The sequence below is a fragment of the Lytechinus pictus genome, chromosome 10 (assembly GCF_037042905.1).
Source record: "Lytechinus pictus isolate F3 Inbred chromosome 10, Lp3.0, whole genome shotgun sequence".
NCBI classification, from domain to species: Eukaryota; Metazoa; Echinodermata; class Echinoidea; order Temnopleuroida; family Toxopneustidae; genus Lytechinus; species Lytechinus pictus.
Window position 1 is genome coordinate 17,548,737 of NC_087254.1, and position 72,089 is coordinate 17,620,825.

Consider the following 72,089-nt stretch of genomic DNA (forward strand, 5'->3'; position numbering starts at 1 on the left):
GCAAGAAATTTATCCACATTGTGCTGCACTCAACCCAGGTGAGGTGAATGGGTACCCAGCAGGATTAATTCCTTGAATGCACCAAGCGCCTTTAGCAGCTGGAGCTACAGCCGGGGTAATATATAGTGCGCCATTTAATAGGAAACTAGATAATTGGCGCCTCATAAATGCTATATATTAATTCAATGTATACTTGTAATAAAGTCAACTGTTGACTGAAGTTTTATGTCAATAATTTGCTGGTACAGGGATGTGAAATAAATGGAGGTAATTTTATCCCAAATGAAAATCAACTTAGTAGATGTATCATATGTCAGTCAGTTGTATATACAGTGCGTCCCAAAAAAAAGGAAACCCGGATTCCCATGTCTTTTTTTCTTCAAAGGCAAATAAATTATGATATTTCATATACATAATCATATAAATCAATGATTCCTCTTTATTTTGATACCTAACATGAGACGAACACTTCAGCAAGATGAGTTTGAAATTTGAATGTCAAAACCAGATGAGTTTGAAATTTGAATGTCAAAACCAGGATGCGCAGAAAAATTGGACAAGATTGGTTCGAGATGCTTATTCGACGATTGGCTCATTAGCTTTATTTTGTATTCTTTGTTAAGATTCTCTCACCGATCCCTAAAATGAGAGTGGATTCAGATTCACATGTGAGTTTCTGCGCAAATCGTTTCTGATATGCCTCAATATCTATTGTTTGTCATCTGCCATGTGTGAACGATTTGCTTAGCTGTTGGTTTCAAATTTGATACGAGATTCCGCTCTTGCCAAGAGTATCAAATTTATAGTAAAAAACATATTTGATAATTGTGAAATCTATCTCTGAAAACAGGTTTCCTTTTTTTGTGGGATGCACTGTAGTGTAGGGGGTAGTTTGAAAGGTGGTGGCTGTGCCTCATTTTAAGGTAGACATTATACTGGGTGTCTCATAAAAAAGCTGAATAGTGGAAAATGCCGATGGGTCAAACCATGGTAAAACAAATTGGTCTCATTGTCGTGTAGCCCGTTTGCCATTTTGTCTGATTTCCAGTAAGGCTATACCAATGTCTAATATCCACTTGATTTAAATCAACTAGATGTAACACCACTTTGTCTATATGGTTACATGAATCGTTTATTGAAAAAAAAAAGTTTTTATTTGACAATTTAGTAAAAAAAAACAAATATAAATGGATGAAGTGAAAATTAGAGCAAGCATAGTGCAGAATAAATTCCAACTAGACTGTCTTTGTAACTTCTGAAGATTTCCATGGCGAAGAAGAATTCCAACTAGACTGTCTTTATCACTTTGGAAGATTTCCATGGCAAGGAAGAATCGTGGAGTAGGCTTCACGGTACACCATGTATCTTTATGGTGAGATAAGTGCAAATAAGTGGTGTTACACCTAGTGGATATAAGAGTAAATTGGTATCGCTGGATACCTGGTGTACCCCCGGGGGACTGGTCAAATATATTGCTGTACACATGCTTGACCAAAAAAATAACATGTTTAAAGGGGATTTTTTTCAGTTTTGGATGTGGGCGCGGGTGCACTCGTTAAGGGTATCAAAGACACAGATTTTCAAAAAAGGGGTGGTTTTCAAAGACCAGGGTCAAACGTATTTAGGGTATGTTTTTTCCAAAACTTTTTTTTAAAGACTAGCCAAATGTGTTTAGCGTATGTTTTTCCCCTCAAGCTCTTACCCGAGGGCTTTTTCCTCCTCGTTTCTGTGTTTGGGTGCTTTCCGATTGTTGGATTTTAACCCTATACTGGTTGGCATGCAATACCCATGAATATAGTTTTGTCTATAACTTATTGTTAGCAAGTAGACAAAACTTGTTTAGGGGTCATATTCTGGCGACAACTTGTTTAGGGGCCAAAATGTGTAAAAGAAACCCGCGAATAAACTTGTTTAGGGGGTTATTTTGCCCACAGAGAAAAACTCATTTAGGGGGTGTTTGGAAATAATTTGTTCACGCATGTGTTCATCAATACATTTGACTGGCCCCCCCCCCCCCCCCCGGGGGGTGTACCGTGAAACCCGTCTTTCTCTTTTGTTTGTCTCTCTCTCTCTCTCACACACACATACCCTGTCATCCTGTCCTTTAAATTCTCTCTTCCTTCAATTTTAATTCTGTACCACTTACTTCTCTGTTAACTCTTGATGTCAACAGCATTTAAAGTGTATCATGAGAGATTGTTAAGTGAGATTGATTGTTCAAAACAAATATACTGGTATTGGAATAATTGAAGGTACATATAATATAGTATAACAAATATACTGGTATTGGAAATGAAATAATTGAAAGTACATAATATAATAATATAGTAGGTAACTTGATCTCCATCCAATAAATGACTAGTGCATGATATGGAGCTCATATATTATTTGGACCATCAGGTGATTGGTACAACCACTTGCAGTGTGTTTATCTAAATTGACCCAAGGGTTATCTATACTGACCCAATGTTTTCTATCAAATGGAGAATCAACAGATATTTTATTTTGATTGGGCACCTGTCTGATCAAAATCATTTTAATTTAAAATTGCAAAATTTATCCTGTAAAACACTTTCATTTCACATTCTCCCACATAATAACTGTTTTAGGGCATACAAATGAATGTGGAGCATTGTGGCCCAGTGGATGAGTCTTCGGACTTTGAAACAGAGGGTCATGGGTTCGAATCCCAGCCAGGAATGGCGTAATTTCCTCCGACAAGAAATTTATCCACATTGTGCCGCACTCAATCCAGGTGAGGTAAATGGGTACCTGGCAGGAATTTATTCCTTGAAATGCCACCGCACTGTAAAAGGCTGTGGGGGCTAAAGCCCGGGTAATAACATCTAATGAAGCGCATAGGGACGCATTTGGGAGTGATATGCGCTATATAAGCATGTTAGTATTATCATTATTATGTAATCAAGTAATGGATTAGAATAGTGATAGCCACATTTTGCAGGATTTATCAAAACTAATGGCAGGTTTTACATAGAGGTGATGTGGCTCAGTGGATGAGTACCTGCACTTTGAACCACAAAGTCCAGGGTTCGAACCCCTCCATGGCACTCGCGTCCCTTCCATCAGCAAGGCGTTTATCTACATTTGCCACTCGATCACCCAGATGTAGTAAATGGGTACCTGGTAGTAAGGAATTCCTTGAATGCTCATGCACCTAATTGTATTATGTGGTACACTGAAATATCCCCAAAAAATACATATTTGTGATATGAAATTTTTTCCACATTTATTTATTGGTACTGGTCTCTTGAAGCGCATGACAATATGACGATCATCAAATTTTTCCACTTGAGTGAGCAACAGGTTTACAAAGTCCATGAAAAACGATTCCCACAAAATTAACGGTTACTAGTTTATGAACAAAAGTATTCATTTAAAGAGCGTGTGGACTTTAGCCAAGAATGATTTGAAGATATATTTTCCCTTTCATACATGTACTTGTTTCCCTAGCCAAAACACTCGCTTGAAAGCCACAGCCCCCCCCCCCCCCCCCCCATTCCCACACACCAAGACCATGGACCCTTTGTGCCTAGACTATCATGATGACATCTGCTTTGCATGAAGCAGTGATTCACATGAATAAAGCTTGATTTTTCTTCTTGTTAACCCTTGCAATGCCAGGGCAGAAAGTGTAGTAACAAGTATGAACTGAAGTATGAAATATAAACCCCCTTTTAATGACAAAACTTACATTAAGAAAACAATAGAGAAGTCTGAAATGAATTTTTGTTACATTGTATTGTTTCATTTAGTGTCATCAGACCGAGCAAGCACATAAGTTATGTTTACCTAGGCTTTAAAATTTATTTGGATAAAAATCAAGTGTGCTTAGTTTCTATATACCCACATTAAGCCCCCAAAAGAGAGAAATGCTCAGTATAGTCACTTTGTTATTGCGCTTTTACCCTTGACACATGAAAATCATTATTGCTCAAACCATTCTGTGACCTTTACAAGAATGGACAGTGTTCACTCGAGCATAAGATTCTGTCAAAAATTGTACTCTCGCCTGATGGATGAGACCAAACCTAAGAATAGATGTGAATAAATTATTTCCATGTTCCATTCTTTTTTTCAATTTTGGAGACTTTGTTAAAGTGTAAGCTTTTTATTGGTATACACTGTATATTTGCATATCATTATTATTTATTTTTAATATGACAAGGATTATTTCGAATAAAAGAAAATAACATATAAATTGCACTCAATTTTATTTCAATGTTAATTTACTATTACCATTCATATACATAAACTCATTGCATGTATAAAAACATTGGCCAATAATAAATAGACATACATATTGCTTTTTGATTGACAAATAAAAAGGAATACTCTGTGGAGATTGAACAGATTATCACATGAATGTTGAATACATATCCAGTACAGTCTCAAGGTGAATGCAATTGAATACTAATTATTTCATTTTTAAAGATAAATGAATGGAGTTGAAGTAAACACTGCTTTCACAAGAAATTCTGTAAAACCAAAGATATTATTGTCGCCATATCATCCTAGATCCACATCTTGTAGTCTTAAACGTACATAAACTGAATTTTTTCAAATTATGAAATCCGTAGCTGAAAAACAATCATGCCGAAGATCTGCAACACAGATAAGCACATGTGGGGCAGTGTATTACCGGTTTAATTGGTTGGAAAAATACCTGACATTTTGGTGAAATGTCATGCATATTTTGCTTATAAGTCAGCAATTACCCAATTTCTTCCAAAATCCTTTTGCTGATTCTCATTACTTGTTAATGGTTGTAAAATACAATAAAGAATTTTGTAATAAGTATAATTTAACATTATTTTCCATTCAGTGTTCCCTATTTAAATAGAAGCAGCACAATATCAATATAACAAACACACTGACATTTACCAGTATTAAAAACAACATACATGGTTCTTTCTTCGTAACTAGCCATTGTTTAACCTTCACATTTCAAAGGAGATAACAAGTTTAAAGTTCACCCCTCAAGAGCGAGATGGCAACGACAGCAGATAAGCAGCCCTAGTTGAAGATTAACAATACAGTATGCACTCCCACACTGATAATTGTGCTGTACACAGAAACAAGTAAACCAAACTCAAATCTAGGGCCTATTGTCTAAATATTTTAACCATTAAAAAAAACACTATAAATTTTGTTAATCAGTTTAGAAAAATTAGGCAATTAACATGAACACAGGAATAAACCTTTGTAAAAATAGGATGAGTTTTGTCAGGCTCTGTTATGTACTACTACGTTTGGGAAGGATTATCATTAACATTATGTTCGTTATTTATTGACTTTTCTTTAACCCTATCTTGACTGGGCTTTTTCAGACCAGGATATACTGGGGGGGGGGGTCAAATTGACCCTTCCCCCTCAGATCTCGGCCGCTGATTGCACGATCTGTAAACTACAAGACTTTATAGTGAAATTTTCAAAAAATTGTTTGTTTTTTATAAATTAATTATGCAAATAAGCGTAAGAAATTGGCCCTAAATTTGGGTTTTTGTGTATGTTTTTGCCTTTGACTCAATTTGTATTGCTAGTAGAATGCTAATTTTTGGTGAGTTTCAATTTTAACATTTTGGACAAATATCTACAAAAAAATTACAAAAATATAATTAATTTCTTATGTATTTTATTGTTTTTAAAATTCTTATGTATTTCTTTTTTGTTTTTTTTACTTTTGTTTTTTATCGTTTTTTCCGATGAAATTTAACATGGACCCTTTTACAATCGTAAATAACATAAAATAAATCCATTTAAACCAACAAAAGTAAAAATAATCATACATTTATGATTTTTTGTTGAAAAACACAATTTGCATTGACTTTGTACACAGAATCACGTTTTTTAGCAATTTTGGGTCTCACATGCACTTGCAAAATGTTGCGTTATTTCATTACCGCATACCCGGGCATCGAAAATTTGGTCTCAAAAGATGCGTAAGACTTAAAGGTAAAAAGTCAGCGAGCGGCGCGGTCAAAAAAAATTTGCGCAAAGGCGTAGTGACGCAATTTGTTGAGGGGGTTAATTTGACCCCCCCAGTTCAATAAGGGTTAATATGATGGTATTCAGTGAAAGAAAGACTTGATTCAACACGGCTATGCCTTGTTGAATAGAGCATCTTTCGTTCACCTTAATGCAAATTCTTGCACCATCGCACTCATGCCTATTCTCTATTTGTATAATATATAATATACATGTACAATAAAGGCTCGACACTGAATGTGAATTTTTTTTTTTTTCAAAACTGAACCTTCAAAGAGTGATTTCAATTGACTGCATAGTTAGGACCACTGATACTCAGTAGGAACTATTTAATAACTCCAGGTAAGAGGATTCTAGATGACCGCTGGTACTCAGTAGGAATTATTCAATGTCTAGATGACCACTAGTACTTGGTATGAATTATTCAATGTCTAGATGACGGCTGGTACTTGGTATGAATTATTCAATGTCTAGATGACCACTGGTACATGGTATGAATTATTCAATGTCTAGATGACCACTGGTACTTGGTATGAATTATTCAATGTCTAGATGACCACTGGTACTTGGTATGAATTATTCAATGTCTAGATGACCACTGGTACTTGGTATGAATTATTCAATGTCTAGATGACCGCTGGTACTCAGTAGGAATTATTCAATGTCTAGATGACTGCCTGTACTAGGTAGAAATTATTCAATGTCTAGATGACCGCTGGTACTCAGTAGGAATTATTCAATGTGTAGATGACTACTGGTACTTGGTAGGAATTATTCAATGTCTAGATGACCGCTGGTACTCAGTAGGAATTATTTAATGTCTAGATGACCGCTGGTACTTGGTAGGAATTATTCAATGTCTAGATGACCGCTGGTGCTCAGTAGGAATTATTCAATGTCTAGATGACCGCTGTTAATCTGTAAGAATTATTCATTGTCTAGATGACCACTGGTACTCTGTAAGAATTATTCATTGTCTAGATGACCGCTGGTACTCTGTAAGAATTATTCAATATCTAGATGACCGCTGGTACTTTGTGGGAATTATTCAATGTCTAGATGACCGCTGGTACTCTGTAAGAATTATTCAATGTCTAGATGACCGCTGGTACTTTGTAGGAATTATTCAATGTCTAGATGACCGCTAGTACTCTATAAGAATAATTCAATGTCTAGATGACCACCACCTGGTACTCAGTAGGAAATATTCAATATCTAGATGACCGCTGGTACTCTGTAAGAATTATTCAATGACTCCAGGTAAGACGTCTCTTCTTCTAAGAATTCTTTGTCCTGTTGAAAATAAAACAAAGGTTTAGAAATGAAAAAAATTACAAGAGTTTATCTGATCTACAAATTTTAAACAAATCCACTAGTAAACTAAAAAATACAAAAATACATTTGTATCATATTCCTATTTCTGATACAGCTATTGAAATGAATAATTCTAAAAACATGATTTCTCAGATTAGTTTTTAATCTTGAATATATTTAAGGGGAAGTCCACCCCAAGATAAACTTGATTTGAATAAAAAGAGAAAAATCAAACAAGGACATCGCTAAAAATCCATCAATTAGTTATTACATTTTAAAGATTGAATTGTGGTCAGTGTGCAAATGAGGAAACTATTTTCTTTTATTTTTTTTACATGAGATGCGAAATTGCTTACTTTTTTCTTCATAAGAATATGAAACAAGGTTGGATTCCTCCCTTAACATGTGGCATTCTCCTTGTTTGAACCTATACTGATTCCCTGAAGTGCTTCCTAGTTGTAAACTCAACAGAACTTGAAGTGTTTATAATTCATAAAATAACAAACTAAATCATGAGTGGGTAATGCCATTGACTCTCTTATTTTCATATCACTTTGTATAATTAAACTATTTTGTGAAAAATAACCAAAGTTAAAAAAAAGACCCTCTTGTTTCACATCCAATTACTATGAAATTATTGGCATTATGCATATTAGATTTTTCTCTATTTAATCAAATCACTTTTTTGTTTAGGTGGACTTGCCCTTTAAGGAAACCAAACAAGATACGATATCAGTTCAAAGTTCCCTACACTATGCATGGTATCTAAAACTAAGTAATATGCATGATATCAGTTATCTTTTTTCAAGTGGGTGCTGTTTACCTTCTCGGCAGCAAGTTTCCAAACGTTAACAGTCCTATCATGTTCTGCCTTGTTAAGAAGACTGTCTGCCATGTTAGAAGGCATTACCTCACTCCCAGGGTAGTGTGAAGACATCATGAAACCAGGACCAGCTGCCGATGACATCATCATAGGGATTGGGTTTGAGAGAGGGACCTGAGAATGCCGGGGTACTGTGTGTTAAAGAAAGCATAAGATCTTATCTTTGGTGGTGATTTGTGTATGGTGGGTGGTATATAATATGGGGATTGTGGTTAAAGGGAAGGTCCGGGATGAAAATGTTTACATCTTAATAGAGTAAAATTTACAGAGCAAAATGCTGAAACTTTCATCAAAATCGGATAAAACAAATAACGAAGTTATTGAATTTTAAAGTTTATCAATATTTTGTGATAACATTTATATGCACATCATGAATATTCATTAAATGGGCTGATGTCACATATTACATGAAATGATGTTTCATTTTTACATTCATGTGTAAATGATGTTTCTTCTTTATGATGAAATAAGTTGTGGCAATAAATAACTAATGCACTTAATCAGCTGTCAATCCAATTGTTTTAATTCTTGGTAGAAAATTTTTGAATAAACCTAATAAAATAAAATACAAAAGAACAAGTGGGGATATAACATCATCAGTCCACCTAATGAATATTCATAAAGACATGCCTAGAACTGTTTCACCAGAATAATTCAAATCTTTAAAATTCAATAACTTCATTATTTGTTTTCCGATTTTGATAAAATTTTCAGCATTTTGCTTTGTGAATTTAATCTATTTGTTGAGATATAAATATCTCCAGCCTAGATCATCCCGTTAATATTTGGTGATGTGTGTATGGTGGGTGGTAGTATGGTGATTGTGGTTAATCTTTGGTGGTGATGTGTGTATGGTGGGTGGTAGTATGGTGATTGTGGTTAATCTTTGGTGGTGTTGTGTGTATGGTGGGTGGTAGTATGGTGATTGTGGTTAATCTTTGGTGGTGATGTGTGTATGGTGGGTGGTAGTACGGTGATTTTGGTTAATCTTTGGTGTGGATGTGTGTATGGTGGGTGGTAGTACGGTGATTGTGGTTAATCTTTGGTGTGGATGTGTGTATGATGGGTGGTAGTATGGTGATTGTGGTTTATCTTTGGTGTTGATGTGTGTATGGTGGGTGGTAGTATGGTGATTGTGGTTTATCTTTGGTGTTGATGTGTGTATGTTGGGTGGTAGTATGGTGATTGTGGTTATTCTTTGGTGGTGATGTGTGTATGGTGGGTGGTAGTATGGTGATTGTGGTTAATCTTTGGTGGTGATGTGTGTATGTTGGGTGGTAGTATGGTGATTGTGGTTAATCTTTGGTGGTGATGTGTGTATGTTGGGTGGTAGTATGGTGATTGTGGTTAATCTTTGGTGGTGATGTGTGTATGGTGGGTGGTAGTACGGTGATTTTGGTTAATCTTTGGTGTGGATGTGTGTATGGTGGGTGGTAGTACGGTGATTTTGGTTAATCTTTGGTGTGGATGTGTGTATGATGGGTGGTAGTATGGTGATTGTGGTTAATCTTTGGTGGTGATGTGTGTATGGTGGGTGGTAGTATGGTGATTGTGGTTAATCTTTGGTGGTGATGTGTGTATGGTGGGTGGTAGTTTGGTGATTGTGGTTAATCTTTGGTGTGGATGTGTGTATGGTGGGTGGTAGTATGGTGATTGCGGTTATTCTTTGGTGGTGATGTGTGTGTGGGGGTGGTAGTATGGTGATTGTGGTTAATCTTTGGTGGTGATGTGTGTATGGTGGGTGGTAGTATGGTGATTGTAGTTAATCTTTGGTGTTGATGTGTGTATGGTGGGTGGTATTATGGTGATTGTGGTTAATCTTTGGTGGTGATGTGTGTATGGTGGGTTGGTAGTATGGTGATTCTGGTTAATCTTTGGTGGTGATGTGTGTATGGTGGGTGGTAGTATGGTGATTGTGGTTAATCTTTGGTGTTGATGTGTGTATGGTGGGTGGTAGTATGGTGATTGTGGTTAATCTTTGGTGTTGATGTGTGTATAGTGGGTGCTAGTATGGTAATTGTGCTTAATCTTTGGTGTTGATGTGTGTATGGTGGGTGGTTGTATGGTGATTGTGGTTAATCTTTGGTGGTGATGTGTGTATGGTGGGTGGTAGTATGGTGATTGTGGTTAATCTTTGGTGGTGATGTGTGTATGGTGGGTGGTAGTATGGTGATTTTGGTTAATCTTTGGTGTTGATGTGTGTATGGTGGGTTGGTAGTACGGTGATTTTGGTTAATCTTTGGTGTGGATGTGTGTATGGTGGGTTGGTAGTACGGTGATTGTGGTTAATCTTTGGTGTGGATGTGTGTATGATGGGTGGTAGTATGGTGATTGTGGTTTATCTTTGGTGTTGATGTGTGTATGGTGGGTGGTAGTATGGTGATTGTGGTTTATCTTTGGTGTTGATGTGTGTATGTTGGGTGGTAGTATGGTGATTGTGGTTATTCTTTGGTGGTGATGTGTGTATGGTGGGTGGTAGTATGGTGATTGTGGTTAATCTTTGGTGGTGATGTGTGTATGTTGGGTGGTAGTATGGTGATTGTGGTTAATCTTTGGTGGTGATGTGTGTTTGGTGGTCAGTAGTATGGTGATTGTGGTTGAAGAGATAGAGACAATGTTCTTATAATAATAATAATATGCAACATTTGTATAGCGTTTAATATAAATGCTTCTAAGCGCTGCATATTATTACCCTGGCTTTAGCACAGCTATCCTGATCGGACGCATCGAGCATTCAAAGAATTCCTTCCTACCGGGCACCCATTTACTACACCTGGGTGAAGAGTGGCAAATGAAGATAAATGCTTGCCAAAGGACGCGAGTGCTGCCGCTGTGGGATCTGAACCCCAGACCTTGTGGTTCAAAGTCCAGAGACTCATCCACTGAACCACAACACCTCTACATCTTATTGATAGTAGTGATGGGTTTCTGGTGGAGAAATGGCAGTGGAATGATCACTGTGGTAGTAGCAGTTAATGTTTAGTTAGAAAAATAGTACCGAGCAGGAATTCTCAATTTTCTTGCTTGACTTAATCAGGCCGAAACATCATAAACCAAACAGACAGAACAAAATGGTTGTGCACACGCACCAAGATAACATTTCGGGCCGATAAATTCAAGCAAAAAACTGAGACTCCTGCTCATTTCTTTTATTTTATAACTCTAATTGGTTGACCAAGTTTTGGAAATAATAGTATCACATGAAAAATTTTATATATGCATGTAGATCTAATTTTGGTGTATATTTATAATTCGCAGTCTTTTGTAACACTGAATTTCTTTCATAGTTCTTTATTTTAACAATCCACTGGTCTGGACAAATTTTCACTGGTGCCCGACATCATTGGACGGAGAGACAATGTTCCATCACAAAGTAGAACCTATAATCTCGATCTGCTATGCAGGTGAGACATACAATCATAGATAAAGAGTCTGACTTACAGTGTATGTTTTGCATTGATAAAGATGAAGCACACTGTTTGCATAGTAATGACCCTGCTGAAATCTCTAATGATCTTTGATTTTCAGCTATCTGCACTCTATCCTCTGCTATCTTCCTTTCTGTTACTCTCAGTTCTTCAAGTTGATGTTCAAGAGCCTGAAACAAAGGTCATATGTAATGACAGATCACTGATATCAACTACATTATATATATATATAGATCAAGAAATAAAGTGCCAAGTTTAATGATTTCAGGTTATTACACTCTTTGTGACCTGCTTAGCATATCTACTATGAGGTGGAAGTAGAAATACGGAGACACATTTGAATTTTGGCGAGTAACAGAATTTGCAAATTTATTTGTGTAAGAAATCACGGCTTTTAGTGATTTTCGGTCTGACATGCACTTGTTGCGTAATTTTCGAACCATGTACCAGGTCATCATGAATTTCTTCTCGAAAGTTGCACGAGACATGAAAAATAAGTCAGAAAACATTGCATCAATATCATTTCTTCATGATTTCGACTAGATGGTTTGCCATGTGCACTATCAATGTTTACCGGTATTGCATGTTTGCTTAATAATAATAATTTCATTGGATAGATTTTCTTATTGGGATACCAGGAATATTCCACTTGGAATTAGGGCCAATATTACACTCATCTGCACCATGTGCATTCTCATGGAATTACTAAGTGTTACGATTGATCCAATCAATCATAACTCTATGGTAATCCATCAGTGTCATAAAAAAAAAAAATTTTATATTTTGAACAAACATGCATAATACATGTTGACATTGCTGGCCGTCCATAGTTATGATTGATCGAATCAATCGCAACTCTTTGTAAGACAGGCCCCTGGTATCACATCTGAGCCATCCAGTTTCAAATGAATATCATGCTCAAATATCTCATAAGTATCTTACAATACACATATACTGTATCTATCCTACACTTGATTTATATGAATGTAATATTTCTACAAAAAATTCAAATGAATCACTCAAAAATTAGAATGAACTTGATGATATGCCATGCTGACTTTGTCAAAGTGGTGATGGATTATGTGGAAATCAAACTAACTGGTATTAAATCAAGTGGTAATAAACTACATGTAGATATGGCGGGAGGAGGAATATTTTCTTTAAAATCATTCCTCCCTTCTCTTATTCCCATCGACTTAATACCACAATGTCCAGATTAACTGCCAATTGATATAAACTGACTTTGTATATTTTCTGTTTGGTATTATTCCTCACGGTCTAACCCTAGTTCGTCTTCAACCACTTCATCTACTAACCACTTCTTCTAATATCCAGTTTAGCCCGGGTACCATTTTGTCTGATTTCCAGTTAGACTATACCTATTTTATACAATACCAATCTGATTGAAAACCACTTGGTACATATGATTAGTTGAACTGTTTCATTTCATACCAAATTTTCATTTGAAAAATATTGAAAACAAGGAAATGAAGTGTAAATCAGACCATCTGCATAAATGAATAAAATAGTTAGACCAATTAATACCATGTAGTAATTAGAAATATCACTGAAGGTGAATACCACCACCCCACTATACCATTGCAACGGAATTTCCTAAACACTTCGTAAATGAATCTTGCATGTCTTTATCCAAGATGAATGTTTGTGCCAAATTTTAAAAGCAATGGTAAAATAAATGGGGAAGTAGTTTTCATGGGTTTTTGGCAATAACATGCTGTTACCATGGCAACACAATTTTAAGATCATTTGGAAAAGGGAATGGCATGTTTTTACCTGATGACCAATGCTTGTGCTAATTTTCATGAGCACTGACCAACAACTGGGAAAGTAGTTTGATTTTTGCCATATTATTTATTTTTATAAATTTAAATAAAATTATTTAAAAATTAGCTAAAAATTGAAGTAGTTTGATGCGCAAGATTTGCAACAGACCAACAGACTGGATGCCGATTCCTATCTTCAAACTTCGTTTGGCGGGGGTATAATTAGACCAAATGGCTGAAGTCATGGTGGTATCAGACAATCTGAGAAACAGAAATTACACCAATCTAGTGAAGAAAACCAATAGGTGATTTCAAATTCAGTGTAGACATTTGGTGTTGGTTTTCAGTCAAAGTCAACGAAGCTCCAAACCCAAAATGAAGCTGGTCCTGAGATAAATCTCACTAGGTGTTGAAATCTGATCTGGATCATTTTTATAAACTCAGATAAGGTTTTGGAGTTAAGGGGGGGCAATCTAACACCAGTGCCAACAACAGCACCAACGTCAAACATGAAATCCTGCATTCTCCCTACCTGTTTCCTTGTTATATGTTGCCCTTCTATCTTACGTGCCTTCACCAAAGCTGCTTCCCCTTCCTCCCTGACTCTTACTGCATCTGAGACCATCCCCTGGAGCTCCCTAGACCGGGTCTGAAGGGAGTCACCAAGCCGCTGGAGCCTCGCTTTCTCCGTCTGGAGCTCCTCCTGCTTCTTCTCTAGCTCCTGTCTTCGTAGCTCCAGGTCATTCTGCTCCTTACGAAGTGATTCTCTGTTCAGTGACATCTGGATGCGTTCTGCTGATAGACTCTCCAGTGTTCCTTCCCTTGTAGCCTGCTCCTAAAGATAAGGAATTAACATCATATAGTATTATCATTATCTCCAAGATGTGTAATTCTTAAATTGAAAAGGAATATTTTTTAATTTATTCAGACTACTCATTCCATAAAAAAACCAACAAAAATGTATGACCAGACCCAATGTTAATTATGGCATTGTTTTTAAATTGCTTTTTGTGGTTTCTCTGTCTTAATAATCTCTCAAAGGGTTTTGGCTTCAGTGCTTTGGTGCTTATTAGTGCATTCAAATGATAAATCTTACTTGACACACACATTCTTTTTACCGGAGTTGAGTGCAGCACAATGCTGACACATACCTTGCTAAAGGAATAAACATTATGGTTAAGAAGTTGAAACCCTGACCCTCCAATAATAATATTAATAATAATAAAGGATTTGTATAGCGCACGTATCCACCTTACTAGGTGCTCAAGGCGCTCCTATATTACCCCGGCTAAGCTAGTCTACCGATTCTGGTGCGCACAGCTTTTTGAGGAATTACTTCCTGCCGGTACCCATTTACCTCACCTGGGTCCAGTGCAGCACAGTGTGGATAAATTTCTTGCTGAAGGAAAACACGCCATGGCTAGGATTTGAACCCACGACCCTCTGTTTGAAAGGCGAGAGTCGGAACCACTAGACCACGACGCACCCACAATTGGAAAGCAAAATAGAGAACCACCTGACCATGACCCTTTTGGGTGTGCTTAAAATCACTGATAAACATCATACCTGAGAAGCTTTTGTAGATTGTTCTTTCATCTTTGCTTCCCATTCTCTTCTAGTTGTAGCAAACTGAGCACGCTCAGAAGCAAGAGCTTTTCTCTCTTCCATACACTGCTCCATGAGAGTCTTTTGCTCATTTAAAACAGCATTCTAATATAAAGAAGAAAATGGATTCGAGGTGGACATTTCACCAAATCCTTGGTTTTACTGGCTGAGAACAGATGTCTAAATGCAACCATTTGCTCTCAGACACAGATGACTTGTCAGTGCTGACAACTTTTATGACATATTTTCCATGACAATTGCTCTGGAACTCTGGGGATTGTTTAAAAATGATATTTAAACAGTCAAAATTGTCATGATTGTGACCTGCATTTGATTTCTGAGATGCACATAACAATCAGAAATGCCATGTTTGTGACCTGCATTCGACTTCCTAAAATGCACATAACAATAGAAATGCCATGTTTGTGACCTGCATTCGACTTCCTAAAATGCACATAACAATAGAAATGCCATGTTTGTGACCTGCATTCGACTTCCTAAAATGCACATAACAATAGAAATGCCATGTTTGTGACCTGCATTCGACTTCCTAAAATGCACATAACAATAGAAATGCCATGTTTGTGACCTGCATTTGATTTTCTGAGATGCACATAACTCTTTCTGCAACAGACCCTTACTTACTATCAGGCTTTTAAAAAAAATTGGCTTCCTCATACTGACCAGAATGAGCATAACACTGTTTTGCAAAAATAGGCAAAATAATAGAATGCCATCACTTTCTTATGTTGGTTTGTGTTGATAAATTACTTGTGATATGCTTGTCTAATTTTCACTACTTTTTCAAATTAACTTCTAGTTAGGGTACATTGGTCAGATTGAGATCAATCATATGTTTGCCACCAAACCAAGAAGAGTTCCAATCTTTCTTTTCATTTCAAGAATTTGTATAACCAATTCAATACTTAAAAGGAAACCAAAATGCAAGGGGACAATCGATCTTATCAGAAAGAATAAAATGAGAGGAGCAATGTAAAACTTGTTTTATCAAAATCAGTTATAGAATAAGCGAGTTATGGAAGTTTGATAAGTCTTGTACTTTCTACGGGGATCCTCAAATTGGCAAACATGCTTCAAAATCGCTGATTTATGGACAACTCTCCATTTGTTTTGTACGCAAATTTACAGATTTTCCCTTTTATTTTACATATTTCACATTATCTCCTCTTGACCTTCACATATGTGGTGTGAATTATATTCTCTCATGACATACACTATGCCCAAAAGGAGGCAAGATGAAATTCAAAAGATAATGGGGAAAATCTGAAAATTGGTGTACAAAAAAAAGGAGAGTTGTCCACAAAATCTGCCATTCTGAAGTATGTTTGCCAATTTGAGGATCCCCATAGAAAGAACAACAAGACTTTTTAAACGTCCATAACTTGACTATTTCAAAACCGATTTTGATGAAACTTGTTTTAAACTGTTCCTCTCATTTTACTCTTTGCAATAAGATTGCTTCTCTTCTTGGGTTTTGGTTTCCTTTAAGTGGCGCATGCATAAAGCAATTAGAATTAAAGAAACATACATTCAAGACATTTACATGTACATAACACTTAGATAAAATAACTGACACTGTAATTGCTGATACAAGATAATATTTTATTTAATGTAAGTTGATCAAATTACAATCAAAAGCGATAACTCATTCGTTTGTTTGTTTGTTTGTTTTTTGATCTATGCCAAATTCAAAATAGCTAAACATAAGTTTTAATCCTTATATTTGCATAAATACATGAGCAACACAATGCTAGTGATGAAATAAGCTTTACCTTTGCTTGTTGTAAAGATGCCTGTTCTGCAGCAAGATGATCTGACATTACTTTCCTTTCTTCTTCCATCATCTTCTGATTATTGCTTAGTTTATTCTGCTCCTGACGCAACCTCCATCTATCCTGTATTAGTAATTATATTCATTTGTTTCATACAAAATTACTTCACAAAAAAAATGAATGTAGAAGCTGTTGCAACACCCTTATACCTGTCTTAACTTCCAAGTGAAATTTTGGATCAACAGAACCAATTTGTGCATTTTATACAAGATGCATATACGCACAAAGTTCACCTTTATTTTGACGATACTCATTCATGCTAACCTTGAGAGATAGATTGACCACAATCAGGATAATGTGTATTCATTGCATGTAGGCCTACGAGAGTTTGGTTGAACACAATCGGGCCAGTGTGTTTCGATGCACGCAGGCCTGTTTGCACTCAAATTTTTGATGACATATCAGTATTCATAATTTTGTACAACGGTCTAAAATTATACAAATTGTTAACGGTTGGCATGTATCTCTGGGTAAAATTGTAAATGATAGACGACTGACCTGATCCATCTGAATATTCTGTTCTTTGATGTGAGCTTCAAGTCTTGATATTGTCGCTTGTAACCTCTCTCTTTCTAAGCTCATGGTTTCTTCTTGTTCCTCTAATCTTTTCTTAATTCTCTTTGCTTCTTCCTCTCTATCCTTTACCTCCTGGAGACGATTATCTAGCTGAAATTGATGTTCACCTGATACTCTTCCCTATGCACAGAAACAAAAAATACAATTGAAAATTGTAACATGTGGTATCCACAAATGAATCTCCATTTGACCAATGGTTTAAAATAAGCTATTAACCCTAAAAGGATTTATGCCCCCCCTCCCCCTCACGCTATATTCCTGGAACGCAAAACGATAGCACCGCAAAATCTTATGACTCTTTTCTTTAAATTCTTGCGCAACTTTTGAGACCATATTCGCGACGTATGGGTATAGCATCGCAATGCCACGTGACTTTTTATGAGACAATATCATGCCAAAAATGGCTTATTTTTAAACTTTGCGTACAAAGTCTATGGAAATGAATTTCGTAAGAAGGGTGATTATTTTTCATTTTAATTAGTCTGCTTAATCAATTTAGACTTTAATTTACTTGTTAGATGGGCAATAATAATTTCCATTTAAAAAAAATAATTAAAAACAACAAATTAAAATACAAAGAAATACATAAGAAAAAATAAAAATAGAATACATAAAGAAAAATTTGGCTTTGGCAATTTTTCTTTGTGGAAACCTGAAAGGACAAGTCCATCCCAACAAAAAGTTTATTTAAATAAAAAGCGAAAAATCCAACAAGCATAACACTTCTTCTAAATCGGACATAAAATAAGAAAGTTATGACATTTTTAACTTTCGCTTAATTTCACAAAACAGTTATATGCACATTCTGGTCGGTATGCAAATGACGGGACTGACGATATCACCAACTCACAATTTCTTTTATATTTTTTATATGAAATGTGAAATATTCTTATTTGCTCCTCATTGTCCTGTGAAACAAAATTTTCTCCTCACTTAACATGTGGAATTATTATTGTTTTAATATTTGAAGGTTCAGTCAAGTTGGTCCTTATTGTAAAATCTATCCATAGGGACAGTAAACGCAGCAGCACAGAATCAGTTGTCACATTTAAATTCCCATAACTGATGTGACATTCTAGCAGTGGGATGATAAAAAAAGTTATAAGGAACCATTTATTACACAAATATTCATATTACAGCACATCCCAAAATAAATGTCCCTCTGTCATTCAGCTCAATTAATTCTAAAATGTACTATACTTCTCAATTAAATTCATAGCACTAGAAAGCTCACTGCATTTTCTAACTTTTATGAAAATTTCATAGGTCTTGCTTCAGCGGTTTTGGTTACACATACTGTTATGTAACAGTGACGCATTTCAGGTCATTTCAACTTTGCAAGAATCTGAGCAGGGACATTTCCTTTATCTGACCAGGCTCATCACCTCACAAACTTAAGCATGTTCAGAAGGGCAAGTAACATCCAGAATGAAATTTGTTTTGATTATTGATACGGGAATCAGTGCACCAATCTGCAAGAAAATACGGAGGAGTAAGACAAGCTGAACAGTAAAGGACAAGCCACAAGTGTATCATAATTTGTGGAAGTGAAGGACTGTGTTTTTAATTCACGCAGACCTCAGTAACTTAATAACAAAACAGAAATGAAAACAAGAATGCAGAACTTGGTTAAAATATAAGTAAAGCATTGAATCTGGCATGGAACAAGCATGCCCTATTGCCACCCGACTGCTACACAATATATTGCGTATTCAAAATCACTGAAGAGAGACCAATGGCATTTTTAGAGAAGATAGAACATGAAATCAGCTTTCTAGTTCTGCACAAATAACTGAGAATAATACTTATTTTTATAACCAGTACTGAGTTCATACCTGTAATGAATTGATTTGATCCCCCACTAGATCCCCTCTCTCTACTCCAGCCTTAAGTGACTGTGTTCATACCTATAATGAATTGATTTGATCCCCTACTAGATCAACTCTCTACTCCAGCCTTAAGTGACTGTGTTCATACCTGTAGTGAATTGATTTGAATTCCCTACTAGATCCGCTCTCTCTACCACAGCCTTTTCACTGTGTTCATACCTGTAATGAATTGATTTGATCCCCTACTAGACCCACTCTCTCTACTCCAGCCTTTAGTAACTGTGTTCATACCTGTAATGAATTGATTTGATCCCCTACTAGATCCACTCTCTCTACTCCAGCCTTTAGTGACTGTGTTCATACCTGTAATGAATTGATTTGATCCCCTATTAGATCCACTCTCTCTACTCCAGCCTTTAGTGACTGTGTTCATACCTGTAATGAATTGATTTGATCCCCTATTAGATCCACTCTCTCTACTCCAGCCTTTAGTGACTGTGTTCATACCTGTAATGAATTGATTTGATCCCCTATTAGATCCACTCTCTCTACTCCAGCCTTTAGTGACTGTGTTCATACCTGTAATGAATTGATTTGATCCCCTACTAGATCCACTCTCTCTCTTCCAGCCTTTAGTGACTGTGTTCATACCTGTAATGAATTGATTTGATCCCCTACTAGATCCACTCTCTCTCTTCCAGCCTTTAGTGACTGTGTTCATACCTGTAATGAATTGATTTGATCCCCTACTAGATCCACTCTCTCTCTTCCAGCCTTTAGTGACTGTGTTCATACCTGTAATGAATTGATTTGATCCCCTACTAGATCCACTCTCTCTCTTCCAGCCTTTAGTGACTGTGTTCATACCTGTAATGAATTGATTTGATCCCCTACTAGATCCACTCTCTCTCTTCCAGCCTTTAGTGACTGTGTTCATACCTGTAATGAATTGATTTGATCCCCTACTAGATCCACTCTCTCTCTTCCAGCCTTTAGTGACTGTGTTCATACCTGTAATGAATTGATTTGATCCCCTACCAGATACCCTCTCTCTACTCCAGCCTTTAGTGACTGTGTTCATACCTGTAATGAATTGATTTGATCCCCCACTAGATCCCCTCTCTCTACTCCAGCCTTAAGTGACTGTGTTCATACCTATAAATGAATTGATTTGATCCCCTACTAGATCAACTCTCTACTCCAGTCTTAAGTGACTGTGTTCATACCTGTAGTGAATTGATTTGAATTCCCTACTAGATCCGCTCTCTCTACCACAGCCTTTTCACTGTGTTCATACCTGTAATGAATTGATTTGATCCCCTACTAGACCCACTCTCTCTACTCCAGCCTTTAGTGACTGTGTTCATACCTGTAATGAATTGATTTGATCCCCTACTAGATCCACTCTCTCTCTTCCAGCCTTTAGTGACTGTGTTCATACCTGTAATGAATTGATTTGATCCCCTATTAGATCCACTCTCTCTACTCCAGCCTTTAGTGACTGCGTTCATACCTGTAATGAATTGATTTGATCCCCTACTAGATACCCTCTCTCTACTCCAGCCTTTAGTGACTGTGTTCATACCTGTAATGAATTGATTTGATCCCCTACTAGATCCACTCTCTCTACTCCAGCCTTTAGTGACTGTGTTCATACCTGTAATGAATTGATTTGATCCCCTACTTGATCCACTCTCTCTCTTCCAGCCTTTAGTGACTGTGTTCATACCTGTAATGAATTGATTTGATCCCCTATTAGATCCACTCTCTCTACTCCAGCCTTTAGTGACTGTGTTCATACCTGTAATGAATTGATTTGATCCCCTATTAGATCCACTCTCTCTACTCCAGCCTTTAGTGACTGTGTTCATACCTGTAATGAATTGATTTGATCCCCTACTAGATCCACTCTCTACACTCCATCCTTAAGTAACTGTGTTCATACCTGTAATGAATTGATTTGATCCCCTACTAGATCCACTCTCTCTACTCCATCCTTAAGTAACTGTGTTCATACCTGTAATGAATTGATTTGATCCCCTACTAGACCCACTCTCTCTCTTCCAGCCTTTTCACTGTGTTCATACCTGTAATGAATTGATTTGATCCCCTACTAGACCCACTCTCTCTCTTCCAGCCTTTTCACTGTGTTCATACCTGTAATGAATTGATTTGATCCCCTACTAGATCCACTCTCTCTACTCCATCCTTAAGTAACTGTGTTCATACCTGTAATGAATTGATTTGATCCCCTACTAGACCCACTCTCTCTACTACATCCTTTAGAGACTGTGCATGGTTAGAACTGTTTTTCAGTGAGTCCACATGACATTGCATTGCTTTCCTGGTTTCTTCCACTTCTAAGCGACTTTGTACTCTTAGCTCTTCCATCTCTTGCTTGTGTATCTAGGGGATAAATATTAATCCAAGCACTTGTCTAGTATCTTAAAGGAGAATGAAACCCTTGAAACCAGCTGAATCCATATCAAAGAGAAAAATCAAAGAAACATATTGTTGAAAGTTTGAGGAAGATTGAATGAATAATAAGAAAGTTATGAGCATTTGAATATTGAGATCACTAATGCCATGTAGATCCTCCCATTGGCAATGCGACCAAGATCTGTGATGTCACACACGTACAACTCCCTCATTACTTTAGTACTTATTTCACTTATATTCTCACTTTTACAGAGTCTATCACAAGGTGAGGTGTTCTCTTTATGAGAGGACAAGTACAGAGGTTTCACAACATTATATCATTGATGAATCGTTTGTCATATGATTAGAATGAGCAAAAAGAGATGTTTCAGGGTATATTTTCAGTGTCCAAAAGGGGAGAGTTGTTCATCTGTGACATCATAGATCTTGGTCGCATTGCCAATGGGAGGATCTCCATAGCATTAGTGATCTCGACATTCAAATGCTCATAACTCTTCTATTGCTAGTCCTATTTTACTCAAACTTTTGTTGATCTTATTCTTTGATTTTTCTGCTTTCACAAAAGCTAACTTGCTCCAAGAGTTTCATTCTCCTTTAATAATATGTTTCAAAAAAACTTATTACAAATAAATAATGCAAATCATAGAGGGCATATATCCACTCTACCAAGTGTTCAAGGTTTTGTTGCACAAGCATTTCAAGGAATAAATGTCCTGCCTATAAATGTCCAGCCTGTTACCCACTTATTTCACCTGGGTACAGTACAATGTGAACAAATTTGTGGCTGAAAGAAATGAACACCATGGCTAGGATTTGAACCCATGATCCTCGGATTGAAAGGTGAGCATCAGAACCTCTCCAGGACACGCTCTTTGGGAGAGTACTTCTTCAAGGTTCAAGGTGCAAGAACCATTTGCCCACAATGCTCCCACATAATAAGGTACTTAACAGCTAAGAACAATAATCAAATAATTACTGATAAGAATAAATCCAAAAGATGACTTCTAACCAAAGGGTTGCTATTCCAACAAACTCAACCAACCCACAGCATTTATATTCCTTAAGAATTTTTCAAAATGTTTTTCGTTTTGTAAAAAAAATTCTACAAAATGTGTGATTGACTTTTAAGACAAAGTTTAATCCCTCAGCAACAATAACTTAACTGCCGCTGATAATTTACGACACGTAGGAAATCATAGAAATAATTCTTAAAGGTGTCATAACTTTGATTTATCGATATAACACCAAACATAAAATCAAATAATTTTTTACTGAGTTTTCTTGTCTCATGCTTAATTGCTGACAAGTACAACTGGATTAAGAGTGAATTTAAAAAAATTTGAGGAAAAAATGAGTAATATAACGTCTGGCGTTAGAGATATGTATCCCATTTTACATCCCATATCTATACCGGTGCTTAAACCCTCAACAGACTGGGGTTTTTCAGCTGTTCTACAGTTTAACTTAGAGTTCACCTTTGTGAATAATGAGTCTGTGTTTACTACAAAGCAGTAATAGATATACACACCTGCTTGAGTGTTTTCATTTCTTGACCATGCTCTGTATACGTCTGCTCTATCCTGGCTTGATGTTCACCTACGACCTTTGACCTCTCAACGATGATAGATTCTAGTCTTTCCTCATAGCGCTTGGCTGATTCTTGTGAATCTTCTTTTATTCTATTCTCTCTCTTCTTAGCTCCTTCTTCTAGGAGAGCTATATAGCTCTGATGGTTGGTGTCAACTGTCTCTAGCTGTTGTTTATGGTGCTTCTCAAGGAACTGAATAGAAGACTCGAGCTGAGATTTTTCATTCTCAAGCTGGCGAACCTAGATGATTGGTTGAAAAAGAGAATCATACCATCATTGATTGGAATAGAGTAATATTGAACAAGAAAAGGAGTAAGAATTTCAGCATGCTGAAACCCCATAAAGAATCAAACTTTTTATTTACTTAAGTTATTTCCAATAAATTTCAGAGGGATTCATGAATGGGATAACAAATTATTTAGAACATTTTTTTTTACTGCAATTCACTTCAGTTTGCTTTGCTAGCAAAACTCTTCCAGTATGAACAAGATGACAGCAAGGTCTTCACCTTCGCACTGATCATGCATGTATTATATAACTTACATGTAATCATTTCCTAATAGAAGCCAATGGAAATACAATGTCTCAAATAACTCTCTGTTTCAATAATAGCAGGTGAAATGTCAATAATCAGAATGATTTGCCACTAGGGCAAGCCTCTTATTACCGGTAATCCAAAAATGTATATGTTCAGGGAAGTGAAAACAAAAAACATGGCTACTACAACAGAGTATATGATTGGACTGTCATCCCTAAATTGGTGTAGTGGCTTTGTTGTTTTAGAATGAAAGCTGAAATGAGGACAATATACCACTTACATGTAGAAGTTTATAAAAGGATAAATAGGTCATAAAAATAAGGACAGAATTGATCCAACCTTATTCTCAAGCCAAGTGTTGCCTGATGACATTCCTCCAAAATTAGAACCACCAAGACCAGAACTACTACCAGGAGTAGCACCTAGACCATAACTGAGGCCTAGACCAGGACCTAGACCAGGAATGGATGACGGTTGTAGAAACTGTTGCTGCATCATGGCTTGTTGCTGCTTCATTGCTTCTTGTTGCTGTTGAAGGGCTTGCTGTTGCTGTTGTAGCATTGCCTTCTGTTGTTGTTCTTGTATCAGTCGCATCTGTTTCTCATGCTCAGCTGCCATTTGGAGCTGAAAGAAATATATAGTAGTTGGTAACTCTGTCCAGGATTTACAATCAATATAATTGATTCAAATGCTAATTCAATAATTGAAATCATTGTTTTACGTCACACAGAAATGGCCAAGGCTTTATAAGAAAAGAAATTATTTATCAGGATAGCTACAATGAGTAAAATTTAACCTTTTGTTCACAACGCAAAGAAAAAATCTGAAGAATTACTTCAAAATTTTCGGCTTACTGCTGCCTTCTTCAGCGATAACCGAAGTGACCTGATTTGACCTAGTGACGTAACGATCGATAATCGGGACGTAGACACTTAGTTAAGGGTTTGTGTCAGGAATCTTACATTGGAGACACAGAACGTTCCCTTAGGACCAGATTCCTAGAACACAGACGCCCTAGCTCCACTTCTTCTAAAGTATCGCAGCACATTCACATCAAATCATCTGGACATCAGCAAGGTACAAGTGCTGAACAGGGAGCCGCGGTACTTTGAGGTGTGAAAGAAGCGATTTACATCCAGGCGTTCAAACCTTCTCTCAATAGGGACGGAGGGCGAAACAAGCTTCCGAGTGTCTACAACCTGATTATCGATCGCTACATCACTAGGTCAAATCGGGTCACTTCGGTCATCGATGAAGTAGGCAGCAGTTAGCAGCCAAAAATTCTGAGGTAATTCTTCAGATTTTTTCTTTGTGTTGTGAGCAAAAGGTTAAATTTTACTTATTTTCAACCAACACAGATGAACTTTCATGATAGGATAGCTACAATGGTGCAACCTTTTAGAATTCTTCTGGCAGGCATGTGGAGGTTTTTCATCACATACTACTGTTCTTGCCCTTAAATCATTTACTTTTACAGGGCCTTCCTTTTGGAATAATTTAGACACCCATATAATTGAGGCGCCCTCTTTATATTCTTTTAAATGTAGGCTGAAAATATTTCTTTTACAATCGTACGCTAGTGGGTAAGCGCCTTGTTCGAGTGACTATCATGTAGAACTCTTTATAATGTATTATTTTTCTACATTTGATTTATCTCACTTCATTGCGTTAGGAGTTTTTAATCCTTGATTATTTTCTTCTGGGAACCTATATGTCTACAAGCTTTGCTTTTTAATAGGTTCCTCATATTTCACGATATTGTATTTCTTTGTAAAACACTACATTTATGTATTTTTTGTCATCTTCTCATAATTATGTTCAAGATGTATGTTTTTGTGGATTGTGAAACAATAAATCAAAATCAAAATCAAATCAAAATATACTATAATGAAAATGGTCAAATACAAAATAAGTTTGTTTTTATATAATGTCCCACTTCAGGAGAGTGTTTCATGACGCATCTTGTCAGAGATTTTAACTGACAAAAATGCTCTGAGCCAATCAGATGCAAGGAATTCTGTAGCTTATAACAGTAGTCAGTGAAAATCTTTGTCATGAAATACTCCCCAATGCTCTATTATACCTGTTGTTGTTTTATTGTTGCCTCATATTGAAGTGCACTATCCCTCTGCTTCTCCATCTGACTCTGCTCTTGGTTTAACCTTGCCATTACGTCAATATCACTCACAACACCACCAACGTCCCTTGATGGCGTGGTAGCAGATACAGGTGTTGCTGGTTTTAGTCTATCCATTGTTGCTGGAGTTGCAGCAGGCGCACCTGGTGTGGTAGAGACTGCAGAGGGAGGTTGAGAAGATGGTGGTTGTTGTGTGGTAAGTGTTGAAGTATTGAGACCTTGTTGCTGCTGTTGCTGCCTCATCTCCTGCCTCCACTTTGGCTCCCGTCTCCCTTAAAGACAAATATGCAATTATCCATGACCTTTTTGTCAGATTAGCACCATTAATCTTTATAATAAATTTATTCATTACACTCATCATTTCATCAACTATTGTTCTATTAAATAATTAAAATAATTATCATCATTATCATCATTATCCTTATATTATTATTACTATTACTTTTTTGTGTATTTTATCTTATATTGTCATTATTATTAGTATTATTATTATTATTATCACTGTAATTATTATCATTATTACTATCATTATATACTAGGAAAAAGGGTCAAGTTCCATTTGGACTAGATGAATAAAACAGGAAAGAATGAATAAACTGGGATGTGTTTCATGAAATAATTAATTACATAAATGTTTGTTACTGCAAAATCGTAGAATAGCCTTAAAAACCGATATACTGAAGCTTTTTGCACTCATGCACTCATCGGAGTGAAATCGCATGAATGACTAGAATGCAGCGAAACAATATATAATAGAACCGAAAGAGACAATGAATGCTAAACGGCGAGCTGTAATTGGCTGTCAAGGTAAACAGCTCGCCGTGAAGCTTCCATTTTCTCTTTTGGTTCTATTATATATTGTTTTGCTCTAGCGTCTAGTCATTCATGCGATAATACTCTGATGAGTGCATGTCAAAAAGCTTCAGTATGTTCGGTCTTAAGGATATATTACAAAAACAAATAATTATTGATTTTCATTGAAAAACTTGCTCTGAGCCAATCAGATGCAAGGAGTTTGAATCCCACCATGGCCTAGCGTCCTTTGGCAAGGCATCAATCCACAATTTGCCACTCTCCACCCAGGTGTTAAATGGGTACCCGGTAGGATGCGTAAGCCTATGCAGTATGCCTAGCAATTGAGTCTTGGAACTCTTGTTGGAATGCTCCCCAGGGAATGGAAAAGGTGCATACATTGCATGCAAGGATCGGATGACCGGGGTAATAATATATCTGTAAAGCGCTTAGAGACATCGTTCCGATGTGTTAAGCGCTATATAAAAGCGGATTATTATTATTATAACATTTATTTGCTAACCTGAGATAGGCTGTTTGTGATCCCCTGAGATTGAAGTAGCAGATGACTGCCGCTGTAAAGGGCTGCTATGTGACTTTCCACTACTCGCTTCAATCTGAAATAACAAGACAGAATGAACATTGTAGCATAATGAACAAGAGTGTCGCTAAGGCGAGCACATAATACACCTGCCTGTAACACGGAAAATGGAGTTATTGGTCAAGCAAGAAAAGTGGAAGGTGGCAACTTCACCTTTGACCTTCTGACCTCAAAATCAATAGAATTGCTGGGATCTATGCTAGTATCATACACACCAAATTATGAGCCTAGGTTAAGTTCAACAGAATGGTAAGATGAAAACATGTCACTGTGATCTTGACCTTTGACCTTTTGATCTCAAAATCAAGAGGCTTCCTGGGATCTATGCTAGTATCATACACACCAAATAATATGAGCCGTGGTTAAGTCAAAATGAAGTTATCGCATTTACAAGGAAAAGTTAACAGACGGACAGACGAACGGACGGAGGGACGGACATTGAGCATGATACCATAATACGTCCCGTCTAGGATGGGCGTATAAAAAGAAATAGAACTCGATATTAAGATGAGTTCTAAAACAATGTGATTGAACTAAACCTCATCATTTTCTTTATGAATCAAAACAAACTACTGTAAGAAATTTATATTCTACATTTACACTGACAATGGTTTTTAAAAGCAATCAATTTTTTTTTTTATTCTAGAGTCTTTTTTAAATAGAATTTTTAATGGTGTGGTGGAACCAAGATTGATAAATAACTGACTGCTTGGATTATAAAGCTCTGAGTCATTCCTCTCTTTACACAAAGGACTGTAATCATGATTGAATTACCAGTTGAATAACAAGCATAATAATAGTAACAACAACAATAATAATAATACAATTAATAATAATAATATTAACAACAATAATAATAATGCTAATAACAATAATAACAACAGCATAATCAATTAAAACTGTTCTACATGTATGTGCTTTAAATATACAGGTCTCAAGTATTACCCTAAAACAAAAATTGATGTGTTTTTAGATATCTCTTTAACGATTATACAAAAGACTAGACCTGTTCCACAATTCAAGATGACAAAAATCAAAGATAGCTTCCCCCTTTTTAAACAAATCTTGGAATATGAAGTGTCTGCACTTAAGTGTGGTAATTTCAGTAAAGGTTTTGGGTGCAATCTTGTCAAAAATTCAGTTAACAGGTCAACAGGTAACCAGTGCAACTGCTTCAACAAAGGAGTAGCCCTATCATGCTTCCACGCTTTGGAGATGATCCAGGCAGCGCGATTTTGAATGTGCTGCCAACTTTCACTTTCTGTTTTATTGACATTGTTCAATAAAGAATTTGAGTAATCTAGTCTACTGAACACAAGATATCTGATAGTATGATTACAATATATCAGTGATTTTGATTTGAAAACCTGGACAATTTACTAAACTCTTAAATCCTACTCCGCTATTTTAGAGAGAGAAAATTAGGAATCCCAGTTAGTTTTTCCAACAAAACAAAAAAAATCTCTATTTTGAGTTAGTCACATCTGTATTAAATACTTAATCAAACATAGTTAATGTGATATTACTCTACAATAAACAGGTTTTCTTATTTTCCGAGAGACACTGTATAACTTACCTGGTTTGCATGAGAGGTGGGTACAGGGGTAGGGGGCTTGGTGATGGTAGTATTTGAGGTAACTGGGGGTACCCCCTCTCCAGGTTTTTGAGTTGGTTCATTTTTCTCCATAGCAGCAAGCTGTTTGATTTGTTGAGCAATAAGACTGGCTCGTAGAGGATCACTATTACCAAGTGGATCATCATCATCATCACCTATCACAAACCCAAATTATATTTGATTAAATTTGATGAAGAGAGGGAACCTGACAAGACAGACTGCTGAGTGGCCTACATAAGTAGGCCTTCAAAACAGAAGACTTTTCTGTTCCCCACTCCAACATTATTGCAAGAATAACTCAATTGTAGCATTACTAGGACAGTACTTGAACTGAATGATGATCCTAAGCACTGTTTGAAGACATTGAAATTTGTGAGATATTTCCTATTTTTGAGCAAGCGCCATGAGCGCCCAGCTGAGGCGGATACCGGCGCTATACAAGAACCCATCATCATCATAAGTTAACTCTTTTTCCTACAAAAATATAAATTTGCTAATTAATAATCACATTTCAAAACAATTACAATAATGATGTTAAAAAATGTTATGCAAAAATGCTGTTGTTAAAAATAGACAAATTCTTTCTTTTGCTATGCTCCTCCATTTAATTCTGAATCAATTTCTAAACTGAGAGAGCATTTTATCAACATTTCTCATCTGACATCAGACAAGTTATAGAACTTAATTTGATTTTGATTGTCTGAGAAGCACAGGTGTGTTCCTACGGTGAGTTTTTGATAATATCAACTTGTCAGTGCTGATAACGCTTTCATGAAATGGACCACACAAATGAAAAGATGAACCAATTCTAGTCAAATATCATAAATCTCATAACCAAGGCATAATACATCAATTGTCCACTGTACAAATTGGAAGTTGTTAGTGGAGGATAGTACTTACTATAATTGATAGAATCAAAGGTACTCCCAAGATCACCAGTTGAACTCAGATTGGTATTTCTTCGTCCTGTCCTTCTTGGGCTTTCATTCTCCCAAGGAAGTGGTGACCTGAATATTTGATAAAAAGAATCAATATGATCATCATCTGGGTGCTTTATAAAGCCGTTCATAAAATTAAGCACAAGGTTTTGTATGAGATTATGCAGAAATGGAACACATTCTTAGGTGCTATTATAGACATACATATCATCCACATGACAGGGTTGGGTTAATATCATTTGTAAATTATGAACAGCTTTATGAAACACCCACCAGATTGAAATTCATGGTAAATTTTAACTCTGTAGGACATTTTCATTGTAACCTCCATACATGACATGAAAGTAAAGAAAATTGACATGCCCGATTTTGAGTTATCATGGGAACGAAATTTGGCTATAAAAACAAATAATAATCAATAAATAAATTATAATAATAAACCATTTTGAATGGAATTGAATTGAACTAAACTAGAACAGAGATTTGATTTCAAATCCTTAACAAAGTTACTAACTGCCTTTAATAATAAACTCCTAGACCTTCTGAAGAGGAATTGATTTAACAGAAAGCTGAGTGAGTTGATCCCTCATATGACATCACAACAGTGTTGCATTTTCTTGTATAGATATTGCATTTGTAGATCATTACCTTTTAAGATTTCTAGAAGCACCTCTTTCTGTGTAATGTTACATTAAAATTTTCACTGCTCATCATTACATGGGTCCTGTAAGCTCTTTTTGTATAGGACATATGTTTGAGAAATTTTTTAAGATTTCTATATTTTTTGGCTAATTGATACATGTTATACATTAATATCACTGCTACTGCTTTGATCACAACTTTATGGAAACTAATAGGAGACCTTACCCTCCTACAAATGAGAAGTGAAAACCACATACAGTTTCCATTCTACAGTGCATCCCAGAAAAAACATAATTCAGTGACTGTTTTTGCTGTCATAATAAATTTGCTTCATGTGTTGCATATCAATGGAAAGATAGGCTTGTCTTCTTACCTTCAATGCCTATCTCAATGTTCACAATGCACACAAGCAAAGTCAAATTTTGAGCTTTTATGGCTTTTACCGCTACCTATTCGGAACACAAATTTCATATATTGAATATCCATCTTTGTTCTTCCATAGGAGACCTTATGCATAAAAATATGAATAAAACATGGTTCAGAAAAATTTCTGTACTTATTCGATGGATCATTGAAAAACAAGCACTTGTTTTCCCAACAAAGCAGCAGACAATAGGCTAACAATGAATGCTGTTTGGGCCGGGGAAAGAAAGCCCCTTATTTTTTACAAGTAATCCAAACGTAACATTCAAGCTAACCACTTAACCATACTCAGCGTGCATTCAGCATTAGCCCATTGTCTTAAATGTAAGTCATGAACTTTGATTTCTGAATAGATAGCAGTAAAAGTCAGAAAAACACAACTAAAATTTGCTTGGGCAAGTGGAAATTTGGTGGCACCACTTTCCATTGTTCAAACTCAGTCATGCATTCATTATGAAAGAGGTGAAGCAAATCTTTCAATGATTTCATGAAGCAAATTTATGATTATGATGGCAAAAAATTCAACTGAATTACGTTTTTTTTTTTTTTTTCTGGGGCAAACTGTACACCAAATCATCAGAGAAAAATTACTCACGTTGCATCCCTGTTTGCTGGTTTGCCAAAGAGATTATCTCCGGATTCCTGCTTAGAAAGTCTCTCCCCTCTTGGAGATACCTGTTTGGGCCTGATCACAAATATTTTATATTTTCTTAAATATCGGAAGTATGTATTTAATTTCTATGTCTATATGTACATCCACTCAATCTAATTGCTATTTGATTTAATCATCAATGCTAATCTAATTTCCCATTCATAACATCATCAAATGTTCTAATTGTTTCATTTTTACTAGTTTCCTTTTCTCTTCTTTTTTGTCTGATACAAATTTTACTGAATTAGTTATTGAATATAAATGAATTGTTTAGTCAAATCATATGAGTTTTGTCAAAGTAGCTATTTGACAAAACAGGAAGCCTATATTGGACCAGATGTTTATAAAACAGACTTATTATAGACAAGATAGGATTAGCAGAGCTGCAATGATGCGACCAAAATAAATCATGATTTATGTAGTAAAACCACAATACCCATTTTGTCAAAAACAGACAAATGGGCAATTAAATGGCAATAACCAGTACAAGTACATGGAGTAATTTACTATTTACTTTTGTACAATAGAATCTTTACAGGTCAAATCACTTAGGAACACAGAACACTGTTCAACTTAAAAAGATGTGAATAACCCCAGATTTACATATTACGGGAGCGTCGTGGTCTAGTGGTTATGACTCTCATCTTTCAATCTGAGGGACGTGGGTTCGATTCCCAGTCATGGAGTGTTTTCTTTCAGCAAGAAATTTACCCACATTGTTCTGAACTCAACCCAGGTGAGGTGAATGGGTACCCAGCAGGAAGAAATTCCTCGATTGCCAGAGCATCTGTAGGCAGCACAGCTACATGTATAGCGGGGGTAATGATAATAACACTATTGTAATGCGCAGTTGAGTAGAAATTACGCAATATAAATGTACAATTATTATTATTATATTCTGGTCTGAGATAACAACTTTGGCCTGTGGGATTATAGACTAGATGGTTTATAGATTTTATTGTATATTAGAATCTAATTGAAGAGACTTACTGTGCAATGGAGTCAACATCTATCTCATCTCCTCCTAATCCTAGATAATCAGCAGCTGATCCTGATCTCTTGCTACCATCCTTCCCTCCTTCTAATCCAATCTTCTTATCCTTGTCATTTCCAGTAGACTGGACATTGTCTATTTGTAGGCTTGGTCTTCCAACCTCTCCATGCTGTAAAGGTAAAGTAAGGTAAAGGTAAAGAGAGCATTTCATGAAAGGGCATGTCAGACTTTTTATACGACAAAGCTGATTTTATCAGACAAGTACCATAGTAATAGTGCTTCTCACCTAGTCTAAATCAAGGAAAATTGACAGATCTGATAACTAGTTGTACAAAAAATGTTGATGGAAACTCTCCCCAGGGCTTATTTCTTCTCTGTTCTGCACAAACTAACCTCTGTTCCAGGTACTTTATGGATATTGGATTAAGAAATGATTAAAACATCTAACTAAATAACCTGTTTGAGAGAATCAGCTTTAGGTATTTGTTTCTTTTCCTCTGTTTTCTGCTTGGAGCCACTCAATCCAACTGCTTCATTTAACCAATCATCTGATCTAGAAGCAGTCTGTTTAGTTGGAGAAGAGGACGTAGACGACTGACGAGATAGACCTGTTCTACGAGGTCGATCCATTGTGGAGTTACCAAAGATATCCTCATCATCATCTGCTTCATCTGCAAACCTGTGTTGTCATTTTTCAAGAGGTAGAATGAAAATTAATGAAAATTATGAGGGCATTGTGGTCTAGTGGTTACAAAGCTCGTCTTTCAATGAGAGGGACGTGGATTTGAATCTCAGCCACAGCGAGATTTCCTTTCAGCAAGGAAACTAGATAAATTGTCGCCTCATAAATGCTTTATATTATTATTATCAAATTATATAAACCTTGGAATTTGATAACCTATCAGTATTAAAGCTTAAAGAATGTAGTTGCAGCAAACAATTATTTCATGAAAAAGTCTTTAAAATCAATGTAAATTGTCATCATGTCATTGTGATCTATACCTGGTACATTATACATAAACTTAACATTGTGAAATCATGGAGAAATCATGGAATCTTTACTAACAAATGATCACAATGAAGATTGCCAACGCAGACAAGCACATATGGGACAGTATTATTGCTTGGATAAAGACCCTACATCTGGCTGAAATATCATGCTTATTTTGCTAATTCATCACTAATTACAAATATTCCTCAATAATAATTTGAAACATTATTTTTATCCACACACACATACACTCTCGTGGTCATTTTATTTGATTTGGTTTAAATTGATTTTAAGTCATTAACACAGCAGTATTTTATTGTACTTAACATCATTATACCATGACATGTATTTTGTATAATATCTCATAAATTATCATTTGTTTTGGCATGCTTTGGAAATATTTGTCTTTAATTACAGCAACTATTACAGATTTATTGGTGTAATACTTGCCTCCAATTACAGGAAAATGAGTTTTATGAATATCTGACCTAGGGGTTAGATCAAGGTTCAGTTAACCCCTTGCCTACTGGAACCTGTTCATCCCGGCATAAAGCCTATAGAAATCACATTTCAATAGTCAACAGGTTAATCTAAAGACTGCACATCTACAATGGCCAACCAAAAAAGGTTTGATTAAATACTATACCTTACACCTCTTCTAGCAGGAGGAGCAGAGTCAGGTCGTTTTGAGGTCACAGAGGAGGGGGTGTAACCACCAAAAGTGAAGTCTTCCTCTTTCGGTGCAGGTGGGGCTATATGGGGTCAAAGGTCATTTCAATTATAATATTTTTTTATTTGAAATTTACTTTTTAATTAGTTAAAATGAATGTTTTGTTCATTGGGAAAGACTTAACCCTAAAAGGCCCGCGCGAAATTTTTTGACTGCGCCGCTCGCTGACTTTTTACTTTTGAAATCTCGCGAAACTTTTGTAATCAAATTTGCAATGCCCAAGTACGTGGTTACGAAATTACGCAACATTATGTAAGTGCATGTAAGACCCAAATTTGCTCAAAAACGTGAATTCATGTACAAATCCAATGCAAATTGTGTATTTAGCCAAAATTCATAAATGTATCATTATTTCTAGTTTTACTGATTGAAATTAATTAATTTTGTCTTGTTTATGATCAGAATTAAGTCTGCAACAATTTTCATCAAAAAAACAATAAAAAACACAGAGAAATACATAAGAAATTAAAAAAACAATAAAATACAAAAGAAAAAATTTGCGATACCAAATTGTTTTTATGTACAATTGATTAGAATCCTACAAAGAGTCTGTGAACAAAAATAGCAATTTTGGGGTCATAATAAGTTAATTAGAACAAATATTTTATTTCATGCATAAATAAGCATAATTAATTCATTTAAAAAAATCTTATTTTTTCAGAAAAATTAATCATACAGCCTTGTAGATTTTATCGCACACTACCACTGCAAATTTTTGCGGCGCTCGTGCGATCGACAGCCGAGATCTCAGGAGGGGCGGAATCCGCCCCCTCGGCTGTGAGATGGGTCCAAATAACTCGGCTCTTTTAGGGTTAAGAAACTAAAAACCCCAAGATTTTCAATTCACTATTTATTTTTGCAATCACAAATACACTGAAGTAATTGATACAATATCATGCAATGCAAAATGATCCATTACAGAATATAGAATGTGCACCTACTGGAATGCCAGGATCAAAGAAAAGTTAACTGAGTAACTCTAATAAAGTACCAATTAAGAAGTTACAGTAGATAAGACATGGTTGATATTTTCCATGCTACTATGCCATGTAGCCACACTGAACAGTGATATCACTTTATATGGACACTGCATCCTATTCCAAGATATCTTGTAGTCTCATAATATATACTCATTACAATGATACATAAAATAATTTCATTCTAAATACTTTCAACACTCACACATCAATTTAGCTCCCTTCATGTAGCTCCCTTCCCCTGGCTGCCATTCTCTCAAGCATTTTTCTTACGATAGCTGGCCACTGCATTTTGTTTTATTTGTTATTGCTTACATGTATATTTATGTAAATTATTCCTCTATTATGTAATCGTCACAATTTGTAATTCTTTCATTTATTTTTGTACTTCTTTATCTGCATTATGATTACTGTGTTTCATATATTGAATTATCAATAAATGCAGAAACAACTGCAAAAAAAATGTCTTTGGTATACTTCCCGACATTCCTGTTTTTCATGCAATCAAATGACCATTATATCTTTATAAATCAAATTGACTATATTTTCCTGATTGTTTGATGAAAGGGTATACAGGTAGGTATTACAATTATTGTTATGTACATAGGCATATGGCATGCGATTCAGTGTTTTTATAAAAATCAGAGCTCAATTAAATCATAGCTTAAATCTCTTTTTTTTTAGACTGTGTAATTTCAAGTCTGGTGTTGACCTCCTTTGGTGTTGCCGTTTACATTTTGGTGTTGGTAACATGCCAATTTTTTAGTCAGCATCAAACTTAACATAAGGCTGGTCCTGGGACAATTCTCCTCTTGTGCTGAGTTAAACTCAAACCTACACCAGCATCTACACTAAACTTGAAATCCCCACAAATTTGTTCTTGATGATTATTCCATACCTGTTTGTTGTTTCGTGTACTTGCTATCTAGCTGGAATTCTTTTGTTCGACCTTTACTTGTAGGTGGCTTATCAAGTATACTGGTCTTTCCAAACAGGTCACTGACCTTAGCTTTGGCAGCCTCTTGCTCTTTATCCAGCTTTGGGACGTCTGACAAAATTGAAATAAAATGCATTGTACCAGTTAATTGGAGACAAAGTATGACAGTATTATTTATTTGAATGGCTAAACCTACGGCCCATATTCTGAACTTGGATTTACTTAAACTCTTGTCTAAAGTTGAAGTTTAACTATGGATATAAGCAAATATGACACAAGTCTCTTACTATGCATTGGCCTTAAATCATACTGCATTCCAATCATGCATAACTGTGTTAGAATACTAACTAAAATACTTATCTGTACCATAAAGAGGCATGGGAATAGAATGCAAATAAGACTTCAGATAGAGGCCATTCAGACCTATGCCTGATAAAAGTTATGCTAGGGTATATGAAACATCTTGCCTTGACAGGAAAAACTGAGGGAATGAGGAAAATGAAAAGGATATTTTAGATGGGCAGTCTGCAGATATTGTTATCTCAGAAAGCAGAAAATTGAGAGTATTGCTTAGATGAAAGGCTGAGAAACAAGGTTCGTTATGGCATGATCGTTAAAAGTCTAATGATATATGGCACTTGGAAAAGGTACCTAGTTGAAAGCCATAGCCGCATCTTTCCTGCAGCAAACCCACAGACGGCTTTTAATTCTCACAGTTCATCATAGACAAGCATTGACAAATACTGGAAATCTGATTAAAAAATCATATACATACCTCTTGGTGTGTCATCAAAACCTAATCCATCCAAAATTCCCTCATCATCATCGCCAAAATCAATGTCGTCTGCTTTCTTAGACTTTGTAGACTTGCTTACAGTTGGTGTTTTGTTTTTGTCTTTTTCTGTATTTAGATAATTACAAAAAACAACAAACTAATTAAATTTATATATATTTCATACGAAGAAAGATTTCTTTGAGTTACATTTGAGGTAGAATGTGTTTTATATTAAGATAACAGTTCATATAATACATCCCATGCAAAGTGGCATGCAAAGTGGTTTGACAAAATATTGTCATTTAATACTAATGATTATAATCATGTAATTCACAAGAAATCAAACATAGTTTTCCCATCCAAACGTTACTATCATACAAATAAAGTACAGATGAGTACATGCAATTGGAATGGCAATGAACTTGAAGGTATTCAAAATGGCAAACCAAGAACAAGTCTTGCCAACTGCTTTTTTATTTAAAAAAATAAAACAGTAAAATAAGGGTGGCACCACAAGAAACTGGTGCTAGCCACGTACATGTATTACATGTACATGTAGGTTCCCCATAGAAACAAGATAGTGCTCAACAATTACAAAAGGAGCCATACTACAAATAAAACCACCCACCTGTTAGAAGATTGTCTTTACTTTGATTAGATCCTATAGGTTCAGATTTCTTGGAAGACACAGCTAGAAAGAAAAGAAATCAAGCTACTGGTCTGTCTGTAAAAAATCATTTGTCAACTCTCTCCAAATATCACATACTGTATACATTATACATGATGTTAACAATCATATCTTGTTTGGGTTAATTTGTTCCTACAAGTAAACCCTTCTCACAAAGAAACATTAGCAATAATGTAAGCAAGAGAATAGCTTTAACAAATCATCACTTGGCTAAGCAGAAGGGTGGCATCTAAACTATGTGCTATATACTTGGATGTTCTTGCCCTTCTTCCTTAGAACCAACAGGAAACGGAAATTATGTACGAGTAAAATCTTTACACCCTTATACCAGGTAACAAAATTTGTTCCTCATGTGATTTCTTACATGTAGCTAAAGAAATAAAGTGCATGACTGATAACTCTATCACATCAATAAACAATGATTTGTCTCTCACGACACTTAACCTCCATTTCTGGATACAAAGCCAACATTTCCCACTTTCAAAAATACATTACAAATAAATGATTTTAAGTTGATTTCAACTTTACGGTTAGAGCCAGTGGTAATAGATACATGTAGCAAGTAATGATCAATCACTACCAATGACTAATACAGCTCTCCGTTTTGATTGGCAATAATATCTGAAAGCTGAAAGAAGGCAAGCCTTGAAATAAGCGGGCGCAGGGTGCAAATTCGCACTATTAAAGCCACCGATTATGCCCATAAAGCTACAAAATCATCAAAACTAATCAGCTAGGCGCAAGTATTTTCCAGCTAATTGCGAAAACTGTGAGTGAGCAGTTTAGCAATACAAATACATGCATCACAATTTGAAATAAAAAAATAATAATCAAATAACTTTTTAACTTTCGACGAGCACTTTCAAATTTGTTCAATCACTGGTCCTCAAAATGCTATTGTGTATATGTTAGGATTGGCAATGAGCACAAGATGGTAACATCGCAGATGAACACAAAATTTGTATGTGCGCATTGGCTCATTCAATATGTTGCTGGCAATATCGCTACTATTATGTCTATGGCAGGGCAGAAGAATTCTCTGTGATTGTACCCCTGTCCGGTGAATGCGGCGGCATTGAATCCGACTGGATTTCTGCCCATTTTTTATATCAGATTTAGCTTTAAAAAATCCAGCGAAATCCACTCAAAATGAGCTCAAATCTGTCAATAATTCAAAGATTTTTAAAGCTCCTTTTGAGTTTCACATTCTCAGAGCACTTTAGGGTATATTTTTCGATATTGTCCATATTTTTTATCATTGTCGAAACTTGGATTGTTGAAGTTTCGATGTATGGTTGTGACTAATCAGCGCAGAGTAACCACAAGGCACAGTCAAGCAATGAATGAAAAGTTAATGCGTCACGCTATCTTGGCCAATTTCATCCATTACTTCGCGAAATGGCGCTTGTCAATAATAACCAAAAAATAAAAACACATGCAGGTTTTAAAAAAAATTTCTGGGGTGGTCCAAAAACTAGGTCGTGTCGATTTTCGAAATAATGAACCTATAACGAATCAACAGTTTTGTCCCTGATTCATAGCAAAACATTGTGGACCAGGGGAAATTTTTCACATGAAATTACCCTGGTCTGTGCAAGCTCTGATTATTTCAAGGCTTGGCAATGCTTACATAGAATGTTTTTCCTGATCGATAACATGGACTAGTATGTCAATAATATCAATCACATGATCAAATGCTACATTAGGGGGCCAAGGATTTCCAATTACTTATATTCTGCATTATGATCGAAAATGAGATAAATGCAAATTGAATTAATTTGAATTACCATGTTCCTCTATTGGTGAATCCGCCTGTACTGGAGTTCTTGTAGTCTTAGTTACAGGTTTTTTCTTTGGTTTTGGCGCATCTTCATCGTCAGACAGAAGACCAGCAAGTGGGTCATCTTCATCAAACTCTAACAAGAACAGAAAACAAAGTCATGAAGATTACTAGCCATTGATTGCTCAGTGAGATACCATAAGTTATTCCCTATTCAAAATAATGGGAACGCATTTTCGATAACTAATCAATTATCAAACTGAATGTATTCTCAACTTCAGTCAAAATGTATGCCTCCACCATTGCCAGATCATGAATATATGTACATATTTTTCAAATGATTCCTGTGAACTTTGATCTTGACCTTTTGACCGCCAAATCTAATCAAATCATTTGCATTCCCATATGCATACAAGTACAACATCCAAGAATGCTTTGATCCCAATTAGATATTATGAAAATGAGAGACTTGTGAAGCAGTAAAGAATTTATCAACAGTAAGAATATATTAATCATTCCTCAAATATCAACAAAAACATATGGTGAACGTTCATTAGCACATGCACACCCTGCTCTAAGAAACAGAATTCCAAATTCCCTAAAAATAATTGATCCAGTTGACGAATTCCATATGGATCTTCTTCAAAATATACCTCAATTCAAAAGAGTGAACTCACCTACACATCTTTTTCTTTTCTTAATTTCCGGAAGTAGAGAATAGAGACATATTTATTGGTTCCATGACATTTGCTCCAGTGACAATTGCTCCGTTATAAATTCCACACACAAATGGAATAACCAACTTCAACCCTGGATTTAACACGATAGCCTATCCTAAACCTAACAAACAATCCTATTGCAACGCTAACCCTATATCTTAGACTATAAAGCCTGGAGCATTTGTCGCCGGAGCAAATGTCAGGTCACCTATTTATCAAGTGATATGTGCGATATAATTATAATAATGATAATAATAGGCATTTATATAGCGCCATCTATCTAGAAACAATCTATTCCGAGGCGCATTGTTTATTATTATTACCCCGGCTTTAGCTCAAGCTGCCTTTCAGCGCTCAGTGCATTCAAGGAATTAATCCTGCCAGGTACCCATTCACCTCACCTGGGTTGAGTGCAGCACAATGTGGATAAATTTCTTGCTGAAGGAAATTACGCCATGGCTGGGAATATTATTATCATCAAAGAAAAAGAGAGAGACAGAGAGAGATAGGGGTGGGTGGCTTATATTACCTGACTGATCCACTCACCTCCAAAGTCAAAAGATGATGATTTAGGTTTAGATCTACCAGGGAAGGTCTTGGAGAGGCTAGATGACTTTTTATCTTCTTCAGCTTTTGAACCTGTCATTGAAATATACAACGAAGAAAATTTATTAGTTTCATTCCATTCATAAGGAGTTCATAATACTACATCTCCACATTGCTAAGTTTCATCTAAAAATCAGTTTTGCAAGCGGGTATTAGATAAGGGTCTGTAGGCAAAAAACACATCATTATTGGAAAGTCACAGCATTTGTTTGTGTTTTCCTCTTTGTTGAGCTAAAATATATGTAAGCAAATTAGAAATATCATTGAAGTTTCTTAATAACCCCGCCCTACGCAATTACCGCAAGATTTATACCTAATTTTTGACATATGATATGTTGTTACTAGATTCCCAACACATGCAAAAAGTATGTCTTACACAGCTTTACACTAATGTGTGTGCCAAATTTTAAGACAACTCATACAAAAATTAGGAAGTAGTTTAAACCACAAGATTTTTACCTTAGTTTTACCTTAGTTTGCCATAATATGCAGTTATTATTATGCCAAAAATGAGTCTGCACATCTTTACCCCAAAAACAATGAGTTCCAACAATGAGTTCCAAATTTAAAAGTATTGGTTAACAAGTGGAATGCCTCTGGCCGTCTCACCTGCATCACGCGATTCAATATAGCAGCAGTGCTGATTTTGAAAACTACTATAACTCGCACAAGATGTTCAGTGATACTTGGTTACTCTTATTTCCACGTTTTATGAACTAGACCAATACACTTATAGAGATATGATGGCAATTCAACAAATACCCCCAACGTGGCCAAAGTTCTTTGACCTTACATGACCTTTGACCTTGATCATGTGACCTGAAACTCGCACAGGATGTTCAGTGATACTTGATTACTATTATGTCCAAGTTTTATGAACTAGACCAACACACTTTCAAATTTATGGCTGTAATTCAACAAATACCCCAATTTGGCCAAAGTTCATTGACCCTAAATGACCTTTGACCTTGATCATGTGACCTGAAACTTGCACAGGATGTTCAGTAATACTTGATTACTATTATGTCCAAGTTTCGTGAATCAGATCCATAAACTTTCAAAGTTATGATGGTAATTCAACAGATACCCCCAATTCGGCCAAAGTTCATTGACCCTAAATGACCTTTGACCTTGGTCATGTGACGTGAAACTCATGCAGGATGTTCAGTGATACTTGATTAACCTTATGTATAAGTTTCATGAACTAGGTCCATATATTTTCTAAGTTATGATGACATTTCAAAAACTTAACCTTAGGTTAAGATTTTGATGTTGATTCCCCCAACATGGTCTAAGTTCATTGACCCTAAATGACCTTTGACCTTGGTCATGTGACATGAAACTCAGGCAGGATGTTCAGTAATACTTGATTAACCTTATGGCCAAGTTTCATGAACTAGGTCCATATACTTTCTAAGTTATGCTGTCATTTCAAAAACTTAACCTCAGGTTAAGATTTGGTGTTGACGCCGCCGCCGCCGTCGCCGTCGGAAAAGCGGCGCCTATAGTCTCACTCTGCTATGCAGGTGAGACAAAAATTGAGGAGGTAGTTCAACCAGCAAGATTTGCAACAGACCGACCATCAAACCAACCGCTTGGCCAGACACTGATTCCTATATACGCCCTTCAAACTTTGTTTGGTGGGGGTATAAATACCACCAAGAAATATTTCAAAATTGTTTGCAACATCAGCAAACATTCATGTCATCTGTATATCAATGCTTGATACACTAACAATGAATACAATCTATGGAAGTATGATCAGCACAGAACATTTTTCTTCACTTTCTTTTTCTAATTTATCAACGTTTCTGATGTTTCCAATTAATGCATGCTTTTCCACTGCAGTAGACGCAAGCAATCTCTGTGCACTCATATGTGATGTGATTTGTATGTTTGAGATTTTTTAGTACCTTCTCGGGTGACAGTTTATAGTCAAATTATGACAGGGTAATCTACGGTATGAAATCGCAAACATCACAAAACTAAAATGTTATGTAAGACAGACACCAATCTAACTGAATAATAGATTCCAATTGGTAAGACGCCATCAAAGCCCCGAGACAACCTGCATAAACAAAAAACATGTATGTATGACCTGAAATGTAAACCTATAAAACCTACCGTAATGAAGTAAATGGTAAAGAAAATCAACGCAGATTTTTTCCTCTTTCTACTATCAACTATATGTTTATTTTATTTTTGTTTAATTTTGAAGGAAAATTAATTTTCCCTCATGATTTCAATGATCAACCCATCTACTTAATTTCTCATGTGAAATATGGCTTTGTTTACAATAAACAAACCGATCTTCTCATCTGAAACATGGCTTTGTTTACAATAAACAACCCGATCTTCTCGTGTTAACACTGTTTTGTTTACAATAAACAAACTAATCTTCTCAAGTGAAATGTGGCTTTACCTTTCTTCTCAATATCATATGTCTTAAATATATCATCATCTTGGTCATCACTGATGTTAAATGTTCCTTTCCTACTCAGCCCAGGACTAGGGGTATCTCTCAATGATCCATTGTTCTTAGCAGATTTGTTTTCTTTGCTGGGGGCCTCTTTGCTGGGGGTCTTCTTTGGTTTGAGTGAAGAACTGAAAAGTGCATCATCCATGTCATCCATATCCTAAAAACAAGGCATTTCATTTCCAGGGAGATCAGAGCAATATATAATTATAATATTAATAATAGCTGTGTTTATAAAGTGCTTTTTGCCAGAGGATACAAAGCGCTGCTATTATTACCCCGGCTTTAGCTCGAGCTACCATCACCGAAGCTCAGTGCATGCAAGGAATTACTCCTGCCGGGTACCCATTCACGTCACCTGGGTCGAGTGCAGCACAGTGTGGATAAATTTCTTGCTGAAGAAAAATATGCCATGGCTACGATTCAAACCCACGACCCTCTATTCAAAGGCGAGAGTCAGAACCACTAGACCACGACGCAATATATACTGAAATTTCAAATGGAGGAAGTAACCCACATCAATGACCATTATTTTTTTATTTTTTTTAATACTGTAATGTATACTAATCTCAATTCTGGGCCTCTTATAAAAATGTTTTTCTTCATTTATGTTTGTTGTGACAGCATTTTAATACTAAATACTTATTACACGACCAAAGCATATCAATGATTTTCAATTATTTAGATTGCAATCATTGCAAATTGTCTAATATAATGTCTTCAAAGAAATGGAAGTGTATGGAAGACTCATCAGGCCTTGTGAGCAAGCCTGTAAAGTACAAGATCAGTATCAATATTGAGAGCCAATGATTATTTATGATAAGAACAATAATGGTATCGATACAAAAATGACACAATAATAAAAATAACCATAGTAATAATAAAATTAATAGTAATAGTATTAACAATGAGAAAAGGAAAATTATCTAAACCAATGACAATAATATCAATAATAATAATTTCCAAAACACTAATAACAAATTCAATAATGTATAATGGTACTTACAGCTAATGCTTTTGTGAGAGCATTGACATCAGCATCTGAGACACTTGAATTCTGAGGAGACATTTTTGTGTCAAACAAAATTTTGTAAAGACAAAAGTGAATATTTCCTAAAAATCAGATGTGAAATAATAAAGCTAAAAATCTATTTTTTAATCTAATAATAAGCACATCATATTGGAGTATAACTTCATCTGTTGCCACACAAAGGACCACAATGGAAGTTATACTCAACATCATACGCCTACCATCATCTTCAGAACGTATCATAGTTTTATACAACAGAGAAATATGAAGTCACACACTCGCTACAAAAAAAAAGTACAAGTCTTTATCTTTTTTTTTTTTTAATTATTTCAAAATATCAAATAATTTATTTGGTATGATTCCTAATGCAATGGTAAAATGGCAAAATTGATAGCAGACCAAGTGGGCATATCTACGATAATTAGCCAACCCAAGACCATCTGCTAGTAGACCAAATGATATACAACAATACAGCATTCAGTATGGACACTTAATCGAATTGAGTATTAACTTACCTCTTCACTTTCATCAAAATCTGCAGCTAGTTTGCTGTAAAAGTTCTCATCTGGAAGAGGCCTACAAATAATTTCAAAGAATATCAATGAATAAAATTCTACAATACCAGGATAGGCAATACATTGCTCACTGACGTTTCTTTACCAATATACTTCAATAAAGTATAGACATATTTGTCATTTATTCTTTGTTGTTGTCTTTCAATGTGGGCCCATTTGGTACTCTCTTAAACAAAACAATATCTCCTGTTCATTCAATGGTGAAGAAAATAAAATTGTATCACTTGACATGTTCATTGATTAGTCAAATATTTAGCTATTCTTGTTTATATATAATTTAGCTATTTTTAATGGTGTACACATATTTTTTTTCAGTCACTTGGTCTGTGCAATCATTCATTTCATTAAATTTTTTTAAAATAGGATAACTCCACACACTTACTGTGATTTTTTTCGGGCAGCCATAGTTCTGTTATGTAAAATGTGCCTTCTCTCTCCCAGTATGTAAAACCTAGATCTGTGTGTGTAATAAATAAAAACTATACTGATCAACCAAACCAAAATGAAGGCCAAATGCGATCATCAAAGCAGCCCTACATTTCGTCCCCAGTTCTGGAGGTTGTCTTGGCTCTGCCTTTTTGCACTCTACACGGGCACAGACCCAAATGTAACTCTGCCTGAACTCGGCACTGAAATGTGACTCTGGTGTGCCATCAAATAATCATTGTTTACATTGATTGATACAAACAAGTTCTCTACTAGATCTATGCCTTTTTTAGAGTAATCTTGCATTGGCTACCACTGTTGATATTGTGCAGCTGCTTTCCAATTCCATCACAAAGCCAAGATGGCAGTGTAAACTTCAGCAAATTATATTTTTGGTGCTTCTGAAATACCCTTTGGCCTAGCATTTTGCGGGGAAGTCATATTTTAGGTAGGCCTATGTTGAAATAAGTGCATTCTTGACAATGGTAATTTCTGCAAAGTGGCAATCACAGTCCACTCTAGGGGACTCCCAGAAAATACTAGCTTTTCAATGGTTGACTGGAATTTATCAGATGAAATCAGTCACCACTCGCATCTCAAATGACAAACTTTCATTTCATATTCAACACAAGTATGATTTTCTTTGTATGGATCTAACACTAAACTCTCCCCAAGCATTTCATCATTGATAATAATAATAATAATAGCCAATTTTTATATAGCGCTTTTCCCAGAATGGCTCAAAGTGCTTTACAGCATATTATTACCCCAGTCATTGGATTCATTCCAATCCTGCACGAAAAGTACACAATTTCCACTCGCTGGGGAGCATTCTTGCATTCATCGCAGCCTCATTATGGCGCCGGCAAATTCAAACATACAATATCTTTCGCATCCTACTGGGTGATCTCATATTCAGAATATAATGAAAATTTACAGCAAACTACTCCTGTAAGGTCCATCTTCCGCCTGCCTTTATTTTTCCAGGAATATAAGGACACTCAAAATAGTGATTAAAAATAATCATCAGCGAATTGTGCACGGGTCATGCACAATTCGCGTTCGCCATTTTGGATTCGGCGGTGAATTAATACATGTGGGGTACTGCGAACCTGCTTCGAATCACCGATTTTGAGACGTTTACAAGAAAGGGCAAGGAGTGAGTCTCTGTCCGATAGTAAGTTTAGTCAGTGTGTAGAGTACGCTCAGTCTTTTTTTGTCATGATATGTTGCCTTTTTGCCATAAAGTGCTAGTTTGTCACTGGTTTTTGATAGTTTTTGTTCCCTGATGGTATTCAGGTAGTCTGGGGAAATGGCTTTACAGTTTCTTGACCCACCGGAGGCAGAGAGTCGTCATGAATGGAAAAACTTCAGTGGTTACCTGTTAGAAGTGGAGTGCCTCAAGGTAGTGTCCTCGGACTGACATTGTTTGTGCTATTCATCAACGATCTACCTGAGGTAACAAGCAGTAAGCAGAAAGGAGAGGTATCGCAACAGAACTTTTCGTTTTTTGAGGTTCCAGTCTGTGCCTCTATGTCAAGATTTGTGTCACAATAGACCTTCATCCATATAATCGTGTTAAGTGCATAATTTCTGTTTCCACATTTCATCAAGATTACTATTGAGACCCCAATCTACCCCAGTCCCGTGTCTCCCTCGTTTTGCAAGGTTGACTCCTGCGCTCCGGGGAGCTCATCATCAAATACCCATCATCAGTATCATCTAGATGGAGATGTGCTGGAAGAAATGTCGGAGGAAAGGGACTTGGGACTACTCAATGACATTGCCAATGGCCATATGTTTATTTTATGTATTAAATTCTGATAAAACAGGGAAGTGAAGTTGCACGACAGCTAAGTTTATTTCTCTCCGTTTTGGTGCATTTCAGGCCAAAACAGAATAAGTTAGATCTAATAATCTTTATTTTGGTATGCCTAGATGATAGATCTATAATTATATTTTCGAAATAAAGACAAATATTAGGGTGTCTGGAGAAAAAAAATATTTTTCTTATTTCAAGAAAATATCAAGTTTTCTTTGTGAATTTGAAGAGAAATGACCTTCAGACTGACAGAAATGTAACATTTTTTTTTTAAATCCAATTATTGGCTGCAAAAAAGAATGAAATTAGGTCAATTTTCAGCATTTCTCTGCCAGAGACTGTGTAGTTAAGAAATGGACACACACAATTCCAAATTTATAGCTTTCGAGAGCTGTTATAAATTTATCATTAATGCCAAAAACTTGTCCATAAAGAGCCCAATAGGATTTTTTATGCTCTTTCTGATGGTATGATATAAAGATTTGGAAACCAGATCACAATGAAAAATTGCGACAAAGTGAAAAAATTTGTGCAAAACAGACAACAGGTAATCTCAACACACACGCAAATCAAGGGTTTGCAATTTCTAATCTATTAATTATAAATCCTTATTTAAAAAAATGATCATATAAACTTGTCCTTACTGTCAAAAGAAGCCCCTGAATTTTCTCTTTCCATACATGCCAAACACAAGTTAATAATTAATTCAGATCAGATTTTTCTAGCAGCCTGGGGCCTGTTGCATGAAAGGGTCTTTCGTAGAACCATTCTACGTAAGAACGAGATATCGCTCAACTGTTTCTCAAAGCCGATTTGGGCGATACGAAGAATGGTCCTTGGAAAGACACCTCCAGACATGTCCTACGTAGGCATGATCTTCTTTGCACACCGCCCGCCACCGTCGGCATTGAGAGAAAATGCGTTTACGGCAAGCCACACTGACATATCACCTTTAAACATTTTTTGGTGTTGCACACTGATGCATTTTATCTGTGGCGCCAAGTTATTTTTTTATATGGGGGCTAGTTGTCATCAATTTCAGGTCGTCTTTTTGCACGGCAAGACGACCAAAAACGAATGTCATTTGAACTTCTCCGGGGGTAATGTAGGCCCAAATATTTTTTTAATATGTTTTCATTTATTCTCCCTCCGTCCTATCCCCACACCATTTCCATTAATTTTTTTTTTAATATCGAAATGGGCGGCACTATCTCTATGACCCCTCATGCTTTCTCATAATTAAACAACATGAAAACATTTTCTTTAAAAGAAATTATGTAAAACAAAAAACTTATTTATAACGTTCAGCAAAAAAAAAACCATGATACGAAACTTAAATGTTAAACATGGTAAATCAATTATTTATTTTTATTTCATTTTCATTATAATTATTATTTTTGTGCTGAGATTAATTTTAATAAAAGAAAATTAATTGTCGGATTTGGGCTAACTAGTGAGATGTGAAAAAGTGAAACAAAACAAAAAATCTGCAGTAACAAAATATCTAATTGAATTTAAGATACAGATTAGGCCTATATCTTACGAATCCATCACAATCATTACAAGTGAAGATAAGTTCATTAAAGAAAAGATTATGGAAAGTCCATACGAAGAGGCGCATTTTATATCGTAGGGTATGCCCCTTTCAGCCCCTATGTAATGTTTAAGCAATAATGTAGTCTCTACTCCTCAACTTTGAAATGTTGAACATATATATTTTTTATATTCTTATATTAGCTTCCAGTGATCAACTTTAAAGATGACCTTTATGATCATTGTAATTTTTAGCATTATTTCTGTAATTAGTATTTTTCCATTCGGATTGCACACCTTTTTCTATGTTTTAATTATTATTGGAAAGCACTACTTTATCCACTTGGACATGTTTGCAGCAATTTTCATATTTTCCTTGTCTTCGGTTATTCATCATGCAACTGAGGTATGTTTATACTCTAAACACTCACATTTGTATTTCTTGCGTTATATCTGACAAATAAAATAAATAAATTAGATTTTTCACAGGCAGCCTCTCATATTTTCCTTTTTAGTCTCATGCAATCAGACACTGTTGATTTTGTTTACTCCATTCAAACCCTATTTTTACCTCAACAGATAACATATTAACGCATAATTTGCAAAATCATCATTATATATACCGGTATGTATTCTATAAAAATACAGAATATTGAACTAATCAAATGTCGAAATTACTTAGTTAAATCAATTTTATGTCGGACAAGGGTCTCTTTCGTTGAAATATCAATGAAAGGTGTCTCTAAAAGGACACCGTGTTCTAAATAAGGAAATACTGAAAATTTCGATTTTATCCAGTTATGTTTGTGAATCTTGATTTTTTTTTTCTCTTTTTACCTCATAAAGTAAGCTCCATACATCAATTCTACAATCAGTAATAAATAAAAAATTATTTGATCCCCTTTTATTGAAATATATGATTTTATGAAAAGTCGTCATTCCGAAATAAAAGGTTCAGGTGACGATGAAGACTAAATATTTTTCCGATACTATCGATATCAAACGATGTCGCGGACTTGAAAGACAAAATTGCCTTCGTGAAACGGAAAGCGCTGATTTGTCGCCAATCTTCCTATCTCGGAAGAATGGTCCAAGGACGTTCCTACATATCGCTCATCTCGTCATGCAACAGGCCCCTGAACTTCCCGAAAAAATGTGCCATATTTTTCCCTAATCAGCCTGTTTTATGCAGACACCTTTCAAAATCAAATTTCAAATTCACTTTTTCAGTGTACCGTACTGTGGCTTCAGACACCCTACAAATATTGATGAGCCCCGTCGAGGGGATTTTGCATTAACCCCCTAGTGGTGGCTGCACGATAGCAAGCTGTCTGTGTACGAGGAGAAATAAGAAAGAATAAAAATGTTTTTAAAAACTCCTCGAAACAGACGGCTGCCAGCTGTCTAGTGCAAGTGCAGCTGTGCAGTTAACCCGGCCCAGGGACCTCCGGCCCGGGCCGGGAAGCGGGCGCCCGAGCTCCATCCCTGGCCGGGTAACTGTGGCTGCAGTGGCAGTGGCAGTGCCAGTGGCAAACTGATTCAAACTTGCGATTATTTATCTAGAATAAAGAGCACTACGGTACTGCAATATTATAAAATACGAATTTTTACCCCTTGCTTTAGTGATCATTCGTATAGAAGAGGGAAGAGCAAGCAAAATCATTTGAAACGGCCGCTAAAAACACCGAGTACAGCAACACAGAAGGGATCTAAAGTAGCCTACAAATTTTGAAATTTCGATATTTCATTGCGTATTTAACGTTGCCAAACTAAGTACCGGTACATCCCGACAATAATAATAATGGCAATGATAATAAGCATAGAGACGTTATAAATAATCATAAGAACTAATTATCATCATCATCATAATTATTATAGGCTCCCTAATAATTTTTTTTAATTATTATCATTATTATTATAAGTATTATTATTATTATTTATTATCAATAGTAGTAGTAGGCCTATATACGTAGTAGTAGCCCGGAGTGGTAGTGGTATAATCATTATTATTATCATTATTCTTATCATAATCATTATTCTTATTATTATCATTTATTTATTTATTCATTCATTTGTTTTCTTTACTGCAAGGTAGGCCTCGATCTATATGCAAAACTGCTTTCCAAAAGCGCCCGGCCTGCAGTTTATTAAAAGACAAATCTACCCCCAACAAAAGTTGAATAAAAATAGAGAAATCCAACAAGCATAACACTTAATCAAAATCGGATGTGAAATAGAAAGTTACGACTTTTTTTAGTTTTCGCTTAATTTCACAACACAGTTTATGCACATCTCGGTTGTTGTGCAAATGAGGGAACTGAGGACATCACTCATTTCTTTTGTATTTTATTATATAAGATATGAAACATTCTTATTTTCTCCTCCTTGTCATCTGAAACAAAGTTTTATTTCTCTCTGAACATGTTGAATTACCATTGTCTAACATTTTATGGTTCAGTCAAGTTGGTAATTTACTGTCACATCTGCAGAAAATGAATGTATAGGCGAACAATGAAAACAAAAGAAATATAGTGAGTGAGGGACATCATTGATTCTCTCGTTTGCATGTGACTAAATATTGTGCATGATAACTATATTTTGATAAAAATAAGCAAAACTTTAAAATGTCATAACTGTCTTATTTTACATCCGATTTTGATGAAATTTTCAGCATTATGCTTGTCTGATTTTTCTCTATTGAATCAAATCAACATTTTTATGAGGTGGGCTTGACCTTTAACAAATAACTCAACATCATAACAATTCAAAGTATAGCGTACATATAATAAAGTAAAAACATAATACATTATACATATAGAGTCAATCAACAATTGATGGAATCATTACATCAAGTTATTTAGTGTAATTACATGTATGACAGTCAGAATTTTAAAGGTATATTCATATCTCAATAAATATAATAAAATTCACAGAGCAAATGCTGAAAATTTGATGAAAATCGAATAACAAATAATGAAGTTATTGAATTTGAAGGTGAAACAGTTCTAGGCATGTCTTCATGAATATTCATTAGGTGGGCTGATGATGTCATATCCCCACTTGATCTTTTGTATTTTATTATATGAAATTAGGTTTATTCAAAATTTTCCTACCAAGAACTAAAACAATTGGATTGACAACTGATTAAGTCCATTAGTTATTTATTTCCGCAACTTATTTCATCACAATGGAGACATTTACAAATGTATATATATGAAAAAATGAAACAATTATGATTTAATGTAATAACATAAGAAAAGGGAAAGTGGGGATGTGACATCATCAGCCCACCAATGAATATTCATGACGATGTGCATATAAGTGTATTCACAAAATATTGATAAACTGTAAAAATTCAATAACTTCGTTATTTGTTATCCGATTTTGATGAAGTTTTCAGCATTTTGCTTTGTGAATTTTACTCTATTTATTTAGATATAGACATTTTCAGCCCGGACTATCCCTTTAATGATTTACAGTGTTTTTTAATGCATGGAGGAAAGTACATATGACGGCAGCAACATATTCAAAAGATTTTCTTTTGCGTCCCTGGGCAGGGTATTTATGAGGCTATATAGGGGACATTGTTCAGAATATCGTGTTTTATAAGTTACATTACGTTTGCAGAAATCGTTTTGTATTTTGAAGGCAAATATCATTATTATTATTACTATCGTTATTATTATATTATCATCATCATCATCATTATTATTATTATCATCATTATGATAATACCAATATGATAATTAATAATATAATGATGATAATAATACTTGATACTTAGTAGTAATACGTTTGGCAGCTATCTATTTTTTTTAATGTATGATCACAATCAATTGTGATTATAATCTTATCACTCCTGTTTCTTTTTCACTTCTTAACCTATATTGCCAGACTAAGACGAAAATACCTAGCTTGCAAACGAAGTTATTTAATGTATGAGGTCATAAGCTGACATGAACATGAGTTGTCATGTCACTCTATGTTTTTGAAATATTAGTATATGGGGGGCTCACTGAGAACTGATAACTCATTAAAGGATCAACCCCGGGGGCAACTTCCATTGACGAGTCCGGGATACCATGGTGACCAAGGGGTTTCGAAAAGCACCCTAGTATATTTTCCATGTTCTGAAAATGCACCCCTTAACAATTAGTATTGGCGTGTGATATATACCCTTACCAAGTATTGGAAACAAAACGGTACCCTTGACAAGTATTCCCTAGAATTGACCCCCTAAACAAGTACAACCATGCATGTCACGCCGTGATCATACGTACCTTTTTACATGTTTTGGGCGCACGCATGGTATCCACCTGTCATTCTGTCAATATGGAATCCCCCCCCCCCCCCCCGAGGGATCCTGTTCTTTGCTGGGACTGTTATCATTCTAATATACTTGTTATAAGGATTGCAGCAAATCCACCCCTACAAAAAGTTGATTTGAATATATAAAGAGAAGACTCCGACAATATGAACACTGGAAATTTCATCAACTTAATTCTGATTTTAAAAAGTTTTGATACTTCAAGTTTGGCTGAATTTGAAGGTCAAGTCCACCTCAGAAGAAATGTTGATTTTAATCGATAGAAAAAAATAAACCAACTGAAGCATAACGCTGAATTTTTTCATCAAAATCGGATGTAAAATAAGAAAGTTATACGATCGACAATTAAAGTTTTGCTTATTTTTTCACAAAACCGTTAATAAACACAACTCAGTGACATGCAAAATTAATGCGAGAGTCGATGATGTCCCTCGCTCACTATTTCTTTTTTTTATTGTATGAATTATACATTATTTTAATCCTTACAGATTTGACAATAAGGATTAACTTGACTGAACCATAAATAATACCAAATGTTCAGGTAGGAATAAAACCTTTATTCACAGGACAAGGGGATGAAAATTTGAATATTTCATATAATAAAATACAAAAGAATTAGTGAGTGAGTGATATATGTCATCAAGTTCCCTTAATTATTTGCATACCGACCAAGATGTGAATATGTTGAATATAAATTAAGCAAAATTTTAAAATGTCATAACTTTCTTATGTTACATCCGATTTTGATTAGGATTTCAGTACGTGTTATGCTTGTTGGATTCTCCTTTTATTCAAATCAACTTTCTGTTGGAGTAGACTTTTCCTTTATAACAGAACATTATATGCACTGTACTGTACTGCGTGCTGTAATGTACTGTGTAACGCAATATGGACAAGCATGACTATCTGGTCTTTCCAAGTAAAAGTGGTCATTTTCAAAATTCTTAGGCCTATGGATTCAAATGCAAAGGGAGTGGGGGTCAGTAATGATCTTCTTGTAGTAGAATCTGAACTATATATATAAGTAACTTTTAAAAAATCTGTCGGATCTTTAACTTTAGATCTATATTATTTTTATCACCGGTACCGGGTACTGATCGCAAGTTAAGGCCGAGGGTAAACCGGCACCACCAAGTTTTCAACCTCCTAGTTTCAACCAAGTCCAAGCACCGGCTTTTTCAAAAAGGATAAACAAACAACTTGTTCCATTGTCATTGAGGCTTGAGCCAAATAATTGTCGAGTAAGTTAGGTAGGTAATCCTGGGTTTTAGGGGCGTAAAATATCTGTATACATTACCGGCCACTAACTTCAGCAAATCATCCCAGCATAGTATGGACGGCTAAAAGGGCAAATATTCAAATATAATTGAGCTGTTTTCATCATTGTTGTCTCGCATGTTATAGCTGGATCTTTTCTTGAAACTTTGGCATTAGGGCAATCAAGTTTAACTGACCGAGTTGAAAGTCACATGATCAAGGTCAAAGGTCATTTAGGGTGAAAATTTTAACAAAATAATTGTATTTTCCCCAAGAAATTTGAATGTAAGGGTAATTGAGCTTTACTTTTAATATCAACTTATTGCTGGTCACCTGAACAAGGTCAAAGGTCATCTTAATTAGAGGGGATTTGGCTTGAAAGGGGGAGGGGGATTCTTCACATTAAGACTAATGTATGTGCCAAATTTCACGAGAATTGGTTAAAAACTGAGGAAGTAGTTGGAACAGCAAGATTTATGCTTAGTTTTTGTCATACTATACCGTTACCATGGCAACACAATTTCCGACACATGCAAAAATGAGTCTTGCACATCTTTACCTCAAAATCAATGTGTTAGCCAACTTTCTTGAGAATCGGTAGAAAACTGATTAAGTATTTTAAACGGCAAAATTTTGAACCATAATATACTGTTACCATGGCAACACAATTTCCGAAAAAGGGAAAAAAAATTCTTACACCTCCTTACCTTCAGACCAAAGTGTGTTCCAAATTTCATGAGAATCTGTTAAAAACTGAGGAAGTAGCTCGAAATGCAATATAGGCATAAATTCTAAAAAATTGTTGGCCATGATTTGTTGGATTTAAACCAGGCTTAAACTACCCCCTGCGCGAGTTTAACTTTTTGAGGATTTATTACCACACTTAGACCAGGGTTAACTTAAACCTTGCTATCGGAATACGAAATTTAAACCTAGGTTTAAATATGGCAGTTTATTACCACACTTAGACTAGGGTTAAGTTAAACCACGCTATCAGAATACGGGCCACTGGGTTTAAGGGGTATAAATTATGTTTTGGCTTAAGGAGGGGGGGGGGTACTTCAAAGAACTCTACATTTCAGTGGAGAGGGATCAAATTGGCCTATATAATATTCCCTTATTGTACCTACTGGGTTTTAGGGGTATAAACTATTTTTTGGCTTGAGGGGGGGGGGGGAGGGGGGGGGGGTACTTCCAGGAACCCTACATTTAATTGAAGAGGGTATGAAATTGGCCTATATATATTCCCGTAATGTACCTACTGGGTTTTAGGGGTATAAACTATTTTTTTGCTTGAGGGGGGGGGGGTACTTCCAAGAACCCTACATTTAATTGGAGAGGGGATGAAATTGGCCTATATATATTACCGTATTGTACCTACTGGGTTTTAGGGGCATAAACTATTATTTGGCTTGAGGGGGGGGGGGTACTTCCAAGAACCCTACATTTAATTGGAGAGGGGATGAAATTGGCCTATATATATTACCGTATTGTACCTACTTGGTTTTAGGGGCATAAACTATTTTTTGGCTTGAGGGGGGGGGTACTTCCACGAACGCTACATTTAATTGGAGAGGGGATGAAATTGGCCTATATATATTACCGTATTGTACCTACTGGGTTTTAGGGGCATAAACTATTATTTGGCTTGAGGGGGGGGGGGGTACTTCCAAGAACCCTACATTTAATTGGAAAGGGGATGAAATTGGCCTATATATATTACCGTATTGTACCTCCTGGGTTTTAGGGGCATAAACTATTTTTGGGCTTGAGGGGGGGGGGTACTTCCAAGAACCCTACATTTAATTGGAGAGGGGATGAAATTGGCCTATATATATTACCGTATTGTACCTACTGGGGTTTAGGGGAATAAACTATTTGTTGGCTTGAGGGGGGGGGGTACTTCCAAGAACCCTACATTTAATTGGAGAGGGGATGACATTGGCATATATATATTACCATATTGTACCTACTGGGTTTTAGGGGCATAAACTATTTTAGGGATTTGAAGGGGGGTACTTCCAAGAACCCTGCATTTAATTGGAAAGGGGATGAAATTGGCCTATATATATTACCATATTGTACCTACTGGGTTTTAGGGGCATAAACTATTTTTTGGCTTGAGGGGGGGGGGTACTTCCAAGAACCCTACATTTAATTGGAGAGGGGATGAAATTGGCCTATATATATTACCGTATTGTACCTACTGGGTTTTAGTGGCATAAACTATTTTAGGGACTTGAAGGGGGGGGTACTTCCAAGAACCCTACATTTAATTGGAGAGGGGATGAAATTGGCCTATATATATTACCGTATTGTACCTACTGGGTTTTAGTGGCATAAACTATTTTAGGGACTTGAAGGGGGGGTACTTCCAAGAACCCTACATTTAATTGGAGAGGGGATGAAATTGGCCTATATATATTACCGTATTGTACCTACTGGGTTTTAGGGGCATAAACTATATTTTGGCTTGAGGGGGGGGGGGTACTTCCAAGAACCCTACATTTAATTGGAGAGGGGATGAAATTGGCCTATAATATATTACCGTATTGTACCTACTGGGTTTTAGGGGCATAAACTATTTTAGGGACTTGAAGGGGGGGGGGTACTTCCAAGAACCCTACATTTAATTGGAGAGGGGATGAAATTGGCCTATATATATTACCGTATTGTACCTACTGGGTTTTAGGGGCATAAACTATATTTTGGCTTGAGGGGGGGGGGTACTTCCAAGAACCCTACATTTAATTGGAGAGGGGATGAAATTGGCCTATATATATTACCGTATTGTACCTACTGGGTTTTAGGGGCATAAACTATTTTAGGGACTTGAAGGGGGGGGGGTACTTCCAAGATCGAACCCTACATTTAATTGGAGAGGGGATGAAATTGGCCTATATATATTACCGTATTGTACCTACTTGGTTTTAGGGGCATAAACTATTTTTTGGCTTGAGGGGGGGGGTACTTCCACGAACGCTACATTTAATTGGAGAGGGGATGAAATTGGCCTATATATATTACCGTATTGTACCTACTGGGTTTTAGGGGCATTAACTATTTTTTGGCTTGAGGGGGGGGGGTACTTCCAAGAACCCTACATTTAATTGGAAAGGGGATGAAATTGGCCTATATATATTACCGTATTGTACCTACTGGGGTTTAGGGGAATAAACTATTTGTTGGCTTGAGGGGGGAGGGGTACTTCCAAGAACCTTACATTTGAGTGGAGAGGGGACCCGGGGGGGGGGGGGGCCACTTACATTGACGAGTGGATACCATGCGCGACCAAAAAAACACGTAAAAAGGATGTCCTTTTCACCATAGGGCACGTTACGTACGTAACGTGATAAGGGTGTCAAAAACACAAAATAATGAAAAAAGGGTGTCTATTTCGCTAGGAAAATTACGTGTTTAGGGTCGAATTTGCGGGAATGATAAAACAAAATTTAAATGTTTTATAAAGGATGTCCATTTTGCCCCAACACTTCGTGTTTAGAGTCCGATTTACGCGAGGTGTAGAAGTGGGGTCGTACTAAACCAAAATAAGGTAAAGCCGACGACCGAAGGACCCGTAACAATAAAAAATTCCTGTACTTGTTTAGGGGTTCATTTCAGGAAACATTTGCCAAGAGTATCGTTTCGTTTTGTTACCAACACTTGTTAAGGGTAGGGTTTCAGACGCCAATACTTGTTAAGGGGTGCATTTTCAGAATATGGAAATTACGTGTTTAGGGTGCTTTTCGAGACCCCATGGTCGCGCATGGTATCCACTCGTGAATGGAAGTGCCCCCCCCCCCCCGGGAGAGGGGATCAAATTGGGCTATATATATTGCACCTACTGGGTTTTAGGGGTAGAAACTATTTTATTGGCTTTCAATCACATGATGACGCATTGGTACAGGGGCAGATTCAACTTTTGCCAGTATGTGGGGGGGGGGCACAAATTTGTTCAACCATATTTTCCTCGATCGGTAAAGGGGTAGTTGTAATTGACACTTCTTTTATTCGCTTTATTCTTGTAACCTTATAATCTCATACGCCCCATTCAAACAGTGTGAGCGCAAAATATTTTAATGTACGTTCTGGCCTGATCGAAAGGGACCTGTTTGCAGATAGCCAATAAGACGATCCATATTTCAACGATGGAAAACGCGAACGAGCAGCGCAAGCCGATACGTTTTGACAATCTGACGTGAAGAGGGATCTTAAGTTTTGATAACTTTATGGAGTACAGGAAAATAATAGGTACCTGAATAATCAAATTTTGCGAGCGCGTCGCAAGCTGAAAATATTAATATTCAGACCATAAAACAAGAAATTTTTACAGAGCACATTTAAAAAAAAAAAATTGTAAATCAAACAAAATAATGAAAGTTAAATTTCCGAGTTGAAATATGTTTTGTATATTGACTTCCAAATTTTATACTTAAGCTCTGTATTAAGCAAGATATATAGAAATCGCCTAAAAGTCAATGAGAGCGCGAAGCGCGAGCGAAAATTTTATACTGTATGGTGACATGAAATACTTTTAAAATTATTTTCCAGCTCTTCCCCTCATCTTTTTTTATTCACTCGTCTTCCTCCTCTTATGTTTCTCCTTTTTTTGGTCCTCTCTTTTTCTTTTTTTTCTTTCTTTCCCCTTTTTTTTCTTTTTTTTTGCTCTGCCAATAGGGGGGGGGCGGGCCCCTCAGCCCCCCCCCCCCCCACTGGATCCGCCTATGCTATGCGTAACCATGTAAAAATGATGACTGTTTTCCTATTCCTCTTTCTCAGTGCGAGATGAAACTTGTCGATTTCCAATTCTTAAAAAGGGGCACATTCGATTATTCGGATTTCATCAAAATGGTATTATGTATTCATTAATCTAATAAGCCTAATATGAGCAAGAAGTTTGTTGATATTAAGGCCTTTTGATTTTTGTACTTTTGTATTTATCAAATGCATGCGTTAATATAGTTTTAACAATTAATGCTAGTGCAAATCGCGAGCCGGATTTTTTACTGTCATGCGGGGGGGGGGGGTAAGGGCAGTGTCCACCATCTTTTGAAGCATTGAAAAGGTGCCCTTTTTTACGCAATAAAAATGTCCCATCATGAACGTGTACTATGCCCCTTTCACCTTAGGAGGAGCCTGAAAACCCCTTTCTCGTGTAAGTGCCTATTTTTAAAGTGCCATTTAAAGGAGAATGAAACTCTTGGAGCAAGTTAGCTTTTGTGAAAGCAGAAAAATCAAAAAATAAGATCAACAAAAGTTTGAGTAAAATAGGACTAGCAATAAAAGAGTTATGAGCATTTGAATGTCGAGATCACTAATGCTATGGAGATCCTCCCATTGGCAATGCGACCAAGATCTGTGATGTCACACACGTACAACTCTCCCATTTGGACACTGAAAATATACCCCAAAACATTTCTTTTTGCTCATTCTAATCATATGACAAACGATTCATCAATGATATAATGTTGTGAAACCTCTGTACTTGTCATCTCATAAAGAGAACACCTCACCTTGTGATAGACTCTATAAAAGTGAGAATATAAGTGAAATAAGTACTAAAGTAATGAGGGAGTTGTACGTGTGTGATATCACAGATCTTGGTCGCATTGCCGATGGGAGGATCTACATGGCACTAGTGATCTCAATATTCAAATGGTCATAACTTTCTTATTATTCATTCAATCTTCCTCAAACTTTCAACAATGTGTTCCTTTGATTTTTCTCTTTGATATGGATTCAGCTGGTTTCAAGGGTTTCATTCTCCTTTAAGTACCAATTTCTACCCAAAATCCCTCTTTAAAAAGGAATTTATCCAAGACAATATAAGTGATTTTGATTTCGAATATAGATCGATCATACCAAGACCACCTTCAACTATCGGTCTGACACAAACATTACGTTTAACTTTCTCACGCTTTGAATTCCATATCTTATGTAAACCCTTGCATACATAGTCTGGCATTGGAATAAACGTACCAACATAAACGATTTGAGGCACAATTAAACATTTCATATTTATAATTATACCTTTACATGTAAGCTGACTAATTTTCCATGCTTTTAGTATGTTATTGACCTTTTCAATTTTCCCTTCACAAATGAGCTTTCGTATATACTCTTCATCCCCCCACACACAAACATTCCTAAATACTTGACAGGATCATCGGTAAAATCAAACTCGCTTCTTATCTTTCTAAGTTAAATATCCCTATTTTTAACATGTTTGTCTTATTCCAATTTACTTTGGAATTTTTGGAACCGGAATTATTTATCTCTTTCATGATATGAAGGGATTTAATCGAATTAATGAATATCGTCGTATCGTCTGCGAACAGTGTTATTTTGATCTTTCTGTGTGGTAAGCATAAACAATACCCTGAAACATCTATACCTCTGATTTTATCATTTTCTTTAATACGAATTGCTAAAATCTCTGAAAACAAAATAAACCACTATGCTGACAATGGACACCCTTGTCTTACACCTTTATTCTGATAACCAACCACATGCATTGTAGTACTCTACCTTAATCGAATTAATCGAATTGTAGTACTCTACCTTAATCGAATTAATCGAATTAATGAATATCGTCGTATCGTCTGCGAACAGTGTTATTTTGATCTTTCTGTGTGGTAAGCATAAACAATACCCTGAAACATCTATACCTCTGATTTTATCATTTTCTTTAATACGAATTGCTAAAATCTCTGAAAACAAAATAAACCACTATGCTGACAATGGACACCCTTGTCTTACACCTTTATTCTGATAACCAACCACATGCATTGTAGTACTCTACCTTGAGTATATTTATGTAACATCTTAGTCTAACTTATAAACGATTCCTTAAACTTTAATGTTTTAAACAGAAATGAGTGGTTCACATTGTCAAATGCTTTTAGAAAATCTAAAAAAAATTGATAATGCCACAGGAACTTTAAAATTTACAATTAAGAGTCAATAATATCTTTAGCAAGCATAACATTTTCGCATGCCGATCCACATTGATCAGTTAAATGATGAAAACGCATCGCTAAAACCCGAGCTGCAATTTTGTAGTCGATACTGAGTAAAGATATTGGTCGTCAATTATCAAAAGATAATTTTTATAATAGAGTAACAACTGACTCCATGCAGGGGTATATGGAGTGATAATTTTTTAAGGGGTGATGTCATCGATGAAGCATCAGGAAGCCTGGGCCATCCACTTCCAAATGCCTATGCGTTGACATTTCCCTGATAAAAAACTCTCCATATCCTAATTGGAGAAAGGTACAGGTATATATATACAGTTTATTTGCCAATATAGAATGATAGAATTTGCCATTAATACTATTTGGCATAAATATAAAATGATATTGAAATGTTTACATTAATTGCTTATGACAAGAATTGAAAGTGTCATGGATGGATGACCATCAGTAACATTTTTTTTTTATGGAATCTAACTCAATGAAGTGATTACACTTAATCCGTCTTTTTCATTTCATTCATTCATTTATTTATTTATTCATTTTTCCAACAAAATTTATTATGCAATAATTACAATAAATAAAACATATCAGAAAATATAAATGACATTCAGTTTTATTCATTTTTATTCCCCATTTATAATGTAGGCCCAATGGTGGGGGAGCTGTATTAGTAATTGGAGATAACATTGTATGTTTTATTTGTTCTAACTAGGTATGATATAAAAAACCACAACCAATGGCACACATTAATTTCATGTTCCTGCATAAATTGTGAGTGAAATCATAAAGCCTACACTTCTGTTCCAAATGAAACGGATCACTCTATTAAGAGCCATTGATAATAATGACTGTTTGTTTTCCCCAGAAGGTTCAGTAATGTTTCATCCTATTCGTTTCCTTTTTCCATTTATTTTTTTCATCGGACATGGATTTCTTTGGGGGTGGGGGGCTGATCTGTATAGCAGTGGATCAAGATGTGGCCTTACACAACAGACGAGGAGACCTTTGAAGCGAGTGACTATGAAGAGGAGGAACCAATCACACAGTCAGTCACGAATGAACAAGAATTTCAAATGACAATAAAGGAACACCAGTCTTGTCGAAGTTTGGAGATGAGGATCGACCTGAATTTAAAAGAGACCAACGCTTTTTCATTTCTTCAATTAACTCTGGATCCACAACTTGCCTAATGAACCCAACAGCTCTTTTCAGAGCTACCTTTATGACCCTGTGTGAGAAACGTCCCCGTCGTAGTGTCGGTAATGCATTTGCAGCTAATTCTCTCATTTTGCATGAATCAGAAACAATCATCAACATCTTTTAGAAAAATCGTGGAATCAAGTACCGGTATTCTTCTAAAAGACAAGCGTGCGATCAAAACTTCATCTTTTTATGTAATTGATTTAGTAATCAAGATTTTCATTTATTTGTATATGCACAAAGAGTCGTGTGGCTGAAAAGGCTTTTGACAGGAGATTCAGAATAGGATGGAAACGTTTTTTTTTTTATATATGGAACCCGTGATGTAGGAGGACTTTTGTTATTATTCACTAATACTGCACTGAATATCTGTAAACTATCATTGCCAAAATTTTATATGGATATGTTGGAAATTTGGGCCGTTACCAAAGAAGTACTTCTTAAAAAAGAAACATCTAAAAGAAATTAGATATTTTTTAACAACAAACTTATTGGACTAAATGGGCAAATGCTATTTGATGAAAAATCATTTCTTAAAAATATATACATTATAAATTGCATCATATTGTTGTCAAGGAAGGTATCATCAAATCTCCTAGAAAATTCTGAAAATGGGGTTAGATGGAAATGAAATAGATAAAGTTTACAAATTTTTAAAAATATTCCAGCAACATGGAAACACCTTTTGAAGAAAAACGACAACTGTGAAGACACTGGTCTAAATCTACAATTTATATTTAATTGTAAGATTAACAGTCAACCAAACGTTACATCCAAGAAAATATACAAGGCACTTTTTAAGTATTAAATTGGAAAAATCGTATGCGTTTAATAATATAGAGAAGACATATAATTTCTCCGAAAGATATCTGTGCTATATTTTCAAGACCCAGAAAATGTACTCTAAGCAGTAGGCTTAGAGAGTTTCAATTTAAAATGCTTTATTAATTAATATACACGAAGAAATATTTACATTTATTCAAAATTTTCTCAGATAGTGAATGTTCGTTTTGTGGGAATACTGAAGAAACTTACGAGCATCTGTTTTTTTTTCATGTGAAAAGACGAGAGATAGTCCAGTATAAATTTTTTAAAACTGGAAAAGTTGTTAAGTACAAGGTTTTTTTGTTGATTTGTGTTCTAGATGGGTATTGAAGTAAATTCAGCTTGGTTGCCACCTTGGTAACCTTGAGCAATTTTTATTAGCCTAATTAGCATAATCATCTAATTAGCATATTACGATATGTAATATGCTACTTCTCTTAAACCAGAAAGATTTAAAAAAAAAGTAATTTTACTAAGAGGTCCCGTGACGAGGAATCAATTTAAAGCAATAATTTAAATATTTAAGTTATGCAATTATCGTAATAATCCCAATTAGCATAATGAGCTAATTAGCATTGAAGTGCAATATGTATATTTGTGGATGTCTATCCAAAAAATGCCCAATACGTAGACAATGCATCCCTTTGAGGGTTTTTCTATAGCGAGGAATTCATTTATGACCATATTTTTCAATTTTAACCAATGAAATTGCTGTAATTAACATAATTAGCATAATGCACTAATTAACATATATATATGTATATGTGTAATACATATAAAAATATATATTTCTTTGTCATTTCATATCGAGAATGTCCGAAAACATGATTAATACAGCTACATGTACCCTAAGCTAGTTTTCTATGGCGAGGAATTCATTTATGACATTATTTTCCCTTCTTACCAATGTAATTGTCGTAATTAGCATAATTACCATATATGTGCAATATATACATTCCTTTGTCATTTTATATCAAAAATGTCAGAATACATGAATAATACAGCTATCCCATGGTTTTCTATGACGAGGAATTAATTTCTGACATTATTTTCCCCCTTTTTACCAATGTAATTGTCGTAATTAGTATAACTAGCATAATGCGCTAATTAACATATATCTGCAATATAATTACATATAAATATATATTCCTTTGTCATTTTATATTTAAAAAATGCCCTAAAACATAAATAATACAGCTATTTCATAGTTTTCTATGACGAGGAATTCATTATGATATCGTATTTCATTTAAACAATGTTAATGTTGTAAAATTAGCTTAATGATTGGCATAATGAGCTAATCAAAGTGGATCGCCTCTGGCAGTCTCGCCTGCATTACGTGATTTGATATAGCAGCAGTTTTGACTTTGAAAACAGCGATTGCATAAAATATTCACGTAAGAACAATTCATATGATGTCCATCGATCCAAAATGGCCTTTGACCATGATCAAGTGACCTAACATGTGTGCAAAACAATCCTTGATTACCCATATGTTTATGTTTCATGAACTAGATCCATAAACTTTCTAAGATATGATGCCAAGTTAAAAAATACCCCTAACATGGCCAAAGTTCATTGACCTTACATTACCTTTGATCTTGGTCATTTAATTGACTTGACATGCGCACAGGATATACAGGGATCGGCCTACATGGTTGCACTTATGTCCAAATTTCATTAACTACATGTGGATCCATAAACTTTTAAAGTTATGACAATTCCACAAATACCCCCAGCATGGTCAAAGTTCATTGACGCTAAGTGGCCTTTGACCTAGGTCATGTGACCTGAAACTAAGACAGGGTATTCAGTATGACTTGATTACCTTTATGTTTAAGTTTCGTGAACTAGGTCCATATACTTTCTAGGTTATGACGACATTTTTAAAACTTATCCTTGGTTAAGATTTTGATATGTATTCCCCCAACAAGATCTTAGTTCATTGGCCCTAAATGACCATTGATCTTAGTCATGGGACCTGAAACTAAGGCAAGATGTTCAGTAATACTTGATTACTTTTATGTCCCAGTTTCATGAACTAGGTTCATATACTTTCTAAGTTATGATGACATTGGCATTGCTTATTTTATATATATATCAATGTTGACGACGCTGCCGTCGCCGCCGCCGTCGGAAAAGCAGCGCCTATAGTCTTGCTCTGCTATGCAGGCGACACAATAAATACAGAGACAACGAAATATATGTATTGCACCTGTATTTTAATTACCACTAGCCATAGGATAGTGATATATTTTTCATGTTTTTCAGGCACACTCGATATAAACTAACATAGAAAAAATGAGAAAAAAAATGAAAATCCATAATTTATTGTTCGAAATAGACATGAAATGAAATAGTCCGAAAATTTGCTATGCCCAATTGATCGCGGGCCCGGCGGCCGCTGTGCAGCACCGGATGGACGAGGTTCTATCCCTTTAATCATTGAACGTCAAACAGGGTACCAGCAACTCCCATCTTTAACGTCTTTTGGTCTGACGCAGGCGGGGTTTGAACCCCCGACCTCCCGGTTGTGAGACGGACGCTCTACCAACTGAGACAACACACCGGTCATAGGAATATATACTTGATATATTGCAAAAAATAGTTTATGCCCCTAAAACCCAGTAGGTACAATACGGATATATATATAGGCCAATTTCATCCCCTCTCCAATTAAATGTAGGGTTCTTGGAAGTACCCCCCTTCAAGTCCCTAAAATAGTTTATGCCCCTAAAACCCAGTAGGTACAATACGGTAATATATATAGGCCAATTTCATCCCCTCTCCAATTAAATGTAGGGTTCTTGGAAGTACCCCCCCCCCCCTCAAGCCAAAAAATAGTTTATGCCCCTAAAACCCAGTAGGTACAATATGGTAATATATATAGGCCAATTTCATCCCCTTTCCAATTAAATGTTGGGTTCTTGGAAGTACCCCCCCCCCTTCAAATCCCTAAAAAGGTTTATGCCCCTAAAACCCAGTAGGTACAATACGGTAATATATATAGGCCAATTTCATCCCCTCTCCAATTAAATGTAGGGTTCTTGGAAGTACCCCCCCCCCCCCAAGCCAAAAAAAATAGTTTATGCCCCTAAAACCCAGTAGGTACAATACGGTAATATATATAGGCCAATTTCATCCCCTCTCCAATTAAATGTAGGGTTCTTGGAAGTACCCCCCCCCCCTCAAGCCAAAAATTAGTTTATGCCCCTAAAACCCAGTAGGTACAATATGGTAATATATATAGGCCAATTTCATCCCCTCTCCAATTAAATGTAGGGTTCTTGGAAGTACCCCCCCCCCTCAATCCAAAAAATAGTTTATGCCCCTAAAACCCAGTAGGTACAATACGGTAATATATATAGGCCAATTTCATCCCCTCTCCAATTAAATGTAGGGTTCTTGGAAGTACCCCCCCCTCAAGCCAAAAAATAGTTTATGCCCCTAAAACCCAGTAGGTACAATACGGTAATATATATAGGCCAATTTCATCCCCTCTCCAATTAAATGTAGGGTTCTTGGAAGTACCCCCCCCCCCCTCAAGCCAAATAATAGTTTATGCCCCTAAAACCCAGTAGGTACAATACGGTAATATATATAGGCCAATTTCATCCCCTCTCCAATTAAATGTAGGGTTCTTGGAAGTACCCCCCCCTCAAGCCAAAAATTAGTTTATGCCCCTAAAACCCAGTAGGTACAATATGGTAATATATATAGGCCAATTTCATCCCCTCTCCAATTAAATGTAGGGTTCTTGGAAGTACCCCCCCCCCCCCTTAATCCAAAAAATAGTTTATGCCCCTAAAACCCAGTAGGTACAATACGGTAATATATATAGGCCAATTTCATCCCCTCTCCAATTAAATGTAGGGTTCTTGGAAGTACCCCCCCCCCCTCAAGCCAAAAATAGTTTATGCCCCTAAAACCCAGTAGGTACAATACGGTAATATATATAGGCCAATTTCATCCCCTCTCCAATTAAATGTAGGGTTCTTGGAAGTACCCCCCCCCCTCAAGCCAAAAAATAGTTTATGCCCCTAAAACCCAGTAGGTACAATATGGTAATATATATAGGCCAATTTCATCCCCTTTCCAATTAAATGTTGGGTTCTTGGAAGTACCCCCCCCCCTTCAAATCCCTAAAAAGGTTTATGCCCCTAAAACCCAGTAGGTACAATACGGTAATATATATAGGCCAATTTCATCCCCTCTCCAATTAAATGTAGGGTTCTTGGAAGTACCCCCCCCCCAAGCCAAAAAAATAGTTTATGCCCCTAAAACCCAGTAGGTACAATACGGTAATATATATAGGCCAATTTCATCCCCTCTCCAATTAAATGTAGGGTTCTTGGAAGTACCCCCCCCCCCCCAAGCCAAAAATTAGTTTATGCCCCTAAAACCCAGTAGGTACAATATGGTAATATATATAGGCCAATTTCATCCCCTCTCCAATTAAATGTAGGGTTCTTGGAAGTACCCCCCCCCCTCAAGCCAAAAATTAGTTTATGCCCCTAAAACCCAGTAGGTACAATATGGTAATATATATAGGCCAATTTCATCCCCTTTCCAATTAAATGTTGGGTTCTTGGAAGTACCCCCCCCCCTTCAAATCCCTAAAAAGGTTTATGCCCCTAAAACCCAGTAGGTACAATACGGTAATATATATAGGCCAATTTCATCCCCTCTCCAATTAAATGTAGGGTTCTTGGAAGTACCCCCCCCCCCCCAAGCCAAAAAAAATAGTTTATGCCCCTAAAACCCAGTAGGTACAATATGGTAATATATATAGGCCAATTTCATCCCCTCTCCAATTAAATGTAGGGTTCTTGGAAGTACCCCCCCCCCTCAAGCCAAAAATTAGTTTATGCCCCTAAAACCCAGTAGGTACAATACGGTAATATATATAGGCCAATTTCATCCCCTCTCCAATTAAATGTAGGGTTCTTGGAAGTACCCCCCCCCCCTCAAGCCAAAAAATAGTTTATGCCCCTAAAACCCAGTAGGTACAATACGGTAATATATATAGGCCAATTTCATCCCCTCTCCAATTAAATGTAGGGTTCTTGGAAGTACCCCCCCCCCCCTCAAGCCAAAAAATAGTTTATGCCCCTAAAACCCAGTAGGTACAATACGGTAATATATATAGGCCAATTTCATCCCCTCTCCAATTAAATGTAGGGTTCTTGGAAGTACCCCCCCCCCCTCAAGCCAAATAATAGTTTATGCCCCTAAAACCCAGTAGGTACAATACGGTAATATATATAGGCCAATTTCATCCCCTCTCCAATTAAATGTAGGGTTCTTGGAAGTACCCCCCCCCCCCCTCTCAAGCCAAAAAATAGTTTATGCCCCTAAAACCCAGTAGGTACAATACGGTAATATATATAGGCCAATTTCATCCCCTCTCCAATTAAATGTAGGGTTCTTGGAAGTACCCCCCCCCCCCTCAAGCCAAAAAATAGTTTATGCCCCTAAAACCCAGTAGGTACAATATGGTAATATATATAGGCCAATTTCATCCCCTTTCCAATTAAATGTTGGGTTCTTGGAAGTACCCCCCCCCCCTTCAAATCCCTAAAAAGGTTTATGCCCCTAAAACCCAGTAGGTACAATACGGTAATATATATAGGCCAATTTCATCCCCTCTCCAATTAAATGTAGGGTTCTTGGAAGTACCCCCCCCCCCCAAGCCAAAAAAATAGTTTATGCCCCTAAAACCCAGTAGGTACAATACGGTAATATATATAGGCCAATTTCATCCCCTCTCCAATTAAATGTAGGGTTCTTGGAAGTACCCCCCCCCAAGCCAAAAATTAGTTTATGCCCCTAAAACCCAGTAGGTACAATATGGTAATATATATAGGCCAATTTCATCCCCTCTCCAATTAAATGTAGGGTTCTTGGAAGTACCCCCCCCCCCCCTCAAGCCAAAAATTAGTTTATGCCCCTAAAACCCAGTAGGTACAATATGGTAATATATATAGGCCAATTTCATCCCCTTTCCAATTAAATGTTGGGTTCTTGGAAGTACCCCCCCCCTTCAAATCCCTAAAAAGGTTTATGCCCCTAAAACCCAGTAGGTACAATACGGTAATATATATAGGCCAATTTCATCCCCTCTCCAATTAAATGTAGGGTTCTTGGAAGTACCCCCCCCCCCAAGCCAAAAAAAATAGTTTATGCCCCTAAAACCCAGTAGGTACAATACGGTAATATATATAGGCCAATTTCATCCCCTCTCCAATTAAATGTAGGGTTCTTGGAAGTACCCCCCCCCAGCCAAAAATTAGTTTATGCCCCTAAAACCCAGTAGGTACAATATGGTAATATATATAGGCCAATTTCATCCCCTCTCCAATTAAATGTAGGGTTCTTGGAAGTACCCCCCCCCCTCAAGCCAAAAATTAGTTTATGCCCCTAAAACCCAGTAGGTACAATACGGTAATATATATAGGCCAATTTCATCCCCTCTCCAATTAAATGTAGGGTTCTTGGAAGTACCCCCCCCCCCCTCAAGCCAAAAAATAGTTTATGCCCCTAAAACCCAGTAGGTACAATACGGTAATATATATAGGCCAATTTCATCCCCTCTCCAATTAAATGTAGGGTTCTTGGAAGTACCCCCCCCCCTCAAGCCAAATAATAGTTTATGCCCCTAAAACCCAGTAGGTACAATACGGTAATATATATAGGCCAATTTCATCCCCTCTCCAATTAAATGTAGGGTTCTTGGAAGTACCCCCCCCCCTCTCAAGCCAAAAAATAGTTTATGCCCCTAAAACCCAGTAGGTACAATACGGTAATATATATAGGCCAATTTCATCCCCTCTCCAATTAAATGTAGGGTTCTTGGAAGTACCCCCCCCCCCCCCTCAAGCCAAAAAATAGTTTATGCCCCTAAAACCCAGTAGGTACAATATGGTAATATATATAGGCCAATTTCATCCCCTTTCCAATTAAATGTTGGGTTCTTGGAAGTACCCCCCCCCTTCAAATCCCTAAAAAGGTTTATGCCCCTAAAACCCAGTAGGTACAATACGGTAATATATATAGGCCAATTTCATCCCCTCTCCAATTAAATGTAGGGTTCTTGGAAGTACCCCCCCCCCCAAGCCAAAAAATAGTTTATGCCCCTAAAACCCAGTAGGTACAATACGGTAATATATATAGGCCAATTTCATCCCCTCTCCAATTAAATGTAGGGTTCTTGGAAGTACCCCCCCCCCTCAAGCCAAAAATTAGTTTATGCCCCTAAAACCCAGTAGGTACAATATGGTAATATATATAGGCCAATTTCATCCCCTCTCCAATTAAATGTAGGGTTCTTGGAAGTACCCCCCCCCCCCTCAATCCAAAAAATAGTTTATGCCCCTAAAACCCAGTAGGTACAATATATATAAAGGCCAATTTGATCCCCTTCCACTAAAATGTAGGGTACTTGGAAGAACCCCCCTCCCCCTTTCAAGCCAAATCCCCTCTAATTAAGATGACCTTTGACCTTGTTCAGGTGACCAGCAATAAGTTGATATTAAAAGTAAAGCTCAATTACCCTTACATTCAAATTTCTTGGGAAAAATACAATTATTTTGTTAAAATTTTTACCCTAAATGACCTTTGACCTTGATCATGTGACCTTCAACTCGGTCAGTTAAACTTGATTGCCCTAATAATGCCAAAGTTTCAAGAAAAGATCCAGCTATAACATGCGAGACAACAATGATGAAAACAGCTCAATCATATTTGAATATTTGCCTTTTTAGCCGTCCATACTATGCTGGGATGATTTGCTGAAGTTAGAGGCCGGTAATGTATACAGATATTTTACGCCCCTAAAACCCAGGATTACCGTTAGGTATTATTAAGTTGCAGGATTTTGTCTGATTCGATTCGTCTTGAATGATATGAGTAAAAATCCGTAATTTCAAGTGGAAAACAAATATTAATTCGCCAGGCCAGGTGTGGCTGGCTCTCGATCGGCTCGACGCCCTTGACGCCGCGGATAGCTCCGGCAGACCTGTGACGGTACGCCGGTAGCACTCACACTAGTAGTAGGGTGTCCGGACCTAATTTATATTTTCGGATCGGGTTTGAATTACGTGTTATGACTGTATTCAATTGAAAGAGAAAATTTCACTCTTACCAACTGCTAAATTTGATGTGGTAAATCCATTTCACAGCAAAATTATAAGCGAACGAAAATTGACATTTTTTCCGCCGATTAGAGCCCAAAAGCCTCTCAAAATGTGGTCATCCACGGTACGCGATCATGTCTTTTTCAGGAATCTCCGGAGGAGGAGTCTCCGCGAATGTTGCTTATGACGTCAGCGCGCCATGTTTATCACGCGCCACGGCTCATGAATATACATCAAAAGTTCGCTTTACGCACCCGTACGGGTGCGTTTAGGTCAAATGCATGTCACGTCGGAGATATGAGAGAGTCAGGAGCAACGCTCCTTGGAGAGAAAGGGAAAGAGAGAGAGCGACGGAGACAATACTTACGTGCAGAGCCCACGGGATTTGAGAGAAGATGAGAGAGACAGACAGAAAAATTATGATGAAATGTGTCTGGATTTTGTGTGCATCACGAGTGTGTGCATTTTCGTGGAGTCAATGTACATGTGAGTCTGAATAACATGCAACACGTGGCTCTTGACCAGTCATGGAAATTTCCATTGTTGATGTTTATGTCTGAGCGTGGTGTCTGGGCTGAGAGAATGTGGCACGTGTATGTGATTTGCATGTGATGATGTACAATGCATCGAGTGTATCAATTACAGATCAACTTGATTCACTCTAAT

The 72,089-nt window shown here is 36.3% G+C and overlaps 1 protein-coding gene across 3 annotated transcripts; it reads right to left on the reverse strand.

Moving 5' to 3' along the window:
• Nucleotides 1-4,811: 4,811 nt before the first annotated feature.
• LOC129270267 (fas-binding factor 1 homolog) lies at nucleotides 4,812-50,440 on the reverse strand. 3 transcript variants are annotated; one of them, XM_064105448.1, is made up of 29 exons: nucleotides 50,314-50,413; nucleotides 46,729-46,800; nucleotides 45,304-45,378; nucleotides 44,862-44,922; nucleotides 44,323-44,373; nucleotides 43,263-43,476; nucleotides 40,781-40,873; nucleotides 39,523-39,651; nucleotides 37,676-37,738; nucleotides 37,048-37,173; nucleotides 36,234-36,383; nucleotides 34,275-34,380; nucleotides 33,094-33,316; nucleotides 32,634-32,806; nucleotides 31,587-31,676; nucleotides 29,889-29,995; nucleotides 28,950-29,143; nucleotides 27,296-27,389; nucleotides 25,927-26,252; nucleotides 24,183-24,467; nucleotides 23,246-23,545; nucleotides 21,508-21,684; nucleotides 17,372-17,569; nucleotides 16,814-16,936; nucleotides 14,982-15,125; nucleotides 13,948-14,250; nucleotides 11,645-11,801; nucleotides 8,144-8,334; nucleotides 4,812-7,299 (listed from the first exon to the last, which is right to left on the reverse strand). In XM_064105448.1, exons 3-29 carry the CDS (start codon nucleotides 45,324-45,326, stop codon nucleotides 7,222-7,224), a joined length of 4,179 nt encoding a protein of 1,392 aa, XP_063961518.1. In that variant the 5' UTR covers nucleotides 45,327-45,378; nucleotides 46,729-46,800; nucleotides 50,314-50,413; the 3' UTR covers nucleotides 4,812-7,221. The 3 variants fall into 3 exon arrangements, with proteins under 3 accessions (XP_063961518.1, XP_063961517.1, XP_063961519.1); XM_064105449.1 differs by lacking the exon at nucleotides 46,729-46,800 and having other exon boundaries at nucleotides 6,786-7,111; nucleotides 7,194-7,299; nucleotides 50,314-50,440; XM_064105447.1 differs by lacking the exon at nucleotides 46,729-46,800 and having other exon boundaries at nucleotides 50,314-50,440.
• Between the last annotated feature and the right edge of the window lie 21,649 nt (nucleotides 50,441-72,089).

Bases quoted from the DNA above. Each gene is read 5' to 3' on its own strand.
- LOC129270267 (XM_064105447.1), bottom strand. From the start codon at position 45,326: ATGGCTGCCCGAAAAAAATCACA. The intron at 37,739-39,522 runs GTAATTCAAATT...TTTTCTTTCTAG, and splicing joins TTCACCAATAGAGGAACATG to CTGTGTCTTCCAAGAAATCT. The intron at 14,251-14,981 runs GTATGATGTTTA...CCTTATCTTTAG, and splicing joins AATCTACAAAAGCTTCTCAG to GAGCAGGCTACAAGGGAAGG.